Source organism: Ziziphus jujuba, chromosome 7, assembly GCF_031755915.1.
Source record: "Ziziphus jujuba cultivar Dongzao chromosome 7, ASM3175591v1".
Taxonomy (NCBI): domain Eukaryota; kingdom Viridiplantae; phylum Streptophyta; class Magnoliopsida; order Rosales; family Rhamnaceae; genus Ziziphus; species Ziziphus jujuba.
In genome coordinates this window covers 5,181,816-5,253,904 of record NC_083385.1, presented here as the reverse complement: position 1 = coordinate 5,253,904, position 72,089 = coordinate 5,181,816, and the positions used below count along the sequence as shown (strand labels likewise).

The following is a 72,089-nucleotide window of genomic DNA, read 5'->3' as shown; positions in this document are numbered from 1 at the left end:
GGGGTTAAAAAAAAAAAAAAAAAGAAGATAAAAGGACCTGTGCATTGACCTATATGTACATTTTCCACGTCTCCATTTTCTTCCTCACTATCTCTTTCATCGGTCCCTTTTCTCTATCGATCGAACTCTAAAATTTGTCGAAACTCTTCTTTTATATCTCTCCCTCTCAATGCAAGGTCCATAACTCTATTTCCTTTCATTTGTTTTTTTAAAATTACCTAATGGCTGAAAAATGTTGAGAAAAAAATTTCCCTTGTTTTTCCTCTTACTTTTATTTCTTTTGCTTGTTTTTACTCCCTATTTTTTTCCCCCAGCCGTTTCCAATAACCAAACAAAGAGTAGTTAAGTAATTTCCAAATATTAATTATTTAGCTTTAAAAAAAGAAGTATACAAATACAATTGGAAGAAAGTTAAATTGTGAAAATTTTGAAAGCCACTTTTTAATTTCCAGCATTTCAGTGGTAGATACATAAAAATCAAGTAAAGTTCAAGTAAAAAAATGTCAAGACCCGTCCAAAATTCCTCACCAGAACCCTAGACAAGCCCTAATACTAGGGAAACCCTACCGGACCTTCAAATGGAAAATCCGGCAGAACCTCCCCTAAGGGTTGGACTTACCACAATTTTCCTACACTGAAAACACACTTCTAGAAACATCCCCTTATTCCTCCCACATTACTACAATCACAAATTTACAGTACTCTAAATGAATAATAGTAAATCAGTGCATAATTAATAACTAAATGTCCAATACAGTATACAGAGCATTATACAAATAAATGTAGAATTAATACAATGTCAGATGAAGCAATACAAGATGGAGAGGAAAAAGGAAGGAAATGCTTCTTGAACTTTCGGCAATGAGCTGAGACGTTGGGCTCGTCCCGGACGATCAACGTCTCCCAATCCTTGACCTAGGGGAACAGAATTTAAAAAATATGAATAAAAACAACATTAAATATATTCTTAATTTAAATACAATTGCAAAATATTTATTTTGAAATCCATGTTCTAAAAACCATTTGATGCACCCACTATATACCAGTGGCGCCAACAGTACCCAGCATCCCAAGGTACTGTCAAACAAGAGATTAAAGAGAGAAACCGGCATACGGTCGCGTGGCGTCCCACCACGCCGTTGCAACAGGTGTCCCGGCCATGGGGGGGCTGCCTACCCTCATCCGATGGCAACCACAGGACAACCCCATAAATTAGCTGCGTGCTACTCACACCCACCTGCGCACTAATCAAATCCATGTACATACTAATCACATCCATATACACAGAACATCAGTACGTGTATGGTGCATCTAAACATCATAAAATCAATATTTTTCAAAAATTCAAACTTCCATAAATATTACCAGATTTATTCCATCCAATTAAACCCGTAAATTTTTACAATTCCTTTATAAATCATTGTCATAAATTCATCAAGTTCAAATCCATCAATTTGAATACCCAATTCTTCCAATGGCATAAGATCAAGCCATTAATATTTCCAACATAAATATTTTTGAAACACAATAATTTAAATCCATATTTTTCTCAAACTCTCAAAAATTAATTTAAATCAACATATCCTTAAAACCACATAAATTTCATATAAATAATTAAATTCCACGATTCCTCAATATATAATAAATTTAAAATAAATAATTCCCTTCAAATCCATAAAGTCCATCCATACCAAAGCAATATGAAATCACATAATTTCATCGGTATTAAAATCATATAACTATGCACAATAAATCTAATAATAAACATAACAATAAATTAAAGGAACTAAAACCACAATTCCTTTAATTCACAAATATATTTTTGGCACCAAAACACACATTGAAATTATCATAAATTAACAATATAAAATTAAAGAGTAATTTTATTAAATCACTAACACATAAAACATAATTTCCAAATAATCAATTAACACTAAATATATAATTAATCACCCAAAATAATTTTGAAGGTGAGTCACTCACCTGGAGCACGCAATTAACCTAAGACCCTCCATGGGATCAATTCCATGACGCACACGTGCTTCTAGAACAACAATTCACACGCAGTCAAATAAAATAATATTTTATTCGATCCGGTGCCCAGGGGGTTAAACACAAATGTTAACCAAAATTGACGAATAATATACCGAATCGAAGCTTGTGAGGCGGGGATTATGAATCTGGTCTTACTTCCCGGAGATCGGACCGGTGGTGGCCGGAATCTCACTGGAAAGCTCTTGGCTTTTAGAGCCTCAATTCTCCCAAACCGTCTCAAATTGGAGGAAAAGGACACCGGATCTGGGTTCAGGGGGTTGAAATTAGTGGGGAGGGACCGACGGTGCAATTATGTACTTGCCGGAACTGGATTTTCCGGCGAGCCGCCAAATCCCACCGGAAACAGTCACCGCCGGTGGTGTGTCCGGTGGCTGGTGGCCGAGATTTTTGGTGGTTTTGTAGATTAAAGGGAAAGGGTTCCAACAGGACTGGCAATAAGGAAAACGGAGGCTGGACGACGAGGAGATCTAGGTTTGAAGATTTTTAGCCCCTCGCCGGAAAATACTCCGATCCCGGCACGTCAGAGGTCCGGTAGCCATGAAATTTGGTGGGCTGGCCAAAAATGAGGAGGTGGTGAGGGGTGGCTGGCACGTGTCGCCTGAAAATGGCCGAAAATGGGTCAAACGCCAGTGGCCGGTGGTGGAGGGGAAAAATGGCTGTCGCAGGAAAACGATCCGATCCCGGCGCGTTACCGGCCAGTTGGCCATGAGATTTGGGTGGCGATCGGAATTGAGGAGGCGGAGGCAGTGGGGTGGCATGTGTGGCCCTCCGGTGGCCAGATGATGACCAACCGATGTTAGTCGGTTTTTCTCCCCCTCTCTTTCTCTCTCCTCTTTCTCTCTCCTCCCCCCCCCCCCCCTCTTCTCTCCCACCTCACCTAAGAAAAACCACGGGGATGCCACTGTGCACTCACAGGAATGGCTGAGATCGTGAAACATGGTGTTTCACTATTCACCAATTCAAAAATATAATAAAATATTACAATGTTCGGAAAACTTTGCAAGTTCATAACTTTTTAACGGAATGTCGAAATTAAGCGTGCCGTTAATCTATGAACTCATATCGATGAGCACTTTACAACCATACAAGAGTCAACTCAAAATTCTACATAACTAAAAAGTCAACCCTCGGCACCTTTGGACAATTCGAACCTCAACTTGTTTTGCTCATAAATTTCAAACCGTAGCTCCGTTTTTGACGTGCTACTAGTCTATGAACTCATGACAATGTGTACTTCGTAACAGTACCTCGGTCAATGTGAAATTCCAACAGGAATAAAAAGTCAATATTTGACCCATTCTCGGTCAACGACGGTCAAATCCGGTTAATCTTGGTCAAATTTGAAAAAATTTCGATGTACTTCGGGACAGGGTGTTACAAAAAAAATATAGCAATCACATGAGATATTGTAATATTCAATTTTTTTTTTTTTGACATAATAGTTACCCAAAAAAAGGATAACTAATTACTCATGGTGAATAAAAATAAAACAGATCATTGAAATGATGTAGAACAAGAGATTAAGATTTTAAATGCAGGTGAAGAGAAGTTACGTGGTGACAATCTTACCGACTTTTATTTTGATAACGTGCAATAATTATTAATTATACACAATAATAAAGAAAAAGAAAAAGGATACATATTATCGATAGACCTGATCACTTCAATCACTCCAATTTTGGTCAAGTTTGATCCTTAAATTATTTTTATCTACTTTTTAGCAATTTTGAGATGTGAAATGTACATGATGCAATATTTAAGAGTCTTGTGGGGTTCTGATATTGCAATTTCATTTTCTTTTTTCTTTTCATTACAGTAATTATATTACATATGCCGTAAAACTGCTAAAACCATAGTGCACTAAAAAGGTCAACTTTGTTTGGTAATTTGTTCAGAATTTTTTTTTGACATATGCTAATTTATTCACTAATTTATATGACAAATAACATGATACATTAATAATTTTAAACTAATATAAACTAAATATTTATCCGTGAATCATTAAACAAATAAGTAAAATTCAACCGTAAAATTGTCAAGTAAAGTTGGCTCAATTGGTTACCCCTCACATATATACCAAGATATGGGAAAAATTGTTATAAATGATTAAAAAAATAATTCATAAAATTGATATTGTATAAAGTTGGTACAGTAATATTATATTGCTAAAAATATATGCCAACACATATGTAGGCTTTGGATTTACAATGGTGTTAGAGGTATTAAAAAGTTCACTAAATACTTTACCAAATAATAATATAGCAAATATGATGCGTCATTATTCTCTTGGTTCATAAATATATATTACCTATATATATAGATGAATGAACCCTTTAAGAGATAATAAGTGTAATTAAATATCTAGCTTATAAAATGTTACATCATGTTGCCACATAATTTAATAAATTATTTGATATCTCTAGCATTACTGTTAGATATATATTATCCATTCGATTGACAATACCTGTCCAAATAAGATTGGAAAGGAAAAACAAACATGAAGTCACCACCAAAAAACAAACAGAAAGGATCATAATAAGCTGAACTTAATTTTAAATTTGAAATTATGGTTTAATCCCCTAGTCATTTAACATATCATTTTTTAAACTGGAATTGGAACCTGATCTGACGATCGGCAAGATCTGGAGGTACAATAATTAGTCTTCTTCCTTGACTCATCATGCCTTTAATACTTTCACGTAACCCTGCAGAATTAAAGTTCCATATATACCCTTTAATTGCTTGGTCTGGTGAGCGATTCAATGTGTATGTGGATTGTGATCTGTAAACTAATTGTTGAAAAAAAACTTTAACAGAAGGTCAACTCAAAAATCAGTTTCTGGTGATTCTTCTATCCAGTACAGTAATATTTATGTCTATCTATTTTTTTCCTTTCAAAAAAGATTGTATTCTTGATAAGGATTATTTTTAATTTCTATTTTTTTTCTGAGACACATCATCTAACAGATCTTTTAAAAGTAAATAACTGTTTATAATTTCGATGTAACAAAAAAAAATTTGCAATCCATAAAACCATTAGAGATGCTTTTAGAAGAAAAAGTGATGTGGTTTTTTTGAGTAATTAAAATTCAAAACTTAAACGCGTATGGTGAAAGCATATAAAGTTCATATATATATATATATGTGTGTGTGTGTGTGTGTATTTATATATAGTAATAATCTAGTATTATTGTAAGCAGTTAATATGTATCTAAATATATATATATATATATAAACAGTTAATACGAATATAAAAATACTAAGAATAACTATTATATTAAAAAAAAAAATAACTACACATAATGCAAAACATAATTTTCTATTCTTACTGGAGATCATTTATTAAACCAAAAAATTATTTTACAATTTTAAAGTAAATAATTAATTATTTTATTAAATATATATAAAATGAAGGATAGGTTTGTGATCAGTGAAAATGAATAAAAGATAATATATATATATATATAATTATAGTGTTGTCTTCCTGTATGTTTTCACAGGGAAAAAATAAACAGAGAAATGGAGAAAACCGGAAAGTAAAATTGGGTAAGCTCCCTCCCATCCCATAAGGTGCAAGAGAGAAACATTGACTTCCTCTCAGTCCTCCCCTTCACAAACACTTTCTTTCTCTTTCCTCTTCCCTTATCTTTGAAATGACCCATTGTCTCTCTCCGATCTCAAGGATCATTGCCCCTTCTGTCTAGTTTATCCAAACAATAAATTCAAAAATCCATTTTCCTAGAATTTCAATCCAATTGCCTTTGAAGCTATTCAATTAATTTTGAAAGATACAGTTATTCCATAGCTTGAAGATATTATAAACATTGAAAGAGATCATTCTCCTCTTTGAAAGTTTGTGATGCAGTAAAATTCTAGTGAAAAAGTTTAAAGTACTTTTTCCCCAAAAACAAAAAAAAAAAATGGTAATCTATATACATAATTATGTTTAAATAATATCTACTAATAAATTAATAAACTTTAATTAAATACATATAATGAGTCAAATATACTGGACTTTAGAGATCATGAAAATCATTTGACTTTCATATGACATCCATATTGATCTTAGATTAAATGGGTTAAGAAGTGAACGATTAAGGTTAAAAGTCAAGCATATACAGACAAGAAGAAAATAGACAGAGGATCTTGGTCTGGTTAGATCTAGGTTGGATCCTCTCCTTTTTTTTTTTTTCTTTTTTTTTTCATACTTGTCCATATTTGATTTTGAATCTTAATCATTAATTATCAATTAAATGGATACAATGAAACTATTTTATCAATAAAAAATTTAAATAAATAAATAAAATTTAAACATGTTCAAACATGTTTGAAATGTTGAAAGCAAACATAAAAAAGTACACAAGAGAAACAAGCAGAAGATCCAGGTTTGAGGATTCTCAGAAATATGATTAGGAAGAAAAACGCCTAGCTGTATGTGAAGTCCCACATCGGTTGGAAAGGGGAACGAAACACGCCTTATAAGATGGTGTGGATACCTTTCCCATACGATGCGTTTTAACAAAACCTTGAGGGTTAGATTGTAAGAGGATTCCCTAGGCCCAAAGAAGACAACATCGCATGCGGATGGTCTGGACTGTTACAGATGGTATCAGAGCCAGTACCCGGATCGGTGTGCTAGAGAGGACACTAGGCCCCAAGGAGGGAGGATTGTGAAGTCCCACATCGGTTGGCCCCAAGAGGGGAGGATTGTGAGTCCCACATCGGTTGGAAAGGGAAACGAAGTATACCATATAAATGGGTGTGGATACCTTTCCCGTACGATGCGTTTTGACAAAACCTTGAAGGCTGGGTTGTAAGAGGATTCCCCAGGCCCAAAAAGGACAATATTGGACGCGGATAGTCTGGGCTGTCACATATAAATATTTATATATAGTTTTGCTATAAAAAAAACTAAGTTCATTATATAAGATTAGAACCTAACATTGAACATCATTTAAGGAATGTCGGTTTTACTTTAGGAGAGACAAGTTTATTCTATAGACATGTTGCATGACAAGTGTCACCTTTGAAGTAAAACTAGCTCTTCTACAATAATGTTTGGCAATAGATTCTTACCTTTGGAAATGAGCCTGATCATTGATATATAGCAAAATGCACGGAGAGTGTAACTGCAATAGATAATTTAAATATATATATATATATATATTTATATATATATATATATATTATATATACGTGCTATGCATCCGTAAACCCTAAATAAATAATAACAACAACATGTAATGAAATTTGAAAAAAAAAAAAAACTTGTTTATCTATTAAAACCATTTCAACACTATTTATTTTGGATTTATTATCAGAACTTGGGACCTTGAAAAATCTTAGAATTCATACTTTGAACGTCCACTGCATCTTGTTAGCATTAATCTAGTTGATAAAATCGACCTGTGCAGTGATATTTGAAAACTTATTTAAGAATTTTATTGTTAATAAGTATATTTAAATCTTTTTTTTTTCAATATATATTAATTGAAGTGATATAATTTTATAGCGTACTAAAGTGTAATTTTTTCATATATAAAAGATGTGTAATGATCTTACGTGTAATGATCTTGTGTTAACAATCGTGTCATATGTTACCAAAGGATATTTAACAATTTGAGCAAACTTTTATAATATCATGCTTGTTGAAGTCACTATTTAAAGGATGACGATTTTCTTTTTATCTAAGCTTATTTAAGCTTTTAAGGATTGAATAATATATGATCAATTAGCAATTGTATTGTTAAGATTATTTCTCTCCCCCAATTAAATTAAAAGACTTCTTATTTTGTAATAGATATGTCTAACAACTGCATTAATTATCTTTAAAAAAGCATTAGTTATATCCATTTTAATGCAACTTTTATTTATTTCTTTGAAAGATTGATGAATCCTTTTATTTTATTTTATTTTATTTTTGCAAGAAATGATGAATCACATAATATATTAAAGATTCCAAAATTATTAAAAGAATGTAGAACACGTAATCTTCTTACCCATACTGATTGCATCCAAAAGATTTGTTCGAGATTGTTTTTTATTTGCACATATTTTTCGAAAAAGGAAGTTTATTCCGTAATAATTTTCCCCGAGGTATATGGTCCCAAAAGAGATGGAAACAGCTATTAGATTTTCTTTGAAAAAAAAAATTTTTTTTTTCCAGATTTTTCAACTACTGCAGCAAGATTTAAAAAAAGAAAAAAACTGCAATTCTTTTGGGTAAAAAATATATTTAGTAAAATTTAAAATAATTTATATCTTCCAACACAGAACTTTTTTCAAGGCTATTCAGATCCTCTCTATTTTCTTTAGCTATTTTTGTATATTAAAAAACTTTAGAAAATTCATTTTGACGTTGAGAAGTATCAAACTTTAAAAGAAAACTAATTTCAAAAATTTAGCTTCTCAGGAATTAGTTTAATAGAAATCAATTTTTCTTTTGTTATGTTTGATAATTAATGAAAAAGTTAAAATATGTAAGTAACCAAATTTATTTTATAAAATAAATTAAAAAAATATGTATTTTGAAAAAAATCCTAAAATTATTTTTTTGAAATTTCAAACTAGCACCTACTTTTTTACATACTTTTGCATTGAAAGTTGATTTGCTTGGCCTAACTTCAAATAAATATTAAAATAAAAAAAATATTTCTTTTTCAAAAAAATTAAATTCTCATTGACTTTATTATTCATTGACAAGACCTAAAAGCCCATTTCATAAAACATAACATGAGTAATAAATGGACATAACCGTTGAAAGATTATATCATGAAAGTAGATTATTTTTATTAAGAATTGAAAGAAGTTCCATCCTATCGTAAAGGATCCATAAGCCCCCTGGGACCTTCCTCTAACAAATGAACTTAGAATTACGAGACACCATATACTGTTCTAATGCATGAACCACCCTGTTAGTGTCTTGAGAAGAAAAAACACATTTAAAAGCAGGATAGGTAGAAATCAAATGCCTTATTCGAGCACTGTAATAAAGCATTCCTTCACAAAATTAAGGATCAGTTGAGTTATAAATCAGATAAATAGCTTGAGAAGTGTCAGTTTCCACTACACCAGAAGACTCTTTTGTTCAATTATAGGCCTTTCATACCAAATAATCTTCCCTTACAGAAAAACATTTAATGTGGAAAGATTTGTGACAATAAAATATGAAAGATGTGTGACGATATTGTGTTGATGATAGCTAGTGTCATATCCCACCAAAGGATAATTGACAATTCAACCAACCTTTTAACTTTCCATGAATTGGGAGGTGAGACGAATAATGACATTGAGCTCCTATGGGACAGTCTATATAACAATGATTCAACACCTAATGCCAAAAATGCTATCTCCAGTTTAAATGACATTACAATTTGTGAGATATGAGTGTCATGTGATGCCAAAATAACATTTAAAATTCGACTGAGACAGATTCCTAATTTTATTTAAAAAAAAAAAAAAAAGAAGATAGACTCGAACTTTCCATTAAAAAAAAAAGAAAAAAAGAAAAAAGCTTTCTATGAGAAGTTCTAGATAACAATGACTATTAATAATAATTCAATTTTTGATCCTCAATATGCCAAAAATCCTCTCTCCAATTTATCAAAAGAAAAAAATGAGATTACAATATACGAGATATAAGTATCATGTGATGCCAAAATGACATTTAAAGTTCGACCGAGATAGATTCTTAATTTTTTTTTATTTGTTTTAAGAAAATAGATAGACTCCAAGTTTCCATGAAAAAATAAAATAAAATCCTTTCTATGGGATGGTCTAGATAACAATGACAATTAATGATAATTCAATCTTAGATATTGAATTCAACACCTGATGCCAAAAATCCTATCTTCAATTTATCAAAAGGAAAAATGACATTACAATATGTGGGACATGAGTGTAACACCCCGTCCCGAACCATGTGGGAATTTTTGCACGTTGACCGAGGTTGACCGTTGACCGTTGACCGAAGGGGTCAAAAGTTGACTTTTTGACCCGGTTGGAATTCTAGGTTGACTGAGGTACCGTTACAAAGTACACGTTGGCACGAGTTCGTAGACTGGTAGCACGTTGAAAACGGAGCTACGGTTTGAAAGTTTTGAGCAAAACAAGTTGAGGTCCAAACTGTCCAAGGGGTGCCCGAGTTGACTTTTTATTCATGCAAGGTTGAGCTTTGACTCATGCATGGTTGTGAAGTGCTCGTCGATACGAGTCCGTAGACTAGCGGCACGTCCGATTTGGACATGTGGTTTGAAAGTTATAGACCTGTAAAGTTTTTCAAATACCGTATTATTTTAATATTATTTTTACACGTATAACGATGTGCCACGTGTGACTCAATGAAGGTGACCATGTGTCACCATGTTGAGAAGCCACATGTCAACCATGTGTAAAAATCAAATTGTTTTATTATTATTTTAAATAATAATATTATTATTAATATTATTTAATTATTTTAAAATTTATTCTTTTATTTTATTTTATTTTCTTTTCTTTTTATTTTTCTTTTTCTTTTTCTTTTTTTTTCTTTCCCCACGTGGGAAAAAAGGGCCAGGGGGCCCGATCCTGTTCCTCTCCTTCTTCTTCTTCTTCTTCTTTCTTTCTTTCTTTCTTTCTTTCTTTCTCTCCCGTCCGTCTCTCTCTCTCCCGTGTTTTTAAATTCCGGCCACCCATACAGTACAAGCGCCGGCCAGTGACGAGCGAAGGGAGGAGGCGAGCTCATCCGCCAATTTTCACGGTGACCGGCCGCCGGACGCGCGCCGATCGGGCCGGAGAAGCCGCCGGCCGGCAAAATTTCTCTCTCCTCTTTTCTTGTGTTTTCCGGCCAGCCCAGTCCCAATTAAACCTCCTCTCCCCCTATTTTGGGTCCTTTGAGTTCAAAAATGGCCTCCAATCCCAAAAATTCGAAGCGGTGTGCGAGATACGAGGGATTGAAAACCGGCCGAAACTTTCCGGCCAAATTCCAGCCACCTCCGGTGGAATTGGGGTCGATGGAGACCGGATTTGTGATCCTCGTTCAACGAGCTTCGATTCGGTATATCATTCGCCTATTTTGGTTAAAGTTTGTGTTTTACCCCCCGGGTACCGGGTATTATTTACCCGATTAAAATATTAATTTATTTGACTGTCTGTGAATTTTGTTTTAGGAGCACCGGTGAGTCGTAGAATTGATCCCGTGGTGGATCATGGGTTAATTGCGTGCTCCAGGTGAGTGACCCGCCTTCAAATTAATTTTGGGAAATTTAATTGGTGAATATATTATGTGTGATTTAAATATTTGGAATTTAATTTCTATGTGCCAAATATTTATTTGATTTATTGTGGAATTATTTGTGAATTTATCGGATTTAAGAAATGTTCATTTTACCAATTTATGCCATGTGAAATTATTTTATGGTTTTGCGAATTTTGAAATTCGGGTGGTTTTAATGTTAAATTGGGCATGATTTGATTTTCAAATATTTCAAAGAAAATATTTGGTTATGTTGGTGATTTCAATTTTTATAAAATATGCCCATGGAATATTATGAGATTTAATTATTGTATTTCAATACTTATTATGCTATTGGGAAAATGTGGATATTTGAATTGATGGATTTGGGAGTTGGTGGATTTGAAAATCATGGAAGTTATGGTATTGATTATAAAGAAATTGTGGAGAATTTCCCGGTTCAAGCGGATGGACTATACCCGCTATGTTTATGAAAAATGTGAAATTTGTTATATAATTTAAATTTGTGAATTTTATGATTTTTAGATGCACCGTGCACGTACTGGTGTTCTGTTTATATGTGATATGGTTAGTGTGCACATGGTTGTGATTAGCGCGCAGGTGGGTGTGAGTAGCGTGCGGTTGTGATTAGCGCGCGGTTGATATTATGAGGTTGTCCTGTGGTTGCCATCGGATGAGGGTAGGCCACCCCCCATGGCCGGGACACCAGGTTAGCAGCGGTGCAGTGGGACGCCACGCGACCGTATGCCGGTTTCTTTCTATAACCTCCTGTCTGGCGGTACCTTGGGATGCTGGGTACTGTTGGCGCCACTGGTATATAGTGGGTGCATCAACTGATTTTCGGAACTGTGTTTTAAAAATAAAATGTTTGGAAACTGTATTGGAATTAAAAATATAATTATTATCATTTCTGGTATTTATTTGATGTCTTGGTTTTCGGGGAATACGAATAAAGGGTTTTGTGAAAAGGTTTTAAAAGGGGAACTTTTCCAACTGATAGAATTGTAAGGGTTTTGAGAGAAATTATTATTTCCAATTAATTATTATTTATATACTTATTACTGTGATATTATATTGTATAGTAGATAGGGTCACTCACTGAGATGATTAGCATCTCACACTCTTAAATTTTGTTCCCCTAGGTCCAGGTTGGAGACGTTGATTGTCCGGGGCGAGCCCAACGTCTCAGTTCGTTGCCGAAGGTTCAAGAAGTATTTCTTCCCTTTTTCCTCTCTATCTTGTATTGCTTCTTTATCTGTCATTTTATAAATTCCACATTTGTTGTATAATGCTCTGTATACTGTATTATTTTATTTATTGCACTGGGTTGCTGCTGTTATATTTTTGAAGTGCTGCAATTTGTGGAAATTAATTTGTAGTTTGCGGAAGGAATAAGGGGATGAGTATAGAAGTGTGTTTTCAGTGCAGGTAGTTTGTGGTAAATAAATCCCTTAGGGGAGGCTCTGCCGGATTTTCCTTGGAGGGTCCGGTAGGGTTTCCCTGGGATCAGGGCTTGTCTAGGGTTCCGGGGAAGAAATTCTGGACGGGTCCTGACATGAGTGTCATGTGATGTTGAAAAGAAGAATAAAGAGTGTTGTTGAATATCACTTTTAAATTATTTATTTTAAAATATGCTCTTTATAATTGAAATTACATTTCCGATTTTAAAAAAGTTTTTTGAAAATGCTCTTATAATTAATAAATGATGATAATTAATTGAATAACTTTTTTCTTTTTGTCAATCAACAATGCTAGAGTTACTAAAATATTTACTAAATTTATTTATCAATTAATATGACAAATAATTTAGTAATACTTAATTTTTTTTAGTTTACTTATCTATTTAATAATTTATTTTTTATATATAAATTATATAAATATATCAACTAATAATATTTTAATACCTATTATTTCATAAATAAATTTAATAAATATTTTGACACATTTAACATTACTGTTTATTAATACTCATGGGTCATGGCAACCATAATTAAACATTAATAAAACAAAGGCATGTAAAGAAATGAGGTTGAGAAGTGTCAAACTTTAAAAGAAAACTAATTCTAAAAATTTAGTTTCTGAGAAATTAATTTAACGGAAATCAAATTTTCCCTTGTTATGTTTGATAACTAATGAAAAAGTTAGAATACATAAGTAACTAAATTAATTTTATATAATAAATTAAAGGTAAATTTGAATTTTTAAAAAATTTTAAAATTATTTTTTTGAAAATTTCAAAATAACACCTACTTTCTCAACTACTTTTCCATGGGAATTTGATTTGCTTGGCCTATCTTCAAATAAATATTAAAATAAAAAAATTTATTTCTTTTTAAAAAAAATTAAAAAAATCCCCACTGACTTTATTATTCATTAACGAAAGTCAATTTCATAAAACATAACAAGAGTAATAAATGAACATAACAGTTGAAAGATTAAATCATGAAAGTAGATTATTTTTATTAGGAAGTGAAAGAAGTTCCATCCTATCGTAAAGGATCCATAAGCCACCTGGGACCTTCCTCTAACAAACGACCTTAGAATTACGAGACACCATATACTGTGCTAACGCATGAACCACTTTGTTAGTGTCTTGTGGAGAAAAAACGCATTTAAAAGCAAGATAGGTAGAAATCAAATGCCTTATTCAAACTGTAATAAAGCATTCCTCCACCAAATTAAGGATCAGATGAGTTATAAATCAAATAAGTAGCTTGAGAAGTGTCAGTTTCCACTACATCAAAAGAGTCTTTCGTCCAATCGTAGGCCTTTTATACCAAATAATCTTCCCTTACAGAAAAACATATAATGTGGAAAGATTTGTGACAATAAAATATGAAAGATGTGTGACAATCTTGTGTTGACGATATTGTGAGATCCCACATCGGTTGGAAAGGGGAACGAAACATGCCTTAAAAAAGAGGGTATGCATACATTTCCCTTGCGACGCGTTTTGACAAAACCGTGCAGGCTGGACCCAAAGCAGACAATATCGCATGCGAATGGTTTGGGCTGTTACAGATGGTATCAGAACTAGTACCCAGATCGGTGTGCCAGTGAGGACGCTGGGCCCCAAAAAAGGAAGATTGTGAGATCCCACATCGGTTGGAAAGTGGAACGAAGCATGCCCTAAAAAAGAGGGTGTGGATACCTTTCCTTTGTGACACGTTTTGATAAAATCGTGCGGGCTAGGCCCAAAGAGGACAATATTGCATGCGGGTGGTATGGGCTATTACAATAGTGTCATATCCCACCAAAGGATAATTGACAATTCGACCAACCCTTTAAATTTCCATGAATTGGGAGGTGAGACGAATAATGACATTGCGCTTCTATGGGACAGCCTATATAACAATGATTCAACACCTAATGCCAAAAATGCTATCTCCAATTTAAATGACATTACAATTTGTGAGACATGAGTGTCATGTGATGCCAAAATGACATTTAAAATTCAACTGAGACAGATTTCTAATTTTACTTAAAAAAAAAAAAAAAGAGATAGACTCGATCTTTCCATAAATATATATATATATATATATATATAAAAGGCTTTCTATGAGAAGTTCTAGATAACAATAACTATTAATGATAATTCAATTTTTGATCATGAATATGCCAAAAATCCTCTCTCCAATTTATCAAAAGAAAAAATGACATTCAATATACGAGACATAAGTATCATGTGATGCCAAAATGACATTTAAAATTCGAGTGAGACAGATTCTTAATTTTTTTTTTTTTTTTTTGGTTTAAAGAAAAGAGACAGACTCCAAGTTTCCATTAAAAAAAAAGGCCTTTCTATAGGATGGTCTAGATAACAATAACAATTAATGATAATTCAATCTTAGATCCTGAATTCAACACTTGATGCCAAAAATCCTCTCTCCAATTTATCAAAAGGAAAAATGACATTACAATAAGTGGGACATAAGTGTCATGTGATGCTGAAAAGATGAATAAAGAGTGTTGTTGAATATCACTTTTAAATTTTATTATTTATTTTAAAAGTTGTTCTTTATAATTGAAATTATGTTTTTGATTTTAAAAAGTCGTTTGAAAATGCTTTTATAATTAATAAATGATGATAATTAATTGAGTAACTTTTTTCTTTATGTTAATCAATAATACTAGAGTTACTAAAATGTTTATTAAATTTATTTACCAAATGATATGATAAATAATTTAGTAATATTTAATTTTTTGTATTTACTTATCTATTTAATAATTTATTTTTTATATTTAAATTATATAAATATACTAACTAATAATATTTTAATATCTGTCATTTCATAAATAAATTTAATAAATATTTTGACATATTTAACATTACTGTTTATTAACACTCATGGCAACTATAATTAAACATTAATAAACCAAGGCATGTGAAGAAGTAAGGGTAAAAATGGAAAATAACAAGGAAGAAGAAAGAGACAATCGGTCATGCAAGGAAAATGAGCTGGCAACATTAAATGTTAGAATTAAGTTAGATGGCTATCTTTGGATTAACCTACACATGCTAAAATGCACAATGTGAGTTACTGGAAAACTGAGTTTGTTTTTATGTTATTTCTACCGCCCAATTCTCGTTGTTTGGGGGATTATTTTCTCACAACATGAAAGGTAATTCAAAGAAATTATAGAATGGATTTCTGCCTATATCTAGATTTGGAATAAATGGAAATTTTATTGATAAGACATTTTCATTTGTAGCCAATATCTTATTGCAAATAATTCCGACAACTTTGGAAGAGAAAGAGGCATTCACCTGTTCTGGAGATGGTGCGATTTGATTGCTTTTCTTATTTATTATTATTTTCTTTCTTATTTAGTTATTATATTAGTTATTATATTAAAGTGTGAATTGAGTTCTAAAGCCAATTTAAAACCTATGTAGATATTTTTAAAATTTTTATAGAAATTTACAAAATAATAATAATTATAATAATAATAAAAATTATAAAAATTTTGAAAATTAGGATGGAAATTATAATTTTTTTAATCAAATTGTGAAGGATTTGATATGAATATGATAAAAGAAATTTCCATGAAAATTATGGAGAAATATAAAAAATTTCAGTGGATATTATAAAAATTATATTTATTTTCCTTTAAAAACTGTCTTTCTTTTGATGTGTTTAAAAATAGAAATTTTACGAAAAATTTTGATATTTTAAAATATGATTATGATGAATTTGATAATTCTATTATTATTTATATGTATGTATTTCTAAACAAGGGGGAGCTTACATAGGCAATAATGACTAGGCATCCTGTATATTTGTCTTTCTTGTTTTTTTTTTTTTTTTAATTATATCCATTTCTAGTTAAGAACTAAATTTCGTTTTGATGTGTTTGAAAAATAAAAATTTTATGAAAAATTTTAATATGTTAAAGAATGATTATAATGAATTTGATAATTCTATTATTATTTATATGTATGTAGGCAGCTATAGCCTCCTAAACAATGGGAAGCTTATATAGGCAATAATGGCTAGGCATCCTGTATTTTTCTCTATTTGTTTTTTTTTTTTTTTTTTCACTTTTTCCATATATGTTACATATGTTTTATATTAAAAAAGAGGGTTTCAAACTGCGCTTGAGGAAGCAGTTCGATTGTGCCGCAGGAACAATTTATTCCATGTTCAAAAATGTGTTTACAGCCTACTTATGTAACACAAAGGGAAAAAAAAAATGTGAAAAAAAAGTTTAAAATAGGATGTATACTTATAAATCATTTGAAATTTTGAAGGTATAAGAAATTGGTGGTGGGTCAAATCAATGCCATGATTTAACTAATAATAACGTTATCTTATTTCACCCACGTTGATGCATGTGATGTTATATTGTTTGCGCCAAGATGATATAAATGATGCTATGGAAACTTCTTTCAAAGATAAAATTGCTATGCGAGAAATAAAAAAATAAGACAATCTGTGCGTTTCATTTCCGATGACACCAGAGAGAGAAAAGAAAAAGGAAAAGACTTTTAAACTTGTAGTCCACGCTCCAAAGATAGTGGAGCATATACATAGTTCAAAACTTAGGCATGGAATTTTTCTATCAAAAAAAAAATTAAAAAAGAAAGTTAGGCGTGGAATATTTCAGCAAAGTTGGCATCATAGGGCACAGGGTTTATGCTGGATCGTCGCATGCATGTCTCAATTGTTGTACTGTCAAAATTTTTATTTTTTATTTTTAAAACAATTGTGCAGATGCCTCCTAAATTATATAGTATTTGATATTTTAATCTCTGAGTTTTTTTTTATTTTTTTGCACTTAATTCTTAAACTCAGATTTCTTTTGTAGACATAGTCTTTAAACTTTTTTTTTTTTTTTTGGGGTCCCTTTCCTGACCATTTTGAACGATGCATGTCAAGAAAAAAAATTAAGGGGTTACTTAGTCTTTTCATTTTTTAAATAAAATTTAAAGGCTAAAATGTTGAATTTGATATAATTTAAAGGTATTTAAAAAAGTTATATTAAACGGACACTAAAATTTGGATTTTTTTTTTTAAAACAGCTTAAAACTTATTAGCTGCCACTAAACACTTTGTATTTTTTTGCAAAAAGAGCTTTTGGCTCTAAATAGAGCTTTTTGATTAAAAAGAAGACGAAACATATATAGTTTAGTCCACGTGTATGAAGCACTTAAGACAGATAAAACCATTCGTAGAATGAGCCAACAACTTAATTAATGGACCATTAAATTCAAGAACCAATAAGGAAGAGAAAGTAATAAAGTTAGATGACAAAGCGATAAGGTTAGATTTAGACTTTGATGGAATAAATGTGCCTTACTTACTTGTGGATCCCATAACTAGACATGAGTAAAATGCACCTTGTATCCGTCCCATCAAAATTTTTTCTAGATTGTTGGAAAGAAAACCATCTAATTTGATTACCAAGAAAAAGGAATTTAGTTTCAAAATTTTATCTATATTTTCATGTGTTTTCAACTTAATTTATGCTGCGAAATTTATCAATATTCAATTAGGCTTGGGGTCACGACCCTAATAATTTGTCCTTTGCTAAATTATTTTTTATTTTACAAAAAAAAAAAAGTAATATTTTCTAAAATTGATAAATTTAGAAAAAAATTTTGCCGTGAAATTGATTTCTAAGAATTAATTATCGAAACTAATTTTCAAAAATCTGGTTCCTTGATTTGTGGCAATTCCCAAACATAAAGTTATGAGCTCTTAAAAAAATAAATAATAATAATAATAATAATAATGTCGCATTCACATGAGTCTAACTCGAACTGGTCGAAGACCGAGACATGCACCTATGTTAGGAGAAATGAACTGACGGACAATCACTCGTTGACACAGTGTCATGTATTGCTAAAAGGAGGTTTAATGGTCAAACGTGATTCACCTTACTCGTGTCGTTCCGGGGGGACCGGGGGGTTGGTTTGGGGTGGGGGGGCGGGGGGAACAAATAATTGAGGTGTAATAAAGGACATGTCATCTGCATTCTTGCATCGTATTGCTTTTCTCGTTTGTAATTATTATATGAAATACTCCATCTTAAAGTAATTGTATGAAAGAAAAAAAGAAAAAATTAATTTTGCGGCCAATAGCTTTTTTTTTCCCCCTCTATATTATTGAAAATATAATTAAGGCAATGAAAGATAAATTAATTGAGATTTTGGTCATTTATTAATTCCACCTAAATGCATGCATTCCAAATCTATCAATAAAAAAAAATAAAAAATAAAAATTGAAATATTACATGTATGGAAATATTTACTAAATTTATTTACCAAACGGTATATGTTAAAATATTATTAATTAATATATATATATTATTTAACTATGAAAAAATAAATCTTTGAATAGACAAATGAGTTAAAAAAATAAAATAACTAAATGTTACCATATAATTTGCCATATCATTTCTTAAATAAATTTGATAAATATTTTAATAATTTTAGAATTATTGTTTTTTTTTAAATGAATTTATATGTTTTAGTTTTGAATAGTAAAACATATTTAAATAATGTAAAATTACCGTATCATAACTGTATGCATATAAATTTAGAACTCTATTATTTTCTATAACCAACTTATTTAAGCTCTGTTTAGCGTAATTTATAACTTTTTGAAGAAGGCTTCTTATTTTAAGGCTCAAAAGTGGCTTACGAGAATATATAGACATTTTTGTGAAAGTATTTCATGGTATATGCGACTCATAAACGAAATAATGGAATTTTGCTATAGTTTGTGTTTAAGGGCTATAATAAATTTTTTTAACAGGCTAACAGCTCCACCAATCCAGTTCATAAGCAGGAGATGCATTAAAGATAATAATTAACTTTCATAAACCAAAATTTTGGTTTATATCCAAAATATTCAACAAGTTATTGATTTTTTTTTTATTTTTTGCAAATTAAGATATTGATTTTTATCCATACGAGTCTGACCACATAATATTATTAATTTCTACATATACGAAACAAGTTTACTATTCTTCCTATGCTTTTCTTTTCTTTTATAAATTGAATAATTTTAAGAAATAAATAAAATAAAGGGCATGATATGATTCCTATAAGCAAGTTGAATATGTTAATAAATTGATCTTATGGAAATTGATAAGCAATGAAAATACATTGTTTGAAAATTGATTAAATAGATTTAAAAAATGATTAAATACATTTTGTATCACTGAACTATTACATATTTTGTATTTTATTCCTAAAGTTTAAAAAGTATCACATTGCTTTTTGAACTATTTTTTTAATGTCATTTTAGTAGTATTCTTCAAATTTTCCAATAAATTTAACAAAATTAGCTTATAAACAATAGTTAAAGATGAAACTAAAATTATTTCCAATAGGATATATTACATAAACACATCTCTAGTTTAGCTTGTTTTAAACACATCTTTAGTTTAACTTGTTTTTTATATGCATCTTCTATTTTCTAGTAAATGCAGATATTTTATCTGTAGGTTTTAAGTATTTTTCAGAACGTTGAATATTTGCTTAGAAAGTTGTGGCTTTGCCACAAGGCACTAGTATAAGATTTACCACCGTATCAATGGTTATCACATATGCTATTATATAACTAGTAAATCACTTTTTTGCATTATCACCTATATATGTTAATGAAATAACATATGTTTTTTTCTGTTTTTTTCTTATTTTGATGGTTTATATTTGGTAATGAACAACATTTTTTATTGCTGAGAAAAGATAAAATGAAAGGATGCTTTTTTTTTTTTTTTTTTTGGGGGGGGGGGGGGGGGGGGGGGGGAGAGGGAGAGGAATATGATAACGAAGGAAGTTGCCAATCTTAACTAATTGGCATGATTCCATTTTGTTTTTTGGTAAATTAATTGTCATGATTCTATTGGCTGGGCTTATTAGTGTAGTGGTACGCCTGGCCTAGTAAATATTTTCTCTTTGTATAGATCCTTGTTCATAGAAGCAGGAGGACGGTGCCAGGAAAGGGCTGTGCCTCTGTCTTTTACCATTTCGTTTCTATAAATAACTTCCCAATTCCCACTATCACTACCACTTTCACTCATCACATCGACTTGCGGCAGGAAAGCAAGTCAGTGAAACGATAGCAAGCCAGTTCCCTCCTTGCGGCATCAAAGGACTCCCCACTTTGCTTCCAAAGTCGGTCAGTCATCTTATCTACCATGAAATTTCTCTTAGTTTTTATTTACTTATTTATTTTTCTCTTGTCCAATTTCATGGACTATTTGATGTTTATGGCTTCGATCAACATATCTTTGATTGATTTTTTTTTTCCCCCCCTTTGACACGTATGCTTTGTTTTTGTTCCTTTTATTATTAGTTGTATCATCTTAATGTACTGTTTTCAACTAAAAAAAAAAAAAAGAAAAAAATGAAAAATCTAAATGCAGTGACAAAAATTAACGTTAGAATTTTTGGTTTCTATGAATTTTATTTACTGGGTGAAGACTTTTAATCGGGCCATGAGTTCGATCTCATCAGGCTACAACTTTAGAACAGAGATGAATCGGGGCTGGCCGTAAGGAGAAAAACCAGTAAAACCATTGTACTTGTCCATATGGTACGATGGTCAACTGACATCGCGGCACATGTGACACGTCCCTCTTAATTAAGAATAAAAAAGGGCAAAAAAAAAAGTATATGGAGTGAAAAGGGAATAGAAAAGATGGTAGTGCTTCTTTTTATTTTTTTAATTAAAAAATTACAAGAGACCACATGTCAAAATGTTGGACTTCGTACCATGTATTGTGGCCTATTAAAGTTTTTCGCTTTTCTGACGGCATTTCCAATTTGTGAATTGCCACAAATTTTTTAGGACATAATGTTAGATGGTTATTTAAAAATATTTTTCAATGAAATTGTCCAAAATTTGTGTGAAGCTGATATGATTGAAAAAACAAAGTGAAAGGGTGACAGTCATGGCGGACCCACATGAACATGCCTCCTCAAAATTTTTTTTTCTTTCGTAATATTTTATTTTTTGTCCTTACTAGAGTGTAAATGTAGGAATGCACCTATCCCTTTCTCCTCACACTAGAGTGTTATCCAAATTTTAAATTTTTTTCATTTCTCTTCTTGATTTTAATACTACATATATATTTTTTTTCATTTAGATATGCATATGTATATTGTTCATCTACCATTTATCTCCAATTAAAATTATTTTATATAATATAATGCTTATCTACAAATTCATAGTAATATAAGAGTTTGTTTCTTTGAGTGGAATAATATAATAGTTATTTAATTAATATTTTCTAACAAATACTATTTTTAATACAATTAGTTAGTAAAATAAATAAATAAAAACGACCATATGTTTTTTTTTAATTATTTTGGTTAATTAATTCCTAAGAAAATCAAAATACATAATTTGTTTCCTTTGTCTCAAAGTGTTTATATATATATATATATATATATATTAATAATTTGTAGGATCAACATTCTTACCACATCTAAGCTTTTAAAAATATAATGATATATGGTAGCTATATTTAAATTGTCAAGATTTATTTATTCTTTTTATTCTTTTTTATTTACATAATCTAATTAATGACATGTACCAGCTAGTAAATTAAGGGCCAAGATTTATTCTTTTATTTATTTTTATTTTTTTCATTCTTTCTTTAACTTAAAGAATTTTTAATTTTTAGAAAACTTGTCTTAATTAATTGGGATTCTCTAACTATTTGATTATTTCATTTTATTTTTATTTTTTATATTTCATGTGAGTATTTTTCTAACATCAACATATTTGTACAAGAAAATTTATAGTTGAATACATCAAAATTTCATTAAAAAAGTATAGCTGCTGGAGACTTGTTTTACTTTCTTTTTTTTTTTCCCCTTTTCTTTTCTTTCTGTTTGAGTTCTTAAAATTTTATATCAATGGATATCAATATTATGGTAAAAACTTCAACAATTATTTAACGTAATAAGTCTAAAAAAATTGTTTTATCGATTAATTAGTTACTTGTTCTTAGTTTTTTTTTTTTTTAAGCTAAAAACATGGCTATTATTACATAAAATGACTAAAAGCACAAACTACTCAAATCATAATACCCATGGTGCCTTTTTTTTTTTTTTTTTTTTAATGTGAAACCACAATGAAGAAGAAGCTAACAACCAAAAAAAATAAAATAAAATAAAACTTACAGTGGACTCAAGGAAAAACAAAAACAAAGAAAAAGATAAAAAAACAAAAAACTAGTTTAGTATATTAATTGTTTTGCTTGAATGAAAAAAATAAAATTGAAATCTTAAATATATATTAATTACAATCATTTAGTGCAAAAAAATCTTATTTAGAAGTTATGAAAACAAAAATAGGAAGAGTTCAATCTTAACCACATAGTTGTTGATTTGAAATATATCATCATATCCTCAAAAATTTAAGTAAAGGTTAGATGGTGAGAGAATTCTTATCCTTATTTGTAATGAACTTAATGTGATACAAAATCATATTTATTAGGAGCATTTCAATAGGAATGTAGATTATTAAAATAAATATGCCGTACAGGCAATATAAATTATGTTTTTAAAAAATTATTCTCCAATGGTGATATCTAAAATTAATATTAAGTTGATGTAATATAAACATTCTTAAAGTGAATGTCTGTTCCTGAACTCTATTAGACATTATAAAATTTCCTAATTTTTTTTTCTTTTCAAAGTTAATTTTTTCAAAAAATAATAAAAAATTAATAATATATATAATTAATTAATAGTCATAAATGGTTTTTGTGCATATTAACAATGAGAACAATTTTATATTTGACTATGCATTTGTGTTGTATATATTTAGATAATATTAATTTTTATACCGTATGATAAATAAATTATTTTTATTATTGGAGATGTTTTAAGTTTATCTAATTTATTTAAGCTAATGTAATGTAAGTTTAGATTAAAAACGGATTTTGATTTTCTCCTTATCTAAACTTGACCTAACCTTTTAATATGTTACGTGATGATTTATTAATTGAATTCACAAAGGTTTAGGAAAAAAATCTGATCTGATCAATCTTTTACAATTAAACGATCACAATGGCTGGCTCATATATATATATAGCTGGACAAAGAATAAAAAGTGTAGAACATATACACAGATATGGTTATATTTATTTTTATTTTATATTGTTGGACAAAGGAATATATCAAAAATTAATTAAAAATTATAGGAGAAAAGAGAGAAGCTTAAGCAATAATCCTTTACGCGTGTGAGGACAGAGACCACACCGTTCAGCTCACGACTCACTGCTATATGTAGGCACAAATTGTCATCTTTATTTATTTTTCTAAATCTGCATGTAAATAAATTCATAAGGAAAAAAAAAAAATGGGAACAAGCTCATGCTTTCAATTTAATTTATTTAATTATATGAAGTAACTGTGTTATTATTTAAAAAAAAAAATTGTCTAAAAAATGTGGAGAAAGAAATGGAAGAAGATTTCTGGTCAAAAAAACCATAAATTACTTTCATGGTAGAGGTATTTTTATCTAAAAATATATATTTCTATCAATGATTTATATATATATATATATTTGATCAAATATCAATGATTCATATGTTGATTCCAATGTTTAACCAAATATTTGAATCATTCCATCCTCCTTTTTATTCCACTCTCTTTTCCTTTCCATTCCATTAATTAATCTTGCAACTAAATAACATTTTATATTCTTCCAAATTTCAGGAATCATGAACAATAGATTATGTAAATATATATATTTTTTTGTTGGTCCATAAAATAAAGTTCTAGCTTTATATATCTAACATATGGTATCCCATGTTGTCTGTTTTCTCATTTATGGACTTCTTAAAGCTGGGGAAAGGGAAGTATGGAAGAAGAGAATGTTTCAAAGGACTTCACTAATAATCAGATCACAATCGACATTCCAGAGAAATCGTGATGTGATTCCGCCCGAGCCCGCTCCACCGATAACCCGCTGGGGTGCTGACTCGGCACGGATGAAAACTAGGCCAATCACAAGAGCTCATATTAAGAGATTTAAGGGCAACCTGGGAGTATTTATACAGAGGGTAATCAATCTCAACAGAGCTTGTCCATACTTGAAGATAGAAAGCCTATTCGAAGCATCCAAGTGGTGGAAGCTGATACGGACCCGGGTGACGGTTTTGGTACATTTTTGGAGTCCTAGAAGCATGAAATGGTTCCAATGATTTATGGGTTCAATACATATGCCTAATAGGTCATGGAATCAAGTTAAAGCAGCCTCAAATGCAATCAAAAAGGGCTTGTACGGACAGCTTCAACAATTTGGCCGAATTTGCTGTATTGCTTGCTGGCTTTATTGTATTTTACTGTATTAGCCTTTTCTTATTTTTCTAAGCATGGGCAACGTGTGGGCCTTCATATTCAGTTTATTTGGCATCCTACAAAGCATCTAGAAGCTTATTTGGAGCTCAATTTGGTCAAAGTCAACTTAGTCAAAAAACTAGTATTATAGTTTCCTAATTTGATTCTACTTTTTGTTTTAGAAAATTACCATTACTTTTTAGTTTTTATTTATTTGTTTTCTGGAAAAATAAGTTTAGGAAAGTTATTATTTTATTATTTTCATTGTAAATTAATTAATTCCTAATTCAAAATAAAGGAATTAATTAATCCAAATTAGATTAGGAAAGGAGTGAGAATTTCGGCCACCATAGAACTCTTTATTGTGTGGCCTGTTTTACCTAGGGTTTTTAGGGTTTACTTTGTTTCTTTCAAAGCCTATTTAAAGGCTTATTTTTCAATATGAAGACAACTTTGATTTGATTAAGAAAATACTTGTGAGATTAATTATCTCTTTGTTCTTTAAGAACACCTAAAACACCATTAGAGAATTGGTTGTTTTAGCTTGACTTATCAATAGGTTTTCCATCCCCTATTGTGGTGTCTACATTATACCAAGGTTTCTAACCACAGGTTGGTTAGGGGTTGAGGTCCATTCCATTAGAACTTGAACTTAATTAAAGATCCGGGCTAATATAATACGGGTTTAGGAGCAGGTCGTCCTAGGTTCGTATCATTTGGTATCAGAGCTAAATTTTGTTCAGGTTTGATCTATCTTTATTTGCTTTATTTGTTTTTGTGTTATTCTGCAATTTTAGCATTAGGTTAAGGTTGCATCCATCCTATACACGTTCAGCATCTTAAAAAAAAATAAAATAAAAATTCATTCCTAGTTGAATTAGGATTTCCTAGTTTTATCGTATTTTTGTTTCCTAGTTTGTTGGTTGTCTTTTATCATTGTTCTTGTTAATTTGGTTTTTGTTGATTTTTCTTTGCTGTTTTAGACTTAAATATTTGCATTCATATATTCAAAAAAAAAAAAAGAAGAAAAAAAAAAAAGAAGTTTGCGGCAACATTTAAAAAAAAAAAAAAAAAAACTGCACATTTTGTTTATTTGGAGGTCACGGGTTTGGTGTTTGTTTTGGAGTTGGAATTGTAATTTTGGTAATTATTCTTGCTACTGCAGTTGTTTATGTTCTGTGAGTGAAAAAAAAAAAAAAAAAAGAAGCTAAAGCCGAATAAAAAAACAAAAAAAAACAAAAAAAAAAGAAGAAAAAAAATATTTCGGTTTGTTGGAGTTTGATTTGTTTGCTGGAAATTTGTTGGAGCTGCTGGTTTTTTTTTATTATTCATTCAATATTTGAGTTGCTGGAGAATTATTTTTGCTGCTGGATATTTGGATTTTGGGTGCTTAAAGTTTTTGGATTAAAATTAGTTAAAGGAATTGATACAAAACTTGAATTACAAGAACAACAACCAACACTTTTCTATAATTTTGTTCTCTTTGATTCTTGTTCGTATTTGAATTTCTTTTTCTGGAATTTTATTCTTGAATTCATAATCTACTACCATATGGTGCAGTTTTCAAAAATTCCAACGTTTTCCCATTATTTTGTGTTTTCTTGTCTAGAAAGCCGAAAAATTAGGATTTGTTGGATTCTTTCGGTATTGCCTACTTTTTGCTACTGCTTTGTTGATAAGTTTAATTAAAACATACTAGTGATCTAATTGCTGTTTTGTGGGTGTTTTAATTAGAACTTTGAGATAATTCATTGAGTGGAAAAAGGCAAGAGTGTGAGAGCTTAAAAGAGGGTAAAAGCCGAAACTAGTGTGCAAACACGAGTGTCGAGACCTTGTTTGAGTGAAACACGTGACGGAGTGAATATTGTGAGGATTTATTTTATTTTTGCAGTATTTTACTAACATGGCAGATTCTAGAATAAGAAGAGGGGATCCACCCTTGAGGATCAATGAGGAAGAGTCCGTAGCATTTCATGGCGATGATCGAGCTACCGGAAGTGGAGACCAAGTGGACTTGAGAACTATTTTGGAATCAATACAGCGGATGAGTGCTCAATTTGAGCATGTAAATCAAAGAGTGGGAAGATTAGAAGCCTCACAAGGAAGGCCGAATACAAGAAATAGGTAAGAATTCCATGGAGGACGAGGAGGTCGCGAGAGGCCGAGAGAGGAATTTGATGAGGAGCCATTGGACGGTGACTTTGAGGAAGGTATGGACGAAACCTTTGCTGTCCAAGATAGAGCTGGCCGTGGGAGATATAGGAGGGAGGATACAGATGAAGATTTGGGAAATATCAAGGTTAATATCCCACCTTTTATGGGTAAAAGTGATCCTGAAGCTTATTTGGAGTGGGAAGAGAAAATGGAGATGATTTTTGACTGCCACAACTATTCGGAAGGTAAGAAGGTGAAGATGGCAGCAATGGAGTTTGGCCATTATGCACTCCAATGGTGGATAAATGAGCAAAGCACCCGAAGGAGGGTTGGTGATGACTTAATTACAACATGGCAACAAATGAAAGGAGTCATGAGGAAGCGGTTTGTGCCATCCCATTACCAAAGGTTGCTGCATCAAAGGCTTCAATCTTTGTCTCAAGGAAGTAGGTCCGTGGAGGATTATTACAAAGAGATGGAGATGTTAATGATGAGGTTAAACATGAGGGAGGATAGGGAGGCAACAATGGCAAGATTTCTTGGAGGGTTAAACCGTGACATTGCCAACCAACTTGAATTACAACAATACTTGGAATTGGAGGAGATGTTGCATGTAGCCATTAAGCTTGAGAACCAATTCAAGAGGAGGGGTGTTAGTACACGGTTTGGAGGAGTTTCTAGCAGTGGAAGGACAAGTTCAAGTGGCTGGAAAAACAATTCCACTTATGAAAACAAGTTGAGGCCGAAATTAGGAGAAGAATCTACCAACCGGCCAAGAAGGGAGGTCAAGATCGAATCTGTCCAAGCACTTAGAGGTGAGATAAAATCTGATCCTAAACCTCAAAAATCTAGAGAAATAATTTGTTTTAAGTGCCAAGGAAGAGGACACATATCCAGCCAATGCCCAAATAGAAGAATCATGGTATTAAAGGGCGATGGTGAGCTAGAATCCGCAAGTGAAGAAAGTGGGGCTGAAACCGAGCAAGAGGAGGCTTGTAATGAAGATGAAACCGAACCTGTAGATACATCTAATGCTGAGTTAAGCTTGGTTTCAAGGAGAGTACTTGCTGTCTACAAAGATAAAGAGTAGATACAAAGGGAAAACATCTTCCACACTCGCTGCGAAATACAAGGTAAAATTTGTAGCATGATTATAGATAGTGGGAGTTGTACTAATGTGATAAGTAATCTTGTTGTTGATAAATAAGGCTTGAAAACAATTAAACATCCAGAACCTTATAGATTACAATGGCTTAATGATGGTGATGAAATAAAAGTGAATAAACAAGCCAAAGTAAAATTTAATATAGGTAGATATGAGGATGTAGTTTTATGTGATATTGTACCCATGATTGCTGGACATATACTATTAGGTAGACCATGGCAATTTGATAAAGATGCTACTCATTTTGGTCGAGAAAATAGTATTGTTTTCACGTTTAAAGGGAAGAAGGTTAAGCTGGAACCATTATCTCTTAAAGAGGTTTACAAAGACCAATTACGAATGCAACAAAGGAGAGAAGCCGAAAAGCTCAAGGAAAAAGCAAGTATGGCACCAACGGCTTTACCATCCTTTCAAGAAGGTAAGAATGAGGTTGCTGATCAAGGTAAGGTTTCTAAGACTCATATTGAGTGGAAAGATCAAGGAAAAGCCGAAAGAGAGGGGAAAGAAAGTGGCAAACCTAAGAGCTTGGAGAAGGAAGAGAAATCCAAAGGTTTGCGCCAATCCAAGGGAAAAAAAGAAAAAGGAAGAAAAGAAAGGTTAAGTAGCAATTTTTATTTGAGTTTAGGGGATTTTAATAAGGATATTGAGTGTAAGAAACCTTTGTTGGTCATGATTTATAAAGAAAATTATTTTAATGATCAAACTAACATTGAAGAACTTGAATTGCCAAGTTCAATGATTTCTCTTTTGAAGGAATTTGGAGATGTCTTCCCAAATGAAATTCCAAGTGGACTACCATCCAATCAAGAGGGAAAAGGTAAGCTTGCTATCCAAGGTAAGTCTTCTAATACTCAGCTTGTGTGGAAATATTTTAATAAAACCAAGAGTGAAAAATTTGGTGCAAAAGCCGAGAGTGAGGAAGGTGAGATGGCATTGAGTGAGAAAGGAAAAGGAAGACAAGAAAGGAAGAATATAAATTTTTATCTTAGCTTTGGTGATGTTAATAAAGTAATTATGAATAAGAAATCATTGCTGACCATGAATTTTAAAGATACTTATTTAAAGATGTCTTTATTGCATAGAACTTTATCTGCATTGTTGAGAGCTTTACTTAGTGGCAATTTGAAAATTTGGGAAATATTGTTTGCTAACTTTAAAAAGTGTAATTTTTACCATAATGAGCATGTATTTCTAGATTTTGTTGTAATAGTGTTTGACCCAGGAGAATTGGTTTGGTTGTACTTACGAAAGAAAAGGTTTCCTAAACAAAGAAAGTCAAAGCTCATGCCGCCTATGGATGGACTTTTTCAAGTTTTGGAGCCGAATAACAACAATGCCTACAAGCTTGATTTATCGGGTGAGTATAACATGAGTGCTGCATTTAATGTTGCTGATTTAACTCCTTTTGCTGCAGGTGATGATCTTGATTTGAGGACAAATCCTTTTCAAGAGGAGGGGAATGATGTGATTCCGCCCAAGCCCGCTCCACCCATAACCCGCTGGGGTGCTGACTCGGCACGGATGAAAACTAGGCCAATCACAAGAGCTCATATTAAGAGATTTAAGGGCAACCTGGGAGTATTTATACAGAGGGTAATCAATCTCAACAGAGCTTGTCCATACTTGAAGATAGAAAGCCTATTCGAAGCATCCAAGTGGTGGAAGCCGATACGGACCCGGGTGACGGTTTTGGTACATTTTTGGAGTCCGAGAAGCATGAAATGGTTCCAATGATTTATGGGTTCAATACATATGCCTAAGAGGTCATGGAATCAAGTTAAAGCAGCCTCAAATGCAATCATAAAGGGCTTGTACGGACAGCTTCAACAATTTGGCCGAATTTGCTGTATTGCTTGCTGGCTTTACTGTATTTTACTGTATTAGCCTTTTCTTATTTTTCCAAGCATGGGCAACGTGTGGGCCTTCATATTCAGTTTATTTGGCATCCTACAAAGCATCTAGAAGCTGATTTGGAGCTCAATTTGGTCAAAGATTGGTCAAAGTCAACTTAGTCAAAAAGCTAGTATTATAGTTTCCTAATTTGATTCTACTTTTTGTTTTAGGAAATTACCATTACTTTTTAGTTTTTATTTATTTATTTTCTGGAAAAATAAGTTTAGGAAAGTTATTATTTTATTATTTTCATTGTAAATTAATTAATTCCTAATTCAAAATAAAGGAATTAATTAATCCAAATTAGATTAGGAAAGGAGTGAGAATTTCGGCCACCATAGAACTCTTTATTGTGTGGCCTGTTTTACCTAGGGTTTTTAGGGTTTACTTTGTTTCTTTCAAAGCCTATTTAAAGGCTTATTTTTCAATATGAAGACAACTTTGATTTGATTAAGAAAATACTTGTGAGATTAATTATCTCTTTGTTCTTTAAGAACACCTAAAACACCATTAGAGAATTGGTTGTTTTAGCTTGACTTATCAATAGATTTTCCATCCCCTATTGTGGCGTCTACATTATACCAAGGTTTCTAACCACAGGTTGGTTAGGGGTTGAGGTCCATTCCATTAGAACTTGAACTTAATTAAAGATCCGGGCTAATATAATACGGGTTTAGGAGCAGGTCGTCCTAGGTTCGTATCAAATCGGAACATCCTGTAAAGAAGTGGACACTGGCGACCCCTGGTAGGGGTCAGATGAAGACGAGTGCAGAGGTGCCCCCTTTTGTGCCTCCTCCGTCTCCAACGGAGTCCTTTGATTGGATCATCTACAAGGTTCCCAATAAGCTCCGGAAGATACGTCCAGCAGCTTACACTCCCCAACTAGTTTCAATTGGGCCTTTTCACGATGGCAAACCAAACTTGAAGGCCATGGAATATTATAAAACCAAGTACATGGAAAAATTCCTGAGATGGTCCATCTGTAATCAGATTAACGTGGAGCATTTAATCCACAAGATCACGAACACGAAAGAATATGGGAAACTTGTGGAAAAAGCCAAGCGTAGCTATAAAGAAGAGACCTTTGAGCCTGAGAATAAGAAAAAGTACTTGACGGACTCGAAAAGGTACTGGGAGGACACCAAAAACATTTTACGAGATGCCTGCTTCATCCTTGAGCTCTTCCTTAGAAACCACGAAAATCAATTTTCGCCTCCCGATGAAGAAGATAAGAAAACGAAGCAGCTGTCTGATAAAGAAATCAAAGATAATGCTTGCTTCATCTTTGAGCGATTCTTTAGAAACCACCAAATTCAATCTCGATCTCCCGATAAAGAAGATGAGAAATATTCAGGGGACTACATATTAAGTCCATGGGTTATGGCAGCTATAAAATAGGACTTGATATTGCTGGAAAATCAGCTCCCCTTTTTTGTTCTCGAACGACTCTTTGCTTTCATCTTCAATCATTCGTCGAAAAATAATCATATCCTTGATTATCAGCCAGAACTAAAGAAAAATGGACAAGAAAATTGTGATTTCTTAATAATAATTAACTGTAAATTCTTCATTGATTATTACAAGTATGGAAAACCTTGCACCGAGGAGAATTCCAAAAATAAAAGTCGTCCCTTCGACCACTCGACGAACGATGAACACCATTGGAAGAGCAAAATGAAACACATCATACATTTCACTGATTTGGTTAGAAAGTTTATGTGTGACAAAAAGGGCTTTCCCAAGAGTTCTGAGTATTTGACCCTCAGTCTCCATTCTGCAAAGCAACTGGATAATGCGGGGGTGAAGTTTGGGCGTCCTGAAGTTGCTACATATTTAGCTGACATAACGATTTGTCCTGATGTTAAGGACGATGATAAGGACGATGATAAGGACGATGATAAGCACTGCTGGTGGAATGGCCGCGGTTGCTGTTGGATAAATGGGTACTGTGGGATTAATTGTTTGGAATTGAAAATCCCTCGATTGATGGTAAATGACAACACCGAGTGCATTTTCAGAAACGTCATGGCGTTGGAGCAGTTTGTTTATCCAAACGCTCCTCGTATCTGCAATTATATTTTTCTGCTGGATCAACTCATCGACACCGCTGAAGATGTGGTTTTTCTGGTTGACAAGGGAATCATTGAGAACTGGCTTGGCAGTAACAGGGCCGTGGCTGCCTTGGTTAACAGACTCTGCGACCAAATTGTGACACCGAGTTTCTTCTATGCTGATATCTGCGCCGAACTTAACAACTATCATAGCAAAAAATTGAATATTGCCAGGTCAACCCTCAACAGGGTTTACTTCAAGGATATTTGGACTGGTAGTTCCACTGTTGTTGGGCTTGTTATCGTTGTGTTCTCCTTCTTCTCTACCTATTCTACCATCAAGAATCTCTTCTTTGTATGAGGGAAAATATGTCAATTAGCTAGCTAGATAAAATATCAAGTGTGGTTCCTTACTACGTCCACTCTTTTTATTTGTTTTTGATTTTATCAAGATGTACGTGTCTAGTTTTGTTGATCCTGTAATTATCACTATTTATGGGCTTGAACTCAAAATAAATATATAAATAAATAAAACAGCTGAGCATGAGCATATCTTTGCTAGTAGTTGTTTTTGATTTTCAATTTGCATCAAATAAATGGATTGGAAAAAACAATAAAAAAGGGTTGATTCAATATTTACTTAAAAAAAAAAAAAGAGTAAATTTTTTAATTTATTTTTAATTCAAGTTAAAGAAAGGAAAGGAGCCCCATATGTGAAATTGAAAATAATTTTTGGAAAACTTAATTATAGTAGTAAGGGATCCGATATCTATATGTTAAAAATTAAAATATTAAATTTTTCCATAAAAACTTACAGAAAGCATTTGATAATAAGTTTATATGATTTAAGGGAAAAAAAAAAATTTTCCATCCTGACATTTTACCACTCATGAGTCTATAATCCAAAGGCAATCAAATGTGATTACCGGATTGTTTGTTATCTATACTCTCGTTAGGTAATTTATGGCAACTACAATGAGATTTAAAAATTGCCATTATTCATTCTTGCGGGCACAATAAAAGCTACTACTTTTACAAGGTAATGATTTGAATTGGAATCCGCTTACCCTCAATATCCACCCAAGAAAAAAAAAAAAAACCCATTATAAGTGGATACTATACAAGTAGAACAGAGTAGCGAAACCTTAAAAGAGTATTTCCAGTATTACGGCAATTTTTTTTTGTTTTTTGGTACCATTATTCTCGGTTGTTCCAGTCATTGTAAGCCACAAGGATATATTTTCTAATTAACTAACATTTGCCAATTTAATATCTTGAAATTATCCAATTCATTCCTTTTTTTTTTTCCCCTCCCTAATCGATCAGAGTAGGATAAATGACGAAGAGCAATTTTTTCCCCTCTTTTGGGTCCTATCAACAAAGAATAGCATGTTAGATAAATTAATATTTGTGGATTTGGCATAATCAAATACTCACTTACATAGTCCATTTTATACCATTAATGGGACTGACTTATTTTATTATTTTGTAGTAGGGTCCTTGATCACACACTCTCTGTAATACTCCGGTTGGCCCATTAAACTGGAGGACCAACTCTCTTTATAAACTCAATGACTTACCCATATTTTTCTATTATTATCATATTATTAAATTATTATTATTTTGGTGTGCGTTAAAATTAATGGGTAAATCTGACATGCAGAGACTATAAAAGGTCTAAAGCAAGCAAATAGATACATACCGTATTTTTTAGATTAGGGCTTTTAGAGAATAGTTGAGAGTGGTTTAAGAGTAGTATGTCCATAGGTGCTACTTTACGTTGTTTTCTATTTTGCAGGATTAAATATTTAATTTATTAATAATTGGGTTTTGAGGTTAGTAATTTATTATGTATATTTTAGATCCCTAAAATCTAACATAGCATAAACACACTTTAAAAAAATAATTCTACAACTCTTTGAGTATCGATTAAGTGTTTTATAGTGCCAAAATGGTATTCAAAATTCTGGATCATTATTCATTTGCTTTTTAATTCTTGGTTGGTGGAAGAGTTGGCAATAGTATGAATGATTGCTTTGGCCCTTGGGCCTCATACTTTGGATTTAGAAATACATGAGCATATATATATATGTGGCACCTTAGCCTTACTGGTTAGACTAATTGCAAATTTAGTCACGATTGTTTCATTTGAATATTTGGTCAAATTTCATGAAATTGTGTGCATATATATGGCTTGCAATGTACTTTGATTTTGACGTCATATCTGATGTTGTTTGTGCTTGTAACGTCAAAAGATATCTTTTGAGTTTTTGATTATCTTTTATACATTGGTGACTGGTGAGCTATCATTCATTATAGTTCCAATAAATAATGATACTGATTATACTACCTTATATGATTTAGGTTATCATTGATCATCTCTTTAGAGTCCATACAGCATGAACCCTCATGTACATGATGTTGTTAAAGTAATAGTATAAATGAAGAAAGTACATATTTTGGAGGCTGAATTCTCAAACTCGTACCATGCTCAACATTAACTCAAGAACATTATAATTAAGCTTTGTTTTTATTTGTTGTACATTTTTGTGTGTATGTCTCTATTTTATTTTTAGTTTAAGTATGTATTTTCATTATAAACAGTTCATCACTGCTTAGATTAGACTTGTTCGAAATTCGATTTAAGCTGGAGCGGATCAATCATGGTTGTATTGAATTGGCTTAAATTCTGATCATTTTATAGCGACCTGCTTTTCTGTTCATAGGTTCAAAGTTGTTTATATGCTTGATTCTTGTACTGTGGTCACTGCTTTATTCCTCGAGATAATTTACTAAAGATTATAGATTAATTAGAGCACTTGATTGCAAGAAACTCATGGCAGTCTTTCATTCCTCTCTTTTTTTCTCTTTTTTCAAGTTGTACTGGCGCCAAGTTCAAAGTAAAGTTTTGATAAGAAATCTGAACTTAGATGAATGATTTTTTTACACAAAAGTAAGGAAGGTGGAAAAGAGTGTATGTAATACCCCGTCCCGAGGTACACCGGAAATTTCTCAAATTTGACCAAGGTTGATCGGGTTTGACCGTCGTTAACCGAGAAGGAGTCAAATGTTGACTTTTTGATCCTAATGGAATCTCACATTGACCGAGGTACCGTTATGAAGTACACGTTGTCACGCGTCCATAGACTAGTAGCACGTTGAAAACGGAACTACGGTTTGAAAGTTATGAGCAAAACAAGTTGAGGTCCAAACTGTCCAAGGGGTGCCGGAGTTGACTTTTTGTTCATGCAAAGTTGAGCTTTGACCCATACATGGTTGTGAAGTACTCGTCGATACGAGTCTGTAGACTAGCGGTACGTCCGATTTGGACATGTGGTTTGAAAGTTATGGACCTGTAGAGTTTTTCAAATACAATATTATTTTAATATTATTTTAAATATGTGAACAGTGTGCCACGTGTGACTTAATAAAAGGTGCCATGTGTCACAACAGTGAGATGCCACATGTCAACCATGATGAAATACTATATTATTTTATTATTATTTTATACAATAATATTATTTAATTATTTTATTTTATTTTCTTTTTATTTCTTTTTTCTTTCTTCTTTTTTCTTTTTTTTCCTTCCCCCACATGGGAAAAACGCCCAGCCACCCCGAAGCTTTCTTCTTCTTCTTCCTTTTTCTTCCTTCTTCTTCCTTTCCTTTCCTTTTCTTCCTCTCGGGCCCTTGCCGTTTCTCCGTTTCTGGCCACCGGATGACCACACGCGCCGACCACCAGTGAAGCCCAGTTCCTGGCGACCCCGACCTCCAAATTTCCTGTCCAGACGCCGTCGGACGCACCCAGATCGGGCCGATGAATTCGGCAGCGGCGGGTTGATTTTTTTGGCGATTCTCACCGTTTCCGGCCAGTCCAGTCCGAATTGCCACCCCTTTCCCCCTATTTTAGGTCATCTGAGTTCAAATATGGTCTCCAATCGTTTAAATTCGAAGTGGTTTATGAGTTATGAGGAGGTGAAGTTCGGCCGGTACTTCTCGGGCAAATTCCGACCACCACTGGCAAAGTTGGGGTCGATGGAGTCTGGTAATGCGATCCTCGTTCCACAAGCTTCGATTCGGTATATTACTCATCAATTTTGGTTAATGTTTGTATTAAACCCCCCGGGTACCTGGTATTATTTATCCGAATAAAATATTAATTTATTTGAGTTGTGTAATATTGTTGTTCTAGGAGCACGTGTATGTCGTAGAATTGATTCCATGGAGGATCTTGGATTAATTGCGTGCTCGAGGTGAGTGACCTACCTTTAAAATTATTTTGGGATGTTAATATATATATATTTTGTGTTAATTGGTTATTTGAAAATTATGTTTGATGTGTTGAATATTTAGTAAATTTATATTTGGAATTTTGATGCCAAAATTGAATGGAATTAAATATTTGTGCATTATAAAATATTTTGGTTTTAAGGAATTTGAGATTTTGGCAATTATTATCAAATTTCATTGTTTGAAATATTCCATATTATAAAATATTTTGGTTTTAAGAAATTTGAGATTTTGGCAATTATTATCAAATTTCATTGTTGGAATATTTCATAATGGAATATTTCAAAAATATGTTTATGTGTTCAATATTATGAGAATTTCTATCTAGAATTGTATTGCCAATTTATAATGTTTTTAATATATGTTTTGGAGCCAAAAGAATATATTTGGGAATTTAAAGAAATTTTGGTTTGATTTATTTTAATTATTGCTATGGTTGTTATTCAATTATTGTGAACAATTATATGAATTAATTATATATGGAATTTATATTGTTTTTGTATTATTGATTTAAATTGATTTTTGAGAATTTGAGAAAAATATGGATTTAAATTATTATGTTTCAAAAATATTTATGCATTGAAATATTAATGGCTTGATCTTATGCCATTGGAAAATTTGGATATTTAAATTGATGGAATTGAGAGTTGATGGATTTGAAATTGATGGAATTTGTGCGATAAATTTATGGCGATGATCTATAAAGAAATTGTGGAAAATTTACGGGTTTAATTGGATGGAATAAACCCGGTAGTATTTATGAAATTTTGAGATTTGAAAAATATTGATTTATGATTTACGAGTTTTTAGATGCACCATACACGTACTGGTGTTCTATGTATATGGATGTGATTAGTGCGCACATGGATATGATTAGCGCGCAGGTGATTTATGGGGTTGTCCTATGGTTGCCATCGGATGAGGGTAGGCCGCCCTTCCATGGTCGGGACGCCTGTTAGCAGCGGCGCGGTGGGACGCCATGCGACTGTATGCCGGTTTCTCTCTTTAACCTCTTGTTTGGTGGTACCTGGGGACGCTGGGTACCGTTGGCGCCACTGGTATATAGTGGGTGCATCAAATGTTTTCAGAATACGGATTTCAAAATAAATTTTTTGAAATTGTATTTAAATTAAGAAGATATTTAATGTTGTTTTTATTATTTATTTCAAATGGAGGTTTTAATTTATATATATATATATATTTGATCAAATATCAATCATTCATATGTTGATTCTAATGTTTAACGAAATATTTGAATCATTCCACCTTCTTTTTTATTCCACTCTCTTTTCCTTTCCATTCCATTAATTAATCTTGCAACTAAATAACATTTTATATTCTTCCAAATTTCAGGAATCATAAACAATAGATTATGTAAATATATATATTTTTTTGTTGGTCCATAAAATAAAGTTCTAGCTTATATATCTAACATATGGTATCCCATCTTGTCCGTTTTCTCATTTATGGACTTCTTAGAGCTGGGGAAAGGGAAGTATGGAAGAAGAGAATGTTTCAAAGGACTTCACTAATAAGCAGATCACGATCGACATTCCAGAGAAATTGGAACGTCCTGTAAAGAAGTGTACACGGGCGCCCCCTGACACGATTCCCATCATGACGAGTGAAGCGGTGCTCCCTCATAATTTTTCATGGCAGCGGCAGCGGCAGCGGCAGAGGCACCGAAGCCCAGTTTTGTGCTTTCTATGTTTCGAATGGAGTCCTCTGAGAAACCGAAAACTGACGGGGAAGATACGAGTGATTGGATCATCTACAAGGTTCCCAATAAGCTTCGGAAGATACGTCCACCAGCTTACACTCCCCAACTAGTTTCAATTGGGCCTTTTCACCATGGCGTATCAAACTTAAAGGCCATGGAACATTATAAAGCCAAGTACATGGAAAAATTGCTGAGACGGCCCATCTGTAATCATATTAACGAGGAGGATTTAATCCACGAGATCGCGAACAAGAAAGAAGATGGGACACTTGTGGAAAAAGCCCAGCGTAGCTATCAAGAAGAGACCTTTGAGCCTGAGAATAAGAAAAAGTACAGGACGGACTCGAAAAAGTACTGGGAGGACCCGAAAAACATTTTACGAGATGCCTGCTTCATCCTTGAGCTCTTCCTTAGAAACCACGAAAATCCATTTTCACCTACCGATGAAGAAGATAATAAAGAAGACGAGAAATATTCAGGGGAATACATATTAAGTCCATGGGTTAAGGCATCTATAGAACAGGACTTGATATTGCTGGAAAATCAGCTTCCCTTTTTTGTTCTTACTCGACTGTTCAACTTCATCTTCAATCATCCGTCGATAAATATTAATAATATCCCTGATTGTCCACCAGAGCTAAAGAATAATGAAGGTGATCAACTTGTCCATTAATTACCTGTGAATTCTTCAATGATTATTACAGTTATCGAAAATCTTGCACCGAGGAGAATTCTAAAAATAAACCTTTCTCCGAGTACTCCGAGAAGGAAAAGGAACAATTGGTGAGCGAAATGAAACCTATCAAACATCTCACTGATTTGGTTAGAAAGTTTATGTATGACAAAACAGATAAGTTTCCCACGAGTTCTTATGATTTGACCCGCTGTCTCTATTCTGCAAAGCAACTGGATGATGCGGGGGTGGCGTTTGGGCGTCCTAAAGATGCTACATATTTAACTCACATAAAGATTTGGCCTGATGTTAAGGACGATGATAAGTGCTGCAGGTGGAATTACCGCGATCGCTGCTGGTGGAATGGCCGCGGTTGCTGTTGGATAAGTGGGTGATGTGGGATTAATTGTTTGGAATTGGAAATCCCTCAATTGACGGTAGATGGCAACACCGAGTGCATTTTTAGGAACGTCATGGCGTTGGAGCAGTTTGTTTATCCAAATGCGCCTCGTATCTGCAATTATATTTTTCTGCTGGATCAACTCATCGACACCGTTGAAGATGTGGTTTTTCTGGTTGACAAGGGAATCATTGAGAACTGGCTTGGCAGTAACAGGGTTGTGGCTGCCTTGGTTAACAAACTCTGCGACCAAATTGTGATACCGCGTTTCTTCTATGCTGATATCTGCGCCGAACTTAACAATTATCACAGCACATATTTGAATCTTGCCAGGTCAACCCTCAACAGGGTTTACTTCAAGGATATTTGGACTGGCAGTTCCACTGTTGTTGGGCTTGTTATCGTTGTGTTCTCCTTCTTCTCTACCTATTCTACCATCAAGAATCTCTTCTTTGTATGAGGGAAAATATGTCAATTAGCCCGCTAGATAAAATATCAAGTGTGGTTCCTTACTAGGTCCACTGTTTTTATTTGTTTTTGATTTATCAAGATGTACGTGTCTAGTTTTGTTGATCTTGTAATTATCACTATTTATGGGCTTGAACTCAAAATAAATATATAAGTAAATAAAACAGCTGAGCATGAGCATATCTTTGCTAGTAGTTGTTTTTGATTTTCAATTTGCATCAAATAAATGGCTTGGAAAAAACAATAAAAAAGGGTTGATTCAATATTTACTTTAAAAAAAAAAAGAGTAAATTTTTTAATTTATTTTTAATTCAAGTTAAAGAAAGGAAAAGAGCCCCATATGTGAAATTGAAAATAATTTTTGGAAAACTTAATTATAGTAGTAAGGAATCTGATATCTATATGTTAAAAATTAAAATATTAACATTTTTCCATAAAAACTTACAGAAAGCAGTTGATAATAAATTTATATGATTTAAGGGAAAAAAAAAATTTCCATCCTGACATTTTACCACTCCAGAGTCTAGAACCCAGAGGTAATCAAACATGATTACCGGATTGTTTGTTATCTATACTCTCGTTAGGTAATTTATGCCAACTACAATGAGATTTAAAAATTGCCATTATTCATTCTTGCGGGCACAATAAAAGCTACTATTTTTACAGGGTAATGATTTGAATTGGAATCCACTTACCCTCAATATCCACCCCAAAAAAAAAAAAAAAAAACCATTATAAATGGATACTATACAAGTAGAACAGAGTAGCGAAACCTTAAAAGAGTATTTCCAGTATTACGGCAATTTTTTTTTTTTTGGTACCATTATTCTCGGTTGTTCTAGTCATTGTAAGCCACAAGGATATATTTTCTAATTAACTAACATTTGCCAATTTAATATCTTGAAATTATCCAATTCATTCCTTTTTTTTTTTTCCCTCCCCAATCGATCAGAGTAGGATAAATGACGAAGAGCAATTTTTTCCCCTCTTTTGGATCCTATCAACAAAGAATAGCATGTTAGATAAATTAATATTTGTGGATTTGGCATAATCAAATACTCACTTACATGGTCCATTTATACCATTAATGGGACTGACTTATTTTATTATTTTGTAGTAGGGTCCTTGGTCACATACTCTTTGTAATACTCCGGTTGGCCCATTAAACTGGAGCACTAACTCTCTTTATAAACTCAATGACTTACTCATATTTTTTTATTATTATTATATTACTAAATTATTATTATTTTGGTGTGCGTTAAAATTGATGGGTAAATCTGACTTGCAGAGACTATAAAAGGTCTAAAGCAAGCAAACAGATACATGTCGTATTTTTGAGATTAGGGCTTTCAGAGATTAGTCGAGAGTGGTTTAAGAGTAGTATGTCCATAGGCGCTATTTTATATTATTTTCTATTTTGCAGGATTAAATATTTAATTTATTAATGACTGGGTTTTGAGGTTAATAATTTATTATGTATATTTTAGATCCGTAAAATCTAACATAACATAAACACACTTTAAAAAAATAATTCTACAACTCTCTGAGTATCGATTAAGTGTTTTATAGTGCCAAAATGGTATTCAAAATTCTGGATCATTATTCATTTGCTTTTTAATTCTTGGTTGGTGGAAGAGCTGGCAATAGTATGAATGATTGGTTTGGCCCTTGGGCCTCATACTTTGGATTTAGAAATACATGAGCATATATATATGTGGCACCTTAGCCTTACTGGTTAGACTAATCGCAAATTCAGTCGTGATTGTTTCATTTGAATATTTGGTCAAATTTCATGAAATTGTGTGCATATATATGGCTTGCAATGTACTTTGATTTTGACGTCATATCTGATGTTGTTTGTGCTTGTAACATCAAAAGATATCTTTTGAGTTTTTGATTATCTTTTATACGCTGGTGACTGGTGAGCTATCATTCATTATAGTTCCAATAAAAAATGATACTGATTATACTACCTTATATGATTTAGGTTATCATTGATCATCTCTTTAGAGTCCATACAGCATGAACCCTCATGTACATGATGTTGTTAAATTAATAGTATAAATGAAGAAAGTACATATTTTGGAGGCTGAATTCTCCAACTCATACCATGCTCAACATTAACTCGAGAACATTATAATTAAGCTTTATTTTTATTTGTTGTACATTTCTGTGTGCATGTCTCTGTTTTATTTTTATTTTAAGTATGTATTTTCATTACAAACAGTTCGTCACTGCTTAGATTAGACTTGCTCGAAATCCGGTTTAAGCTGGAGCAGATCACTCATGGTTGTATTGAATTGGCTCAAATTCTGATCATTTTATAGCGACCTGCTTTTCTGTTCATAGGTTCAAAGTTGTTTATATGATTGATTCTTGTACTGTGGTCACTGCTTTATTCCTTGAGATAATTTACTGAAGATTATAGATTAATTAGAGCACTTAATTGCAAGAAACTCATGGCAGTCTTTCATTCGTCTCTTTTTTTCTCTTTTTTCAAGTTGTATTGGCGCCAAGTTCAAAGTAAAGTTTTGATAAGAAATCTGAACTTGGATAAATGATTTTTTTACACAAAAGTAAGGAAGGTGGAAAAGAGTGTAACTAGGTTCCCCAGTGGGTGTTGCACGAAAGGCGCTGCTCTCGTTCATTTCGCTCTGTGGCGTCTTTAACTCTCTTGTTGAACTTACTGATTGAGCATGCTGCTTTTCTAATGTGTTTGCATATTACTAGGTTTGCAGTCAATCAAGAAACGAGTTTGGCCTACCAAAGCTGGGTCTTAACTCCACAGCCTGCTATCAGAAACAGTGTTTTTTTTTTTTTTCCCTCTTTGAAACTTGGTTGGGATTGAAATATGTCTAGATTATGATGATGCTGTAAAGAGTGTATCGGTAAAGAGAGATGAAATGGTAATTATATAGGCAAGAATTTGTGTAGAAGGGATTATTTTTTGAAATTTTTTTTTTAATGCAGCCTAATTATTTGACTAAATATAGGCGTCACGATCAGAAAAATTAGTTTGGTTTATTATTATTATTTTTTTTATTTTGTTATCTCTTTAGCTATTGTTTTTTCATACCGCATTACCGTTACTATCACTGAGTTTGGAAGGGATAAATATGTAAAACACAAACCATCACACAATCTTGTGTAAGTTTCTTGTTGGGCTTGGGACTTGGAAGTTCACCAAATATATAGTGAGTGCACACTACTGTTGTCGTCATTGTTAGATACTACTTATTTTATTTCTAGGTTAGTTCTAGAAACCGAACCATTTACCACAAAAAAAAAAAAAGAAAAAAAAGAAAAAAAAGTTTGTAAAAGTCTATCTTAGGAAGTCGGTTTTATAAATATAACTTATATAATCATATTAAAATTAATCCGCGTACTTTTAGATATATATAGATATATATATATATATATACACACACACACTATATATAGTTATATAGCGTAGATAATTATTCTTTGGAAGATATCTTATAACTTATCTGTTGGGATAAATTGACCTAAACGGAACCCACATAATACTTCAACGGTTGTTTAATTGGTTATTTCTATGGATCTACTTTTTATTACTAGGTTTCTAGTCTTAAATTTTTTATTTAAAAAAAAAATTAAAAATCAACATGTTTAATCAAGTGGGTTGATTAAAAATTTCTTAAAAAAAAAAAATTATAGGTTGACTTGTACATTCGTACTAGCATGTCTTTAAGGATAATACCCCGTCCTGAAGTACACCGGAAATTTATCAAATTTGACCAAGATTGACCGGATTTGACCGAGAAGGGGTCAAAAGTTGACTTTTTGCTCCTGATGAAATTTCATAGTGACCAAGGTACCGTTAAAAAGTACACGTTATTACGAGTTCATAGACTGGTAGCACATTGAAAACGGAGCTATAGTTTGAAAGTTATGAGTAAAACAAGTTAAGGTCCAAACTGTCTAAGGAATGCCGGAGTTGACTTTTTGTTCATGCACAGTTGAGCTTTGACTCATGCATGGTTGTGAAGTACTCATTGATATGAGTTCATAGACTAGCGGCACGCTTAAATTGGACATCTGGTTAAAAAGTTATGGACCTGCAAATTTTTCAAATACAGTATTATTTTAATATTATTTTTAAATATGTGAACAGTGTGCCATGTATGACTTATTAAAGGGTGCCATGTGTCACAATGGTGAGATGCCACATGTCAACCATGATTAAATACCATATTATTTTATTATTATTCTATACAATAATATTATTTTATATAATTGTTTATTTATTTTCTTTTTCTTTTCTTTTCTCCACGTGGGAAAAAAGGGGGGGGGGGGGGGGGTGGACACTGGACTTTCTTCTTCTTCTTCTTCTTCCTCCTGACGGTCCCTCTCTCTCGGTCTGCATTTTTTTTTCGGGCCATCGGATAGCCACACGCGCCAGGCGACGGGACGGGTCCCGTCCCACGGCCAGGGGAGCTCAGCCGTTGATTCTCTGGCCGGTTGGCCGACGGATTCGTTTCGGCAGCAACTTCACGGCAGGATTCCGGCGACCTCCGGCGGCGGTTGGACCAATTGAAGGTATCTTCTTGATGCTTTCATCATAAGTTTCAAATTGATAGCTAGAATGTAAATTATAATTGAGTAATTAGGAAGTTCCCGTTGATGGAACTAGGTTGTGTTTACATTGAAATGGGATAGAGGTTGGACAAGCCCTTAGTCAATTGCCATTACATTTGGGTTCTTAATGATTGTTAGAGGCTAAAGGAATGGTTAATTTGAATTAATTGACAAGATATTGAAAAAATCCCAAATTTGCAGTTTAGGCCATACGAGTTCATCCTATATTCTACCAAATTAGGGTGAACAATGTTGATATTATCAAGCAGAAGGGGTAAAAGGATTGTTATAGATTTTGTGAGTTTACTTGTCATGTTGATTGAAATTATTATACAAAAATTTTAGTTAGCATGTGTATAGATTGATATATATATATATACACATGTACGGTGAACATATGATGCATATATGTATGTATACACATGTACTATGAACATATGATACATATATGTATGTATATATACATATATATATATATATATATTTATATGTATTGTTAATGGGCATATACATATATATATATATATATATATGGAGATGTGTGATGTTATATGAAAATACATAATTATATATATGTGGATATATGTGTGTGTGTGTGTGTGTGTGAATATATATATCTATGTACCTGTGTGCATCAAGACATTTATACATACGTATTTTACATCATTCAAAATTTTGAAGTATATCATATATGTTTTAAATTTTAAGAGATATTGTTATTTTATTTTAATGTGTTATTTTTATGTGATTTAAATATATTCGTTATATAGACTTTATTATATCATATGTGTTTAATATTTAAGAAACTGCTATTTAAAGTTATGATGCTAAGTTATGTTGATTTAGTATATATGTTGCCTCATATTTATATTTTGGGTTGTTAAATTAAGTATATTTTGTGTTAATTAAATATTTGAAAAATGAATTTTATGTGTTGGATATTTAACTAAGTTATTATTGATATTGAAGATGCCAAATTGTGTTGAATTGAATTATTGTGGAAGAGACTAATTTTATGAAATTATGATTTAAATTTTATTAAGTTTATTGTTGATTTAAATGTTGAAATTTTGATGCATAAATAATGCATTTATGTGATTTTAATACTGTATGAATTTCTATGTATCCTTTTATTATTGTTTTGGTATATTTGATAAAAGCATATGAATTGGATTATAATTTATCTAAATTTAATATTTTATAATATTATGAAATTTATAGTTTTTTTTTAAGATACACCCATACACGTACCGGTGTTCTGTGCTGTATATGTGATTATGATAAGCACGCAAGTTATAATGTCTCCCGTGAGTTGCCATTGGACCGAGGGCAGGCAAGTTTGATATTGGCCATAAGCCGCCCCGCTCCATGGCCGAGATGATGGTTTAAACAGCTGCGTTGTCGGGACGCCGAAGCTACCGTATGCAAGTTTCTCTCTTTAACCTCCTGTCAGTCGGTGCTCGGGACGCTGGGTACCTTCGGGCACCACTGGTATATAGTATGGTGTATCAAGTATTCTTTTATATGTTTGTACATATATTTGTATGTATATTATTGATATTATACTGTATATACCGCACCATACGGAGGCAGCGAACCAATGTGGCCCATGTAGAGCTAGCCTCATAATTATGTGCCTACGAGTCCAGGGGATCGGACGGCCAATATAGGCAACCACCCTGGTTTGTATTGGTAGCAAAGTGCCGGCGACAGCTGGAATCATGGATCACATAGCATGTCAGAAGGTATCGTACATATCTCCATTACGAGCGTGCATATTTCATTTTATGCTATGGATTTTAAGATATAATTTTATGTATTTATGTTATGTTATCTATTTGTGATTTAATTTCTTACTAATATTCTTAATCGATGTTATTATATTCTTATTACTATTAATTGTATTTAACTATTTATATAATAATTATTGTCACTGTTATTGGGATTGTTATTATTATTTATAATGATTATTTTTATTATAATTCCAATTCCTATTATTATCATTATTATAATTATAGTTGTTATTATTGATTATTATTTTTATTTTTATTAACACTATTATGAGATCTTTAATTTTAATTTTGTTATTGTTTTTATTATTATTACTACCATATGGTACATTCGGATAGTATCACAGCCTACGGGCAAGAAAGATAGCCATCGAGCAAGTATAATAGTCATCGAACAAGTGGTAGCCTTTGGGTAGGTGAGATAGCCCTCAAGCAAGTTACATTAATACATGTATGGGAATATGATAGCCCTCAGGCAAGTTATATTAATATATGTATGGGAATATAATAGCCCTCAGGCAAGTTACATCAATACCATCATCATTAAAACGTTTGTTATAGTTTTTGACTGTTAATGTGATGTTGTTTTACCTTTCTCTCTTTGTTATGCATTGGCATATTTGTAAAATGATATTTAAAGTGTATTTGACATGTGTAGCACTAAATGGGTGGTGTGGGCAGACGAGAATATATGATGGTATATCTTAATTGGCTATTTACTAAATTAATTCCATTATATGCCTTTTATATAATTTGTTATCGAAGTGCTGCCAATTGTGGAACTTAAATTGTAGTAATGTGGGAGGAAAAAGGTGGTGTATATAGAAGTGCATTTTCAGTGCCGAAAAATTGTGGTAAATTCAACCCTTAGGGGAGGTTCTGCCGGATTTTCCATTGGAGGATCCGGTAGGGTTTCCTTGGGATTAGGGCTTGTCTAGGGTTCCAGTGAAGAATTTTGGACGGCTCCTGACAAAAGTTGTCATGTTTAAAAAGTCTAATTTCAAGTAACATTTTTTTAGATTAATCACAAATATTGTCAATATTCCTTATGTGGGTGAAATATTCTTGGGTAATCATGGTTGTAATTACCCTTTTGCAAACTAATCAAGCAGAATTCTACGGTGAATAATGCAAAGTCCCTGTATGAGGAAATGCAACACTTCAAGAGAATCAAACATTTCATTGAATTATTTAGACAGTTTCTGTGCCAAACGGAAGGTATCCCATTGATGCTGGCAATATCAGTTGTCTCCAAGCTGAAAAACAACTAGATAGAGCAGGGGTGAACTTTCTGCCTCGCAAGGATCAATGCCTAGCTGACATAAAGATAGAGTACGAATAAGTGTATACCTTGGAAATCTTTGAAACAGGAACTCCCTGAATTCAAGGAAGAAGACAACAGAGAATGCATTATGAGAAACGTTATGGCGTGGAACACTATGTTTCTCCACTTGAAACTGCAAGTCCCTGTAATGAATGCATTTTTTTTCTCACGCGAACCAAACTGAGTAGGATAAATGAAGAAAAATACTTTAATTTTTGGGGGGTTCCAATCAATAAAGAGTAACATTGACAAACTTAAAAAAAATTTATACTACTCTCCGAGTATGGATTAAGTGTCATATAGTGCCAAAATGATATTTTACTTCTGGATCATCATTCATGTGGCTTTTAGTACATGGGTGGTGGAATAGTTGGCAATAGTATGAGTGATTGGATTGGCCTTTAGGCCTTATCCTTCTGGAGTTACATATCGATGAGCGAAATTGTGGCACCTAATAGGCTCTATCCACAACTTCCCTCATCTCATGATTTGTGGTAGCAAGGAATCGCCCAGCTTTTATCCAACAATATTATTGGTCAGTTAAATAACTTTTTTTGTCATCATTCTATTTCCTTTGTATTTTTGGTCAAATTTCATGAAATTGTGTGCCTATATGGCTTGCAATGTACTTTGATTTTTGATATCATATCTGATGTTCTCTGTGCTTGTAAATGCATCTTTTTGTGTTTTGATAACCTTTTATATGCTAGTGGGCTATCATTTATTATAATTTCAATTAAAAGAAAAATGATATTGTCCTGCCTTATATAATTTAGGTTATAATGGATCATCTCTTTAGAGTCTATACAACAAGAACACACGAGATGTTTAGTAGCAGTACAAATGAAGAAAGTACGTACTTTGAGGAGGCTGAATTCTCCTCCAAGTATGATGCTCAACATCAACTTAAGACATTATAATTAAGCTTTATTTTATTAGTTATACATTTCTGTGTGCATGTCTCTGTATTTGTAGTTTAAATATGTAAATTGGCTACAAATAGTTCATCACTGCTTACATTAGACTTGTCTAAAATCTGGTTTAAGCTGGACCAGAATTCATGGTTGTACTGAATTGGCTCATAGTTTTTAACGATTCATAGAGACTTAGTTCTGTTCATAGGTTCAAAGTTGCTAAATTGCTTAATTCTTGTACTATGGTAACTATTCTATTCTTGGAGATAGTTCATAGATTGATTATTAAGTATAGAACGTGGAAGAGATGCAAATAGATAGAGAGAAAAGGCGCCGGGGTTGAAGTTAAATGAAAATCACTTGAAATTTGAAAAGTGTAAAAAAGCTTAAAAAAAAGAAAAAAGAAAAAAAAAAGAAAGGATGCTAAGTACGAGGAGTATATATTTTTTTGTTGGTGAATCTAAGTACGAGCAATATATGTGTATAAATGAAGGGTGTAATATATATATATATATATATACACATATTGATATGAAGCTGGAGGTGAAAGTGGAGGCAGTGTAAATTACCCCCAAAAAAAATGGAAAAAAAGTGGAGGCAGTGTAGATTCAATAGTGACCAATCTCTTTTTTATTTGTGTTTTCTGTTTGTGATGGGAGCTTAGTTCCCAACCATTTGAGGTATATAAAAAGTAATATTATTTCGAGTGCACTATTATGAGTATTCTTATAGAGAGAAATAAAGAGGTGGACATGGAGCATCAATGGCGGCCAATATCTAAGAGTCTTTGCTGTTTCTTTTTTTCTTTTTCTTTTTTTAATGGAACAAAAAAAAGGTAACTTTAATTGTAGATGTGTAGTCCATTAGGGGAAAAAAATTTGCATATTTGTGGGCTTTAGTAGTCATATGAAAGTCATGTGACATTGGTTTTAGTGGTCATATGAAAATCATATGTTATAAAATAATATGTCATTAATTTTGGTCATTAAATTAAATAGATTAGAAATGAATAGCTATGATTAAAAGTTAAGCATAGACAAGGACCAAAAGAAACAAACCAATATCCAAATGTTAATTTCTATATTGCACAGATATCAATTTTTCTTTTAACAAAAAAAAAAAAAAAGATAGCAATTTTCTTTTTTCTTTTTTGTTTTATATGGATTGCAATTATTTCTAGGGTGAGTTGAACCCATAACTAATAAATCTCAAAGATGTGGAAGTGAATTAAGCCAACCTCACTTATTGCAAGTTTACTTGTCCAGTTAAAATTACATTTACGATAAGGACGAGCTTTGCTTTCTGCCAGTATAAAAGCATTCACTTTGCCACTGGATGGAGTATTGCTTACTTTTCATTTTTTTTAATGTATTTTAGAAAAAAATATATATACTCCACTATTTGGTCCCAATAATTATAGTGAACGCAAATGGTTTAAGAATTGGTGAGAAAGCTTGATTAAAAAAAAAAATTAGGAAGGTAAGCCATTTGTAAAACCATATGTGATCCGTCAATGCTTTATTACTTTTTTACTGAAGAGAAATGACAGAAAATATTGCATTTCAAATTAATAATTGTTACATAATCCAATGCTAGCTAAGTACATTTACATATAGCCAAATTGATTTACTCTGTTTGCTTTCTGATTGATCTGGATGTCATAAGGTAACGAGAATGGCATCACCATCACACCATTCTGTTTCAAAGGAGGAGTTGCCTGATCAGCCGGTCATCATCGACATGCCAAAGGACTGGGAACCTGACTCGAGCAATACATACTGGATCTTTAGGGTTCCGGAGAAGCTCTGCAAGGTAAACGAAGCAGCTTACACTCCCCATCTAGTTTCCATTGGCCCTCTTCACCATGGCAATCCAAAGTTGAATGCAATGGTGCATCAAAAATTCAAGTCTGAGCAACAATTCTAAAATCAGGCTTATAGAAACATATAGAGGAGGGAAAAAGGATCGAATTCGTGGACAAAGTACTACCACGCATCCAGAGTAGCTATGCAATGACCTTTGACTTCGATCCTGCTGCTCCTAATAATTAGCTTAACTTCGTCTGCATGTTTCAAAGAGATGCCTGCTTCATCTTTGAGCTCTTCTTAAGAAACTATGAAAACCATTCAGACGATTACATACTGAGAACACCATGGCTGAAGATAGGTATAAACTAGACTTGATAATGCTTGAAAATCAGCTCCCATATTTTGTTTTCAAGAAATTATTTGACTTCATCTATCCAGAGGATGAAAACAGGACAAAGAGTAAAAATAATCATCATATACTAGGGCTAATTGGGGAAAGTAAATGCAGCGATTTCTTTAAGAACATTTACTATGAATTCTTCCTTGATTATTACAGGTTTGGAAAACCTCTCGCCGAGAGAACATACATGCAAATGACACAATCCATGAAAAAAATCTGCTTTACTGATCTTGTCAAGGATTAAAAAGATGGTGAAATTTGTGAAGTCCAGTTGCACCTCCACCGACAATGTGAACTCAGCTGCATTGCCGCAAGCTTACCATTTTTTATAATGGTTGCTGCATTTAACATCGAAAAACCAACTTGTTGCTGCAAATGTGGGCAACTGTCAGAAGAAGTTGAAAATGGTGGACATGCACCAAATTTGTGAGCCTATAAATAGGCTCCATCCTGTGGTTTCTCATTCAAGCTGAGCAACCTCAATATCACCCAAGTGAGGAGTGTTGAGAGTAGTGTTTAAGACTCCAAAGAGAGCTTGAGAGAAGAGTGAGCAAATTCCAAAGAGAGTTTGATAGTAAGGAGAGAGATTCCACATGAGAATGCAAGAGAGAAGTTTTGTGTTTTGTATTCTACTTCCAGAAAGTAATGGAATTATTTTTATTTTTCTTCTCATATTTCTTCTCTATAGTGATAAAAGAATCACAACAAATGGTATCAGGGCTCTAAGTTGAGAGGTTGGGTTCCAAATTTGAAGAAACAGAGCCTCTGTTCTTCAAGTTGGTGTTTCGAAAACTTGCTTAAATCAACAATTTGAAAATTCCAGGTGAAAGAACTCGCCGAGAAGAGAAAAACCAAGTTCTCCGGAGGGAAATGCGACGCTAAATGTGCGATCACGCGTCGCCCAAAGTTTCCTACAGCCAGCCACACAACACATGCACCGCACACGCTTTTGGAGGTTGAAGACGACCACGTCAGCCGCCACATCATTCGCCATGTCACCGACCGTCAACCATATGATCTGCCACGTAGCACAACATGTCATCAGCCACATAATCGACATGTCATCAACCATGTGTTGCCATATCATCACACCCTGCCACGTCAGCAAAAGTCTCTAAAATTACAAAACAACCTCTGTATTTTTGTAAATTACAAATTGACCTCTGTAATTTTTGTATTTATAGTTTGACCCTAGAATTTTAGAAAATTGAATTCTTGTTCTAAAATTTCTGGTAATTATATTTGGTCCCCAGAAGAGTTAAGTCCACCATTTACTGCCATTCCGGATGCAATGATTAACTCCATTTTGCCAAATTCAGCTCTATTTTTTTATCAAGCCATTATGTCAATGGAAGAATCATCTTCGGGAGCTATGGTTAAGCTCATTGCCATAAATTATACATTTTGGAGACCTCAGATGGAAGATCTCCTCAATTGTAAAGACTTGTTTGATCCTATAGAAGCTAAAGGAGTAAACCGCAATCCCAGCAAAGAAGTAAAATGGAAGAAATTAAACAAGAAAACGATCGGTCAGATCAGACATTGTCTTCCATCATGCAGCGAAGGAAACGAATGCATATACCCTCTGGACAAAATTAGAGGACATGTACCAGACCAAGACTACTCGGAATAAAGGCTCTTTCTTAAACGATTGGTAAATCTAAAATTACAGAGTGGAACTTATAAAGTCCCACATCGGTTGGAAAGGGGAATGAAGCATGGCTTATAAGCGTGTGGATACCATTCCCTTGCAGACGCATTTTAAACCTTTAAGGGTTGGGTTGTAAGAGGATTCTCTAGGCCCAAAGAGGATAATATCTGCATGCGGGTGGTCTGGGCTGGGCTATTACAGATGGTATCAGAGCCAATACCCGGATCGGTGTGCCAGTAAGGACGCTGGGCCCCAAGGGGGGAGGATTGTGAAGTCCCACATCAGTTGGAAAGGGGAACGAAGCATGGCTTATAAACATGTGGATACCTTTCCCTTACAGACATGTTTTAAACCCTTGAGGGCTGGGTTGTAAGAGGATTCTCCAGACCCAAAGAGGACAATATCTGCATGCAGGTGGTCTGGGCTGGGCTGTTACAAACTTCTATAGCCGAGCATACCAGTGAGTTCCATAGCTTGGTAAATCAACTATCTACTTTCGATTACCAACTTAGGGATAAGGATCAGGCTCTCCTACTTCTAAGCTCTCTTCCAGACAGTTGGGAGACGTTGGTAGTCTCTCTTAACAATTCGGCTCCAAGTGGCAAGTTTACTATGTCTATGATTAAGGATGCCCTATTCAATAAAGAGGCCAAAAGAAAGGACATTGGCATTGACCAATCACATACCCTCGTCATAGAAAGAGGAAGACAACAAAGAGGTGGTCGAGATAGGGGAAAAGGTGGGAGCAAGAGCAGAGGCAGATCTACAGACGACAGGAAATCATCATATAAATGCTATCATTGTGGCATGGAGGGTCACTTGAAAAAGAACTGCAGAAAGTTGTTGAGAGAGCAGAAACTCCAAGGAAATTAGTCAAAGAAGGATGGAGAGGCACTAGTCATTGTTACAGGAGAAGTGGTGCTCTGCTCCACCCAAGAAGAGACATGCCTTCATATATCAACCTAAAACGTTGAGTGGATAGTCGATACTACAGCATCCTACCATGTCACTTCACATAGAAATTTCTTCAAAACATACAAAGCAGGAGACTTTGGTACAGTAAAAGATGAAAAATTCCAGTTTTGTAAAGATTGTGGGAACTTGTGATATTAAGGTAAAAACGAATGTTAGTTGTACAATTTGTAACACCCTGTACCAAAAATACACATGATTAAACAAGTTTAACCAAGTTGACTAAGTTTGACCAAGTGAACAATATGGGGGTCCAAGTTGACTTTTTTGATAGCCATTATTTTTTGTTTAACTGAGGTACCATTGAGTAGATCTCATCGATACGAGTTCACAGATCGGTAGCACGTCAAATTCTGAGTTACGGATAAAAGGTTATGGTTTTGAGAAGTTTTAAGCATAAGGTTTATATCAGTGTCCAAGCCAATCCCCAATTTTTTTCTGTTAGTGACCCAAGGCTTTATATAAGCCTAGATAAGCATGTCAAATAGGAAACAAAGCCTAAAATACCCATTTCTTCTCCAAAACCCGAGAAATTCTCCCCTTAGACCCGTGGGTCCGAATTGTATCGTTTCGACTCGTTTACCGTCGAACCGGGTCATCACCGTTTTGCCCATTTCTATCCAACCACCACTTACATGTGCCATCCAAGTAGAAAGGTCACTTGAAGAGGAGCTTAGCCATGAAATTTCACGACGAGCGGAGGCCGGATGCCCCCAGATCGGGCCGGCGAAGTCCACTGCATCTGGCGAGGTGGGTTGCCAGATTTTCTCCATTTTTGACTATTTCAGGCCAACCCATACACCTTTTTTACTATTTTCAACCCCTCTAAACTCATTTCCATGGTTATTTTGTCCAGATTCCTCACAAGTTTGAACGATCCGACAATGGGAAGTTCGACCGATGCTTCAACAGTGTTTTCTGGCCACTGGAGGAAACTTTGGACCAAGGTGAGCATACTGATGAGTTCCTTGTCTGTTGGGCTTTCCGTCAATATAAAGTTTTTGAATTTTGGTGGTCGTTTGATAATCTTTCCATTTTTGGATCAATTAGTAAATTTTCGGATAAGTTGGAAAGTGTATTTGAACAAAATTGGTCAAATTAATTAAAATTGGAGTTGAATTAGTGAAATTTGATATTATTAGAACCCATTAGGTGCTTTTATTTTGAAATATTAGGCTTCGGGTGAAAATCTCCAATTTTGGATACCAGGTCCTAAGGACACACGTTATAATTGGACTATCAGGTGTCCAATTTATTCAATTTTGTAGTACTATAAATTATTTTGAGACATTTGGGTTATACAAGTGTCTCTGGTTTAGTTGTTTGGAGCCTGAGGAAAATTTTATTATATTACAGGTACTCGAGTTGAGCCTGGAGGTGATCCTGTAGAGGAGCAGATGTAAGCATTTATAGTACCGTTAGAAGTTATTAGTTTTAAAAATGTTTTGGGTATATAGTATAATATATATATGTGGTTTGAGTATTTTACTTATACCTATCATTTGATTTGAATGTTCATTCTATGGATACATGAGGATCTACTTTTACATATATGTGTTATCATTTTATATGACTTTTGTCAATATTTTAAACGTTTGGCAATTCTAATGAGTTCATGAATGGACTTGTGGTATTTAAATATTTTGGTATTTGAATTGAAGTTTTAAATCACTTTGGAAATTAATCGATTTGAGAAGGCATATTGAAAATTATATAATTTTAAGCATGTTCAAATATTTTATAAATTTTTAGATGCTTAAAAATCAGTTTATGGTGAATATATTTCACTGTGGTATTTTTTTATTTTAGTAAGAAATAATGATTAGAAGTTTTTTTTTTGAAATATTTAGACAAGCGGTTGAGCGTGAATATTAAATTATGATTTATGATACGGCAGGATACTGTATCGGTTATTTTAAATTGATGTACCGCATAGTACTAGAGTTTGGTTCAATATTATATTACAGCGCTCTGGGTTTACCATGGTGTTGTGAGGTTACTTTCATCTAACGGTTATCTATTATTACCATGGATTGTAAGGTTAGGTTTATCCGACGGTTTATTATTATTACCACGGTGCCGTAGGTTGGTATCATCCAACGGTTTATTATTACCATGGACCGTGAGGTTGGGTACGTCCCGATGGTTAATTGATATTTCCATGACACCTTTCGTATATTGACGGTCGTGAGGTGGGTGTCTCCCACTGTTTATATATTGGTACATCGTTTGGTACATTGTGTACGTTTAAACATGTTGTTGATTTACAAATACTGTGTGATTTCTGCATTTTCATATTTATTTGGTGGAACTGTATTTATTATATTTTATGCTCAAATATTCATATCTTTGAGACATTTTATAATATTACAATGATCGTTCATTTTATATCTGGTTGCCAGTTTTATGATATATTAAATTGGGATACAAGTTTGGGTTTTGTGAAATAATTTTTAAACAGGGAACTTTTCAAATGAGTAGAACGAGAGGGCTTGAGAGAAACGTTTTTTTGGAAATAAATTATTATTTTTCTATTATACTATACCACGCACTGAGATTTCTTTATCTCGCATTTTATTATTTTAAATTCATTCCCCAAGGCTCAGGCAGTTAGTAGCAGTCTACCTCGTGCACAGCTTATCGTTTTATTCCTTCCACGACAGCAGCCATATTTATTTTTCTTTTATCTACTGTTATCTTTTGGATTTATTTATTATTTATTTGTACTCCTGGACATCATTGATACTCTTAAAATGCTTTAATTTTAGATATGGAACTCAGTAGAGACCATGGTACTTATACGTGTAGTTATGGCCTGTAGTACAGTAGGCCAGTTGTGGACTTTACGCTGTTGTGGATTTATTTTTATTTTTTTTTTATATACATATTAAGGTATTATTGTTATCACTTGTGTTTGTTGTCCACATTTTAAGGTGAGGTTCCATTGGATATTTTCTAGGGATTGTCTAGTGGGACTTCACTAGACGGGGCCACCCGGGAGATCCTGGGAGGGTTCCCGGGGTAGGTCCTGTCACAATCACTTTGAAGGATGTCCGTCATATTCCAGACCTTTGGCTCAATCTACTTTAGGGAGCAATCTTAGACAAGCATGGCTATGACAACCATTTCAGCAAAGGCACATGGAAAATGATGAAAGGTGCCATAGTTGTTGCTCGAGGACATATTTGTAGAGCACTATCCAAGACTCATGTGAAGATATGTGCAGACAGCCTCAACATTGCAAAAGGTGAGGTGTCTTAAAATCTGTGGCACTAGAGATTCAGTCACATGAGTGAAAAATGATTGTCTACTTTGGCCAAGAAGAAGCTTATCATTGTTTGCAAGGATATTGCGCTAGATCTTTATAGTCACTGCTTATTTGGTAAGCAACATAGAGTCTCTTTCAATTCCTCTGCTTTGAGAAGATCAGAGTTGCTTAGTCTTGTGCACTCTGATGTATGTGGTCCTATGGAGGTGGAATCACTAGGTGGCAACAAGTATTTCCTGACTTTCATTAATAATACTTCTCGGAAGGTGTGGGTATATATCTTGAAGACAAAGGATCAAGTATTATATCACTTTAAACTATTTCATGCCATGATAGATAGTGAAATAGGAAAGAAGCTGAAATGTCTTCGCTCAGATAATGGAGATGAGTATACTTCCAAGGAGTTCGATGCCTACTGTAGAAAAAATGACATTTGACATAAGAAGACGATTCCTCGCACCCCACAACATAACGGAGTAGCCAAGAGAATGAACTAAACAATTATGGAGAAGGTCAGAAGCATGATCAGTATGGCTAAACTGCCAAAGCCATTCTAGGGAGAAGCTGTTCGCGCAGCCTACTACTTGATCAACAGATCACCTTCAGTACCGCTGAATTTTGAAATTCCGGAGAAACTCGATACAAGATCTACTCCATGCATCTTTATAGGATATGGAGATGAAGAATTCGAATACAGGTTATGGGATTCGAAAATAAAAAAGGTTATTAGAAGTAGGGATGTAGTCTTCCATGAAAACCAGACAATGGAAGACATTGAAAAGCCCAGAATGTCACCTAATTGTAGTTCTAGTGCCGATGATGTTGGTCCTAATCCAGCACCAGCACAAATAGGCACAGAGGATACTGAGGTGCATGAAGATATGCCGGAAGTAGACCAGGAGGAAGAAGGGGATATTGAGCAAGGGGAGACTCAATCCTCTTAAGAAGCTGTAGGGCCATCACAACGATCAGATGATGGTACACCTCCTGAAACCAGTGGTTTACAAGTTTGGAGATCTGAGCGAGGCCGAATTCTATCAAAGAGATTTTCAGAATCTAAATATATTATGCTTACTGAAGAGACAGAGCCAGAGAGTTTTCAGGAAGCTGTTTCTCATCAAGACAAAGAAAAGTGGCTGCAATGCAAGATGAGAAGGAATCTTTGGAGAAAAATCATACTTATGAGTTGGTTAAGCTTCCAACAAGAAATAAGGCACTAAAGATTAAATGAGTGTTCAGGCTCAAGAAAGATGGCAGTGGAAGAGTGGTGAAACACAAAGCCTGATTGGTGGTCAAAGGATTTCTTCAGAAGAAAAGAATCGACTTTGATGAGATTTTTTCACCAGTGGTAAAAATGACTTCAATTTGAGTCATTTTTGGTTTAGTAGCAAGTCTAAAACTAGAGCTTGAATAAACGGATGTAAAGATAGCATTTCTTCATGGTGATTTACATGAGGAAATCTACATGGAGCAGCTAGAAGGATTTGAGGTTTCAGAGAAAGAAAACTTCATATGTAAGCTGAAGCAGAACTTGTATGGCCTCAAGCAAGCACCAAGACAATGGTATAAGAAGTTAGACTCATTTATGGTGAGTTAAGGCTACAAAAGGACTACAACAGACCAGTGTGTTTATTTTCCAAACTTTCTAGATGGAAACTTCATTGCACTTTTGCTATATGTGGATGACATGTTGATCGTTGAACAAAATGCAATGAAAATTAGTCAGCTGAAGAAGGAATTGTCTAAGTCCTTTGATATGAAAGATCTAGGATAAGCTAAACAAATTTTGAGAATGTAAATAATCCAAGACAGGAAGAATAGAAGGTTATGGCTAACTCAGGAAAGGTATGTTGAACGAGTGATAAAGAGGTTCACCATAGATAAAGCCAAACCGGTCAACATTCCACTTGCAAATCATTTTAAGTTGAGTAAGAGATCGTGCCCTTCATCCAAAGAAAAGATAGAGGAAATGACCTCATTACCAATCAGTGAAATGTTTGATCGGAATATGCTGGAATTCATCACATATAATTTTTTTCTCAGGGTAGAATAGACCTAGGAATATTGATTCGGAGGCGGCGGCACCGCTGGCGGGAGGTCTTCCAAATTTGTAATATTCAAGGAAGAATTCAGCAGCAATTTTGAAAATGAAATCATTCCTTACACTTGTCTCATTTAGTTTTGGTAGATACATAGGCACATTAACTGGAGCGTGGCTGAAGATGAAGTCGAATAGATCAGTGAGAACAGAATATGGGAGCTGATTTTCCAGCAGTATCAAGTCCTGTCTTATAGCTGCCGTCAGCCATGGTGTTCCCAGTATGTAGTCCTTTGAATGTTTCTCGACTTCCTCAGGCAGCTTCTCCTGTGTCCAACTTCGCATGTTTTTATTATGTAGCTGAATTTCATAGTTTCTCAAGAAGAGCTCAAAGATGAAACAGGCATCTTATTGTTGTGGTTCTCCGACCACTTTAGAGAAGAAATATGAGAAGAAAAATAAAAAGAATTCTATTACTCTCTTGGAAATAGAATACAAAAATACAAAAACTTCTCTCTTGGATTCTCACATGGAACCTCTCTCTACACTCTCCAATTCTCTCTGGAATTACTCACTCTTCTCTCAAGCTCTCTCTGGAACTTAAACATTCTCTCTCTCGGAGTTTTCTCTCAATATTCCTCACTTGGGATAATATTGAGCTTGCTCACTTGGCTTTGATTGCATACAACAGGATGGAGCCTATTTATAGGCTTACAAGGTCGGTTGCATGGCCACAATCCTCAACAGCCTCTGACAGTAGCCCACAATTGTTGAACAATCCATTTTCGGTGCAGCAATGGCCATTGTCATAAATGGTGGCTGTCGGTGCAGTGGTGTCAAAAATGGTGGCTATGCAATCTTCACACTGTCGGTGCAGTGGTGGTGCGGCTGGACTTCACAATTCTCCCCCTCCAGCCGCATTTAAAACTGATGGTCATCTGCCATCTATTCCAGCTATGTCTCTGCATAGCTTCAGCTTCTCTTGAGCAACAACTTTTGTTAGCATATCTGCTGGATTCTCTTTTGTGTGGATCTTCATCAGTTTCAGCAACTGTTGATCTATTACTTCGCGTATCTAATGACAGCGGATGTCAATGTGCTTTGTACGGGAATGATACATTGAGTTTTTGCTCAAATCCATGGCACTTTAGTTATCACAATGTATCTTGTAGTCTTCTTGCTTGATGCCCAATTCTGTGAGAAAACGCTTTAACCACAACATTTCCTTACCCGCTTCCGCTGCGGCAATGTACTCTGCTTCAGTAGTGGATAAAGCAACACACTTCTGCAATCTTGACTGCCATGACACAGCTCCCCCTGCAAAAGTGTAGAGATAACCTGATGTAGACTTTCTATTATCAGGGTCTCCGGCCATATCTGCATCTGTATAGCCTTCTAAGATTGGATCACCTCCCCCGTAGCACAAGCACAGCTTCGATGTACCTTTAAGATACCTGAGAATCCATTTGACTGCTTCCCAGTGTTTCTTTCCAGGATTTGAAAGAAATCTGCTCACAACACCTACTGCGTGAGCAATGTCTGGTCTGGTACACACCATTGCATACATCAGACTTCCTACCGCTGAAGAATATGGTACTGAAGCCATCTCCTCTATCTCTTCTTTGGATGAGGGGCACAATCTCTTACTCAACTCGAAATGATTTGCAAGTGGAATGCTGACCGGTTTGGCTTTATCCATGTTGAATCTCTTTATCACCCGTTCAACATACTTCTCTTGAGATAGCCATAACCTTCTATTCTTCCTGTCTCGGATTATTTGCATTTCCAAAATTTGTTGAGCTGGTCCTAAGTCTTTCATATCAAAGGACTTAGACAATTCTTTCTTCAGCTGACTAATCTTCATTGCATCTTGTCCAACGATCAACATGTCATCCACATATAGCAAAAGTGCAATGAAGTTTCCACCTGAAAATTTTTGAATATAAACACACTGGTCTGCTGCAGTCCTTTTATAGCCTTGACTCACCATAAACGAGTCAAACTTCTTATACCATTGTCTTGGTGCTTGCTTGAGGCCATACAAGCTCTTCTTTAGCTTGCATACGAGGTTTTCTTTCCCTGAAACCTCAAATCCTTCTTGCTGCTCCATGTAGATTTCTTCATGTAAATCACCGTGAAGAAATGCTGTCTTCACATCCATCTGTTCAAGCTCTAGGTTTAGACTTGCTACTAAACCAAAAATGACTCGAATTGAAGTCATTTTTACTACTGGTGAAAAAATCTCATCAAAGTCAATTCCTTTCTTCTGAAGAAATCCTTTGACCACCAATCGAGCTTTGTGTTTCACCACCCTTCCGCTGCCATCTTTCTTGAGCTTGAACACCCATTTATTCTTTAGTGCCTTCTTTCCTATTGGAAGCTCAACCAACTCATAAGTATGATTTTTCTGCAAGGATTCCATCTCATCTTGCATTGCTTGCAGCCACTTTTCCTTCTCTTGATGAGAAACAGCTTTCTGGAAACTCTCTGGCTCCCCCTCTTCAATAAGCAGAATATACTCAGATTCTGTAAATCTCTTTGATGGAATTCGGCCTCGCTCAGATCTCCGAACTTGTAAACCACTGGTTTCAGAAGGTGTACCATCATCTGACCGCTGTGATGGCCCTGCAGCTGCTTGAGAGGATTGAGTCTCCCCCTGCTCAATATCCCCTTCTTCCTCCCGGTCTGCTTCTGGTATATCTTCATGCACCTCATTATCCTCTATGGCTATTTGTGCTGGTGCTGGATTAGGACAAAAATTCTTGGCACTAGTACTACAATTAGGAGACATTCTGGGCTTTTCAATGTCTTCCATTTTCTGGTTTTCATAGAATACTGCATCCCTGCTTCTAATAACCTTCTTTGTTTTCGGGTCCCATAACCTGTATCCGAATTCTTCATCTCCATATCCTATAAAGATGCATGGAGTAGATCTTGCATCGAGTTTCTGTCTGAGCTCCTTGGATACATGTACATAAGCTAAACAACCAAACACTCTTAAATGAGAGTAGGAGGGAATTTTACCCGACCACATTTTCTCCAGAATTTCAAAATTCAACGGTGCTGACGGTGATCTGTTGATTAAATAGCAGGCGGCACGAACAGCTTCTCCCCAGAATGGCTTTGGCAGCTTAGCCATACTGATCATACTTCTGACCTTTTCCATAATGGGTCGGTTCATTCTTTCGGCTATTCCATTATGTTATGGGGTGCGAGGGACCGTCTTCTCATGTCGAATGCCGTGTCTTCTGCAGTAGGCATCGAACTCCTTGGAAGTATACTCGCCTCCATTATCTGAGCGGAGACATTTCAGCTTCTTTCTTGTTTCACGCTCTACCATGGTATGAAACAGTTTGAAGTAATCCAATACCTGGTCCTTTGTTTTCAAGAAATATACCCACACCTTCCGAGAAGCATCATCAATGAAGGTCAGGAAATACTTGTTGCCACCTAATGATTCTACCTCCATGGGACCACAAACATCAGAGTGCACCAGACTAAGCAACTCTGATCTTCTCGATGCAGAGGAACTGAAGGAGACTCTATGTTGCTTACCAAACAAGCAGTGATTACAAGGATCTAGCACAGCATCCTTGCAAACAGTGATAAGCTTCTTCCTTGCCAAAGTGGACAATCCTTTTTCACTCATGTGACCGAGTCTCTGGTGCCACAGATTTTGAGACGCCTCTCCTTCTGCAATATTGAGGCTTTCTGCACATATCTTCACATGAGTTTTGTACAGCGTTCCACAAATATGTCCTCGGGCGACAACTATGGCACCTTTCGTCATTTTTCATGTGCCTTTGCTGAAGTAGTTGTCATAGCCTTGCTTGTCTAAGGCTGCTCCCGAAAGTAGATTAAGCCGAAGGTCTGGAACATGACGGACATCCTTCAAAGTGATTGTACAACCAACATTCGTTTTTATCTGAATATCACCAGTTCCCATAATCTTTGCGAAACTGGAATTTCCCATCTTTACCGTACTAAAGTCTCCTGCTTTGTACGTTTTGAAGAAATCTCTGTGTGGAGTGACATGGTAGGATGCTGCAGTATCGACTACCCACTCAACATCTTGGGTTGATATATGAAGGCATGTCTCTACTTCGGTGGAGCAGAGCGCCACTTCGCCTGTAACAGTGACTAGTGTCTCTCCATCCTTCTTCGGCTAATTACCTTGGAGTCTCTGCCCTCTCAACAACTTTCTGCAGTTCTTCTTCATATGACCCTCCAGGCCACAATGATAGCACTTATATGATGATTTTCTTCCGTCTGTAGATCTGCCTCTGCTCTTGCTCCTGCCTCTCCCCCTATCACGACCACCTCTTTGCTGTCTTCCTCTCTCTGTGACGAGGGCATGTGACTGATCCATGCCAATGTCCTTTCTCCTGGCCTTTTCATTAAATAGGGCATCCTTAACCATAGACATAGTAAGTTTGCCATTCGGGGCCGAATTGCTGAGAGAGACTACCAATGTCTCCCAACTGTCTGGAAGAGAGCTTAGAAGTAGGAGGGCTTGATCCTCATCCCCTAGTTGATAATCCACAGCAGATAGTTGATTTACCAAGCTCTGGAACTCATTGATATGCTCGGCTACAGAAGTTCCACTCTGTAATTTTAAATTTACCAATCGCTTAAGCAACAGGGCTTTGTTCCGAGCAGTCTTGGCCTGGTACATGTCCTCCAATTTTGTCCAGAGGGCATATGCATCCGTTTCCTTCGCTACATGATGGAAGACACTGTGATCGATCCATTGCCTGATTTGACTGATCGTTTTCTTGTTTAATTTCTTCCATTCTGCTACTTTGCTGGGATCGGGGTTTTCTCCTTTAGCTTCTATAGGATCAAACAGATCCTTACAATTGAGGAGATCTTCCATCCGAGGTCTCCAAAGTGTAATTTGTGGCAGTGAGCTTAACCATAGCTCCCGAAGATGATTCTTCCATTGACATTATGGCTTGACCAAAAATGGAGCTGAATTTGGCAAAAACGGAGTTAACCGTTGCGTCCGGAACGGCCGAAAATGGTGGACTTGACTCTTCCGGGGTCAAAATATAATTACCAGAAATTTTGGGGCAAAAATGTAATTTCATAAAATTTTTGGGTCAACCTGCAAATACAGAAACTACAGGGGTCAATCTGTAATTTCCAATAGTTCAGGGGCTGTTCTGTAATTTCAGAAACTTCTGATGACGTGGCAGATCGGGCTGACGTGTCAACACGTGGTAGATGACGTGTCGGCTGGCGTGGCTGACGACGTGTCGGCTGGCGTGGCTGATGACGTGGCGGGGTGCGCTGACGTGTCTGCTGACGTGGTCGTCTTCAACCTCCAGACGGTGCGTGCGGCGCGTGACTTGTTGCATAAAACTTCAGGCGGCGCGTGCGGGCGCGTGAGACGGTGTCTTTCTCTCCGGAAAACTTGTGTGTTCTCGTCTCGTCGACTACTTTCACCTGGTATTGTCAAATTAATTATTTGAGCAACTTTTCGAAACACCAACTTGAAGAACAGTAGCTCTGTTTCTTCAAATTTTGAACCCAAGCTCTCGACCTGGAGCTCTGATACCACTTGTTGTGGTTCTCCGACCACTTTAGAGAAGAAATATGAGAAGAAAAATAAAAAGAATTCTATTACTCTCTTGGAAATAGAATACAAAAATACAAAAACTTCTCTCTTGGATTCTCACGTGGAACCTCTCTCTACACTCTCCAATTCTCCCTGGAATTGCTCACTCTTCTCTCAAGCTCTCTCTGGAACTTAAACACTCTCTCTCTCGGAGTTTTCTCTCAATATTCCTCACTTGGGATAATATTGAGCTTGCTCACTTGGCTTTGATTGCATACAACAGGATGGAGCCTATTTATAGGCTTACAAGGTCGGTTGCATGGCCACAATCTTCAACAGCCTCTGACAGTAGCCCACAATTGTTGAACAATCCATTTTCGGTGCAGCAATGGCCATTGTCATAAATGGTGGCTGTCGGTGCAGTGGTGGTGCGGCTGGACTTCACACTTATAAAATCATGCGCTTCAACTCCGATCTGTCTACACGCTCAATCGTCACTGCATTCTTACGATGGATATTTTCCAGCCAATAATTTTTTTCCACGAATTCCATCCTTTTCTCTTTCAGAATATGTTTACAGAAGTCGCGATCCCAGAATTCTTGCTCATATTTGAACTTCCTATCTTGCAATTCCTTCAGCTTTGGATTGCCATAGTGAAGAGGGCCAATGGAAACTAGCTGGGGAGTATAAGCATCTTGGCGTATATTTCTGAGCTTCTCCGGAACCCTATGGATCCAACGCGTCTCTTGCATATTATGTTGGTCAGATGCCAGTCCCCTTTCCCTAAAGACATTGCATATCCAGAAATTACATTCAGCTGGATTAACTAATCTTTTAAAATAAATTCTTATATGGAAAAATGAACCAATAAATATCACATATTCGTGGCAAATTAAAACTAAAAACCTTAATTTCTTACTTAATCGTACCCTCTGGAATGTCGATAAAGCTCTGCTTGTCAAGGAAAGCCTCTGTTAAAATCTTTTGTTTCTCCTTATCACGTAGGTATACAGATGCCATACTCCTTTCCCTTGATACACGTCCATAAATGAGAAAAACAAAACAAAACAAATCAAATGGATATGTTCGTAGAACTGGAGTAATTAATTAGAAATATTTTCTACACACATTGTGTACCAGCTCAGTGGGTACACATACCAATTAAATATCGACAAATACACTATTAATTACATATCATGCTAATATTTTCTTTACCTTGTATCTTTTTTTACTAACGTGTCTTTTTAGGCCTTTATTTTTTTATTTATCATTTCTTTTATTTGTTTCTATCAAAAAAAATTCTTTATTTGTCTTTTGATTTTTTTTACCATTTCTAATTTTTATAAGAGAATATTTCAATTACATCAATATTCATTTAGATTTTTAATAAATCATCTATACCCCGTGTGGCAAACTAAATTATCCTTGTACCTTTAATAAAATTAAATTAACTTTAAATGCATTGTTTTTCTTTTTTTCTTTTTTGGAAAAATAATTTTTTTTTGATGATTTTGTGAAAATTAACTTGAAGGCTTGAAAGTTTTGCTAATTTATATTTTTAATTAATTTATTTAAACTATGTGAGAGTTTTTCAGTCTAAATGATATAAGCTTTTTTAAATAAGTGATAAGTTATCAAATATATTTAATTCAATGCATTATAATTTATCAAATACATTTAACTAAGTATATTATAATATATCAAATATATTAACGAAATATATTATAATTTTTCAAATATATTTAACTAAACATGTTTGTCAACTATTTAAATTATTTAAAAAAATCTTATGTAATTAAAATTATCATATAGTTTAGATAAAATTTAATAAAAACTTCAAAGTGTTTCAATTAATTATGGTGAAAAGAAAGAATTTAAAAATAATTTTATTTTCGTAAGGACATTAAAATAAATTTAAACTACTGCAGGGATGCAAATAATATATTTAAAATCGGATAACATTTTTTTATTTATTCTAAATTTCAGGAGTATAAATGAAATATTCTTTTCTTTTTTTTTTATAATTACTTACTTTTTTATTTTTTTCTACTTTTTTTTACCAACTTGTTTTTTAACTTAATTTTTTTTTTGGTTATATATTGTTAATGCTTCTCTTTACTCATATGTTTTCTTTACGTTCATTTTTGTTTAAGTTCTTTTTTCTCAATTTTTTTGTTTTTCTTCTATTTTTTTTTTAAAAAAACTTGTGTCAATTTAAATATTTGAGAAACATTTTTATATTGGTATTTGCATATCTAGGAACGTTTAAAAACATTTATATTTCAATTGTTTAATATTAAAATGTCAAGTCAAACTGGTTCATTGATATGCCTTAAATAAGGCAAGTACACTTTGGCTTTACAACAAAAAAGGAGCGGGGACAAAAAAAAAGAACTTCAGGACAAATAAGAAGATATGAGTTAAATATAAATATGTATAGATATATATATGTTATTAAAGACTAAACTTGAGTAAAATAAATTTTATTGATTATTCTTCTATTATTTAATAATATCATTTTAGATAACATAAAATCTTAATAAATGATAGTTTTGTAAAGAAATTAATAACAATGTAGTTTAACAATTAAACTTCTATTCTTTCCACTTTTCCATTGTTCAACAAATTAAAAGATGAACTTTTTCATCCTTCATGTTATACAAAATAACACGAGGGAAGGCAAAGACAGAATTTTTAACTCAATGGGGGCAATTAAAACATGTATAGTATTTGTGAAATATATATAAATATATACATGTATAGATATATATATATATATATATTAAAAGAACATAACAAACTGAAGATTATTACCCAAAAAAGAAAAAAAAAAAAAGAAACTTAACTCATTAAAGACGATAATTCAAAATATATATTGAGATTTTCATCATTTATCATAAGTAAAAATCTCTGTAGGTATTTCAAAAAGTACAGTAATTTCTTTATATATCAAATGCCCTGACGATAAATGGAGCTTCATCAAATTTCTTTTTGATGATATGTAAGAAAAAGAATATTTTGGCGGTAATAAGTCAAATGTTGGCCAGCATAAGCTAGGCGACGACACCCAGTAGAATTATATTGTATAAACTAATATCAATGTTGTACATGTTAGTGCATAATGGTTCGTTAATGTATTAAACAAATTTATTAATTTTTATACACATAGATATGCATATTATTTGACATGAAGTTATAAATTTTACACAAATATTTTATAAAATGTAATTTTATAAATAACTAAATAAGTTCAACATTTCAGTTTCACAAATTATTTTTTCTCAACCTATCTAGCTAGTAGCTACTCTAGGTTGGATGTACGTCCTAAAGCTAAGTTTTAGTCCAGGAGTTTGGGATTTAATACTGATTTTAGAAACAAATCCAATAAATTTTTGTAGTTTCTGATATGCTTAATCAGGACCATAATATTGTAAAGACAAAGAATAAAAGCTCATGTTCTTCTTACCTAGTAGCTAGGTTGGGTTCTCTTACTAAAATAATTTAATTAGTTTTTTAACTAATTATATTCTTCTTTCTATGGTTATATAGGTTTATTTTATATATATTTTAATTTTCAGATAAATATGTTGATAATACTATCAACTACAAAATAACAAAATCTAAAAAATATCAAAAATAAAAATATAGTTTGGACACATATCAAATTAAAGCTAAATTTTACATGTAAAACTTTTATAAGAAGAAGATTATTAAAAATATATATGTAATTTTAATGGAAATTGAATATTTGTTAAAAGATAAAATTTACCAAATTGAGAAAAAGAAACTATTTTTTAATCAAATTTTGTTGAGGCAAATTTGTATAAATGTAAAAATATTTCTTGAAAACTTAAAGCATAAAGGACTTGAAAACTAGCACACCTTCTAGTGAAGGAATGGTCTGAATGGATAGGAAATTTTGTAGGCAAATTATTTGATTTAAGAACCGTCCTTAATGGACAATATTCAAAAGTAACTTCTATTTTCAAAACTTATAATATTAACCATATTTTAACAAAAATACCTACTCATCAGATTTTTCCAAGAAACTCAAAATTTTCGATGGCCTTTGAAAAATATAAAAGTGTATTCTCTGTCTCATTTTTTGAAAACGTTAGAAGCCTATTTGAATTTTTTGAAGAGATTCGAATGCCTACCTCATTTTTCAAACTGCGTAGAAGATATAAAAGTATACTCTGGCTCATTTTTTTGGAACCCCATGTGGAAAAAAGAAAAAAGAAAAAAAAGTTTTTTGAGTGTGTTAAAAAAAAAAAAAAGAAGGCATTTTGGATAAAAATGGTTAAAATTATAAGTTTTGAAAATGAATACTATTTTCAATTTTACTTTTGAAAGTGGGGTAATTGTTTCTTCTTTTTTTTTTTTTTTTTTTTCCGTTGAAAACTTTTGAAAGAGGGTTATGAATGATTCCAATGTTTTATGCATCCACTTTTCCATCCTATCTCAAAGGTAGGCTAAAAGCTTTTTCTATCAATATTTCTCACCAATTGTTAAACCACTTTAATTTACTCTACCAGTGTACCATAAAAGATCAGCTTAAATATTGGGCTAAATTTTGATAAAAAACAAATAAATAAATAGTGAAGCATATTTGTGTTTTTTTAAATATATAGCAAAAATAAATAAAATATACGTTTGCGGTGTATCCAGTGGCAAAGTGAATGCTTTTATGCTATCAGAAAGCAAAGCTCGTAGAGTAACGCTTTTGATTCGTCTCTGTTTCAAAGTTGCGGCCAGATGAGATCGAATCGAAGTCATGGCTCCGAGTAAATGCCTTTACCCAGTAAATGTAATTCATAGCAGAAACACCATACTTTATTGCTACTTTTTGGCAACACATTGATATTGTTTTTCTTTGACAACAAAAAAACAAATAAAAAAAACATTGAGATTTTTTTTTTTTAATTTTATTATAAAGAACACACTGTGTATGCAAAATAACTAACAAAGCAAACAAAATCAAAGCATACATGATTTGAAATGGGACAGTAAACGTAAAAAAATAAGGGTTTTTTTGAAAATAGTCACCCTACAAATCAAAACTCGAAAAATAGCAAAATTTTTTTTTTTTAAACAAACCAACTTTTAACACATCCGGATCAAAATACCCTTCATTATGTTTTTTTCTTTTCTTAGTTCTTTTTGTTTCTTTCCTCTATCAAAACCCAACTTCTTTTCTTTTCTTGTTTTTCTATTTTTTTTCTCTACTTTCCCTTTCTCTTTTGAAATGCAACTAGGGCTTTCCCTTTTACTTTCCTTTCTGAAAAACACCATCCTGTTCGCTGGCATTTTTGATAGAGCTTCTTTTCTTTTCTTGTTTTGGTTTTTTTGTCTACTTTCTCTTTACCTGTTGAAACGCAGCTAGGACTTTCCCTTTCACTTTCCTTTTTGAAATACATCATCTTGTTCATCATCAAGGCTACCAATTAAATTTATTATTCTTTTTGTTGAGAGATTAAATTTAGACGAGGCCGAGAAACAAGAAGAAAGGTAGAGGACCACCAAGGCTACTGATTCCTCCATCTCCACCTAGAAAAGATAACTATGAATACGATGAAGTTGTGGAGATTGAAATTGATGAATCTCTCTTTTCCAACTAATATTCAAATATTGTTTATGACCCATAAAAGCTTTTTCTAACTTCAATCACTACTATAATCTCTTAACAGTCAATTTCTTTTTTATTGCTCCTGTTTGTACGAATTTCACATATAATGATTCTATTTGTGACACAATTTGTTATCTTGCTGCTAATATTTATTTGTTATTTTGGGGGTTTTGAATTTCTGCGATTAAAATTCGATTGGATTGAAGATTGTTTAATTGATTTTTGGGATGTATTTTTTGTTTAAGCTTGGGGATTATAATTTTCTTCAACAATATTTTGTACACTTTTTGGTTGTAAAATTGGTAAATGGTGATTAGGAAAAAAGAACAGGGGAATACATTTTGAAGCATATGAATAAAAAAAATAATAATAATATAACTTCACTATGGGTTGAGTCATTTTATAACATCCCGTTCCGAAATACATCGGAATTTCTAAAATTTGACTAAGATTGACTGGGTTTGACTGTCGTTGACCGAGAAATGATCAAATGTTGACTTTTTGTTCCTAATGGAATTTCACATTGACCGAGGTACCGTAAAAACTACACGTTAGCACGAGTTCATAGACTAGTAGCACGTTGAAAATGAAGCTACAGATTGAAAGTTATGAGCAAAACAAGTTGAGGTCTAAACTGTCCAAGGGGTGCCCGAGTTGACTTTTTGTTCATGCAAAGTTGAGTTTTGACTCATGCATGGTTGTGAATTACTCATCGATACGAGTTCATAGACCAGCGGTACGTTTGATTTGGACATGTGGTTTGAAAGTTATGGACCTGTAGAGTTATTCAAATACAGTATTATTTTAATATTATTTTTAAATATGTGAACAATGTGCCACGTGTGAGTTAATAAAGAATGCCATGTGTCACAATAAGGAGATGCCACATGTCAATCATATTAAATACTATATTATCTTAATATTATTTATTTATTTTATTATTTTATTATTATTGTTAAAAAAAAAATTCTTTTTTCCTCACGTGGGGAAACACCCACGAAAAATGGCTTTCTTTTTCTTTTTCTTTTCTCTTCTTCTTCTTCTTCTTCTTCTTCTTCTTCTTCCTTCTTCCTTCCTTCTCCCTCTCGGCTCCACCCCATTTCTCTTTTTTGTTCAACCATATGAAGCCACAAGCACCTGATGGGGAGGAAGAGGGGGAAGATTCCGGCCAGCAGCCGAAAAATGGTGGCCAAACGTCGCCGAATGAGGCCGGATTGGGCTTCGTTGCCGGTGACGGCAAGATTGGCTCAGTAGGTGATCCGGCCACCACCAGGCCAAATTGATGCTCCTTTCCATCTATTTTGGACCTCGCTCGATTTTGAGATCCATTCAGCTCAATTCCCTGTCGTTTGAGAGATACGACAAGTTGAACCTCGGCCGAAACTTCCCGTCCATTCTACCGGTCCCTGCCAATCAAATTGGGTCCAATGAAGGTCGGTAATGTGATCCTCGTCTCCTTAGCTTTCCATAGGCACCTTATTTGTGAATTTTGGACACCGTTTGTGTTAAACTCCCTCGAATATCGGGTATTATTTATCTGAATAAAATATTAATTTATTTGAGTTATGTAATATTATTGTTTTAGGAGCATGTGTGCATCGTGGAATTAATCCCATGGAGGATCTTGGGTTAATTGCATGCTCGAGGTGAGTGACCCACCTTCAAAATTATTATGGGATGTTAAAATACATATATTTTGTGTTAATTGGTTATTTGAAAAATATATTTGATGTTTTGAATATTTAGTAAATTTGTATTTGGAATTTTGATGCCAAAATTGAATGGAATTAAATATTTGTTCATTATAAAATATTTTGGTTTTAAGGAATTTGAGATTTTGGTAATTATTATCAAATTTCATTGTTGGAATATTTCATAATTAAATATTTGATAAATATGTTTTATGTATTTGATATTAAGAGAATTTCCATCTAAATTATATTGCCAATGTATGTTGTTTTAATATATGTTTGGATGCAAAAAATATGTTTGGGAATTAAAAGAAATTGTGATTTCAATTTCCTTTTATAATTGTTATGTTTATCATGTGATTTAATTATATTTTGGAATTTGAGGAATTGAAGACATATTTATTTTAAATTATTGTTGATTTTATTGAAGGATTTGAAATTGATGGAATTTATTATCGATGGATTTGTACAGGTGATATTAAAGAAAAATATGGGAATATGAATTTGAAAAGTGATATAATTCCCACGGTGAGTTTT

The 72,089-nt window shown here is 33.6% G+C and overlaps 2 protein-coding genes and 1 long non-coding RNA gene across 3 annotated transcripts; all 3 read left to right on the top strand.

Annotated features, from left to right (window-relative positions):
* Positions 1 to 20,609: 20,609 nt before the first annotated feature.
* On the top strand, positions 20,610 to 21,677 carry LOC132804544 (uncharacterized). The gene is made up of 2 exons (XR_009639737.1): positions 20,610 to 20,919; positions 21,224 to 21,677. It is a non-coding gene; the product is annotated as an uncharacterized LOC132804544 (long non-coding RNA).
* A 10,306-nt stretch (positions 21,678 to 31,983) lies between these two features.
* Positions 31,984 to 32,721, top strand: LOC132804390 (uncharacterized). Its single transcript, XM_060818686.1, has one exon. It carries the CDS (start codon positions 31,984 to 31,986, stop codon positions 32,719 to 32,721), a length of 738 nt encoding a protein of 245 aa, XP_060674669.1.
* Positions 32,722 to 38,364: 5,643 nt separating this feature from the next.
* LOC132804388 (UPF0481 protein At3g47200-like) lies at positions 38,365 to 39,437 on the top strand. The gene is made up of 2 exons (XM_060818682.1): positions 38,365 to 38,942; positions 39,074 to 39,437. The coding sequence occupies exons 1-2, from the start codon at positions 38,365 to 38,367 to the stop codon at positions 39,435 to 39,437; spliced, it is 942 nt and encodes a 313-aa protein (XP_060674665.1).
* The last annotated feature ends 32,652 nt before the right edge of the window (positions 39,438 to 72,089 follow it).

Coding starts and splice junctions, on each gene's coding strand:
- LOC132804390 (XM_060818686.1), top strand. CDS start 31,984: ATGAAACACATCATACATTTCACTGATTTGGTTAGAAAGTTTATGTGT.
- LOC132804388 (XM_060818682.1), top strand. CDS start 38,365: ATGGAGTCCTCTGAGAAACCGAAAACTGACGGGGAAGATACGAGTGAT. Junction 38,943..39,073: donor TTTTTTGTTCTTACTCGACT/GTTCAACTTCAT, acceptor TGATTATTACAG/TTATCGAAAATCTTGCACCG.